The following is a 72089-nucleotide window of genomic DNA, read 5'->3' as shown; positions in this document are numbered from 1 at the left end:
ATTGTATTCATTTAGGCAACTTGTGCAAAAATCTCTTGATAATTCACCTCATATGTCTATGTATATCTTTTAGCAACTAGTCTGACTTTGTATGTTTGTAGTGATCCATCATCCATCTAATTTATACTTCACTGTAAACACCCATCTGCATCCAACAACTCTCTTTCCAGGTAGTAGATACGTAATATCTCATGTTTGATTATTCTCCAATCCTGCATTTCATGTTTCATACCAAGTATCCAATTTTCATTACATAAAACTTTAGATAAATATTAGGAATGTCAATAGTATTTAGAATCGTTAAGAAGTTTCCATTTGATGAGAAATTTTTTTAAAATGTAAAACACTTTTCCATAGGATAAAGAGGTTGTTTTGTACATTATATTGTTCTTTTTCTAAGAGCAATTGTCAAATCATTATTTTGGACAAACTGCGAGACCGAAACATCAAGATAAGGACAAACCTCAGTTACGGAGTCAAGAGAAAATGGTTGAAGTTTCTCACGATTAGCTCCAGGTATATTTCTTCTCGAGTATCCTTGGTTAAAACATAAGTAATCAAGCAGGCCATAAAATGTTGAAGAATGTTCAGATGGTGTACAAGGTAATTTGGGTGTGAAAATAAATGGCTGCGAATATGTCCAGTAAAAGGCATCGCTATCTTGGTCATTGAGATATGATATGTCTTCCTCTTGTGAGTGGGTTGGCTGAAATATGGAATACGCTCGTCAAAAGTGACATTGAGAGATACAAAGAATCATTTGGTAAACGAATGACAACACTTGTAACCCTTCTTGGTTGATGAGTATATATATAAAAAAACTTAATAGCTCTAGGATCAAGTTTTCCCTTATATTGGCCATGAATGCCAACAAACGCAATACATCCAAAGACTCGCATGACTCAATTATATGTTGTTTTCATGTTAGGATAGAATTGAGATAGAATCTCAAAAGGTGATTTGAATCCCAAGATTTTGGAAGCCAAGTAATCTATGACATACACATTTGTGAGAACTTAATTCCTCTCCCCAATAAATTTTAGGAACATTATGATGAAAGAGAAGCACTTAAGTGGTAGCTAGTAAGTGGTCATTTTTACGTTCAGCCACTCCATTTTGTCGTGGCTTAATATTTTTCATTAAGCAATGAAGAATACAAAGTAGTTGTTATAGGGGTCATTGTGTAATCATGCAGGCGCGGGCCTGGGCATGAGGCGTGACATAATGATATCAGAGACGATCACCAGCTGACCGAACCCCATGAAATAAGTTCAATGAGGATAAAGTGCTACGTGGATGGGAGCCACCTCTTGAACATATAGGAGTCATATCTGGATTTCCTAAACTGGTGGATCGAGGGTCAAGTCACGACGAGGGCATCGTGTTCTAAAAGAGGAATAATTGTGATACCCTTCTGTAGGAGCCACCTCTAGATTCCCATCGATGGTGGATTGAGGGTTAGGTTGCGACGAGGGCGCATGTTTTAAAAAGGGGTGATTGTGATACCCTTGTCTGATAGGTGCAATTAAGGGCTAGAAAAGTTCACAAAATTCTCGAACCTTCCCGAATCCCAACCCGTTCCTGTAATTCCCGAAAATTGACAAATTCACTCACAGGATATTTTGGTAAATTGTTATGAAAAATTATGTGTTTAAATGCTTAAATTATGAATTCTTATGAAAACTTTAGCTTTTGATTTTTTTAGGTACATGTTTAATTCCGATGACGAAGGGAATCGAGACTAGCCTATGAGAGAGGTTTGATAAATTTTAAGTCAAGAATGTTTTATTTTAAATGCTTTGAAACCACCATTCAAAGATATATGCATTTTGATATGAAAAACTTGCATGTTGATGTGTATGTGATGTATATTACATGTATTTTGAGAGATTTTGAAGAGCATAATATAGAACTGTGAAACATGAATTTTTCTTGACGTTTTGTGTAAAGATTTTGAGATTTGATGAGAAAATATTTGTGAATCTGAGAATTTTGGTATGCGTATTTTGAATGTAAAGATTTGATGAAAATATTTTGAAGATGGTTGTTTTTTGTTGAATCATTTTCGAGTTTTTGAAGTTTTTCATGAGTATGATAAAATAATTTCAATGTGCGAGTGAGTATGCTAGAATCGAAATAAAAAGGGATCGAAAAAAAGACCAAAATCACGAATTTTCTTATTTTTTCGCAGTAGGTAGTGCTGAGGTGCCCACCCAAGGTTGCCCTGAAATCTTTTTTTAACGCCGTTTTGATGTCCTAAATCTATTTTTAAGGTCTTTTAAATTGTTGGAACTATTTATAAGATGTTTCATGGAAAGATTTTCAAGTTTTGAAGTTAGAACGGAAAGAACGACTCACGTGGATCGATTAGCTTAGTGCATCTATATGTACTTTTTCTTCACGAAAGTTATGTTCATTATTAAAGCATGGAATTTTATGAAATTTTAGGGACATGCTTTCTTTTATTTCAATTTAGAATGCATGATTCTAAGCATGAAGAATCTAAAGAGCATGACACGAAAAGAAGTTTCATGATGAAAGTTTATGTCTGTGTGGATGTTTTATGAAGCATGATGGGATGAATGTTTATGATGAAGGTTTTATGAAAGAATGATGATGATGTTTCATGATGATGATATATGATTTGAAGTTATGTATGCATGAAATAAAATATTTTGATGTGTATGTGTTCTTGTGGTACCAGTACGGGATTGGTACTCCGGATTGAGCCATAGAGAAGCACTTCCAAAAATTTAAAGTTCAATGTGCATATCGAAGTTGATCGGTATGGGAAGGTACGCATACTGGCACAAATCTAGTATGAGTTGAACTAAATTATATGTTGTTGCACAATGATCGTGATCACGAGAACCCAATGTGCTCATAAATGGTGGCTATCACAATTGCATGTATTTCATCACACAAACGTACTGAAGAATTTTTATGTTTTAGTCACGTCCTATGCATGTTATTAGATTTTATCATGTATACGTTATTACCTAAGTATGCTTGTTGAATTTTTAGACTCACTATACTTGGATAGTGCAGATGAAAACGAAGTAGTTAATGATTTAGAAGTTGATCTTGGGGCTGAGTAGTCGAGGAGGCAAGAAGGAATTGCATGACACGGATGTCTGAGAATCTTATGTCAAGCATGTCCACAAAAGTTTATGCATTTTATTAATGTTATGTAAGTTTATTTGAACTCATGTTTTAGCATGTCATTTTAAGATCAAATCATATTTGAAGTACATTATTTTGAGATCACATATTTTATAGTTTTAAGTTTTGCATGTATGAGAAGTTCTGGCGTTTTCGTATATGTTTGCATCATTTTGTTTACCGATATTTTATACAAGATTTGAGTTATGATATTTTGATTTTTTTATTGAACTTAAATTTACGCATGATATTTTGTACCCACGAACACGATGCATGTGTTACAAAAAAAAGTTATTCCACATTTTTACGCATTTCATAAGCATGATTGAGAAATACGGTACGTCACAGTTCACACCCGAAAATATCTCGAACTGAATTTTTTCCGATCAGATCAATTTCGAGAACAATATTGGGTTCAAGAACTCTCCTCGACAGGATTTACGACCGACCTGAATATATTAAAAAAAATTATTAGACTTTTTAATTCAAAATATAGAAAACTATGGTTGACTACATCATTTTTTTTTTTTTGTAAAGTTTCACTCATTTGTCACCGCTCTCTATATGATTTATTTTAAAACCTGGTGAAGCCGTTAAGGAAAAGAATCGATCGTTGATAAGAGCCTTGTGGCCACATCGATCGAACCCCCACCGTCCTCCACGCCTCCATCGAAAAAGCTCCATTTAGGTTTTTGAAAAGCTCCAACCGATTTCTTCTCATATTCCCCACTGCTCTCCATCTTCAGTCCATCAATCCAAGGTAATATGTTTTTAAAGATTACGTATTTTGACTTAAAATGTTTGACATCCTCTGATTTTTTAATCAAGAAAAAAAATTATTTTTCTATACTTAAATTCTTCTTTAGTATTTGGTAAAAGTTGGATGTATTTTTATTAGGTAGTTGAGTCAAATTGATAATTGTGTGCTTATTTTGATCTGAGGGGGAGTTAAGGTCCTTGCAACTCTGTCGTTGATGTGTTTTTATTTTTTTATGGTGTAATTTGTTGATTAGTGAGTCGGAAAGTACGATATTCTGTTGCAGTTAAGGGTTGGTGATTGTTTTTCTGCGATGTTTTTTTGAAAAATGATATCGAACTGATGAAATACATGAGGATATCAGAGTTGAGTGCTAATAATATTTGCAGCAGAAAAAAAGGCATATGTAATCAATGCACATTTGATATCTTGCGTGGTTAAAGCACGAACAACTTATAATATGTTAACATGGAGTGAATATAGTAATGAGTTCTTTTGAAATGTAAGCTTCATGTCTAGGTCAGTAGTTCTTACCTTTAGGTTTGTCATACTAGGAGTTACAGTTATTCTTTGCTATAGTGATAAGGCATATGGACTTGAGTAATTTGTCATTTTCATAAATGTTGTTTTAGAGTTTAACTTGACATAAACAATTTGTTCAATCTTGAATGATAAATCTCCATATTTTGATGATCAAATGAGTAAGAGTTTGAAATTTCATTGTGGGATTGCTAAATTATTGTGTATGATTTATCTTTCTTAATGGATGTGACTGATATTTGATCATAGTTTATTGAGCTCAGATTTTTCAGCAAAAAAAAATAATATTTACATTCTCCAATTTATTGAGTTCATATTTTGTCATTTATTTTCAATTTAGTGAATATGGATGCATCTTGTGGAAGTAGTAGCCTTCCTTCCACTACTCAACCTGAAACACTATCTCCATCTAAAATATATACCAATCATCAACGAGGAAGCAGTGGATGTTGGAGCCAAAATAAAAAAAAAAGTAGATAATGTGTGGTCACACGCCAAGAAAATTGTGAGGAAAAATGATAAAAAAAAAAAAGAGGTCATTGTTATTGTTGATATCTGCAATAATTGTAAAACCAAAGTTCCTGCCCATATCAAAACACATGGGAATAATGACATCGATGGGCATGTGAAGAAATGAAAAAAAAAATTCCTCATAATGCGGTGAATTCAAATTTTTCTCAACCGATCTTAACACAGTCATCCATGAATAATGCTTTCACACACCACATCTTTAGCCAAAAATTGAAGATAAGATTGTCGCATTTGCTGTTAAATATGATATTTCGTTTAGGGTAGTGGAAGGGACAGAGTTTATAGAGATGATGAAGGAGGCTCAACCTCGATTCAAGATACCTAACCGAAAGAAAATTGCATCTCTTTTATGAGATTTATATGCAGTGGAAGTGGATAAGATAAAGAGTGTCATCAATGATCAAAGGGTAGGTATCACGACCGATACTTGGACCTTGATTGGGGATATCAACTATATGGTAATCACTGCCCATTTCTTGGACGATAATTGGATATTGCATAAGTGAATAATAAATTTCACCAAGATAACCTCTCACAGAGGATATGACATCCGTAAAGTTTTAGAACATGTTTGAGCGATTGGGGGATAGATAAAGTTCTTACGATAACAGTTGATAATGCTAGCACGAACAATAAAACGGTTGATTACATGGGAAAGAGGCTAAAGGAAATGAGAACTATATTATTTGATGGTAAGTACTTGTATTTAAAATGTTGTTGTCATATTATAAATTTAATTGTCAAGAGTGGGTTGGACTTTGAACTTTCTTAATGAGTTAATTGAATCCGTTAGAAACTGTGTGAAATATATTCACTCTTATGGGACAACGTTGGACCAATTTAGGGAGTGTGTTATCCTATTGAAATGGATTAAATGTCAATCGTTCCAATGGATGTGCCTACAAGGTGGAATTACACCTATACAGTGATTTCTGTTGCATGTAAGTTTAAGAAAGTGTTTGGAAAAACGACAGAGAATGCACAATTTATTGAATACTTTGAGGAGGTTGATGGTGCGGAGAAGAAAAAGAGAGTTGGGAGAAGGCACAAGTCTTTGTCATTTTTCTCAAGAGGTTTCATGATACTACTTTGCAAATTAGTTCTAGCGAGACAACTACATCAACCTTGATTTGGGAGAAAATAGTTGAAATGGGGATCACCATTGACGAGAAAATGCTCGACACTATAGATCCTTCATTACAAGAAATAACTAAGAGAATGTAAAGTAAGTTCAAGAACTATTGGGATGATCTTGAGAAGGTGAACAAACATTCCTATGTCATATTTTGAATCCTCGTAATAAACTTCAAATGATTGCAATAAATTTGGGGGATATGAAACTGGATGCTACTAAAATACAATCATTTATCGACGGTTTAAAGAATTGTATAATAAAATTGTATCATGCACATAAAGGCAATTCACCTTTTGATACTTTTAACGGAATTGTTGATGGTGATTTAGATAGAGAGTTGATGGAAATTTATAAGAATGATCTCGTTAAATTGAACTATCATGTGAAAATGTCTCGAGTAAGAAAATCTCAAAATCAAGTAGAAATAACCAATGAAGTGGACAAGTACTTGTCAGATTCTTTTGTGAAATGGAGCAAAGTTTTGATGTTTTGGGGTGGTGGAAAGAAAATACCATAAGATTTTCAATATTTTCAAAGATTGCAAAGGATATTTTTGCAATCTCTTCATCTACTGTTGCTAGTGAGAATGCTTTTAATGTTGAGAGGAGGGTTGTGTATCCATTTGGGGCTTCATTGCATCTCAAAATGGTGGAGGCACTTGTGTGAATGTACTAGTGATTGACTTAAAAGGTGAAGTAATTAACTTATAGAAGGAACTGACGGGAAAAAAATTCAACTTTTACAAGGATTGCGAAGAAGTGGTCATAAGTAAGTCAATATTTTTCTTGTTTAATTATTTTTATGAATACTTTTAACTTTTTGTTTATCATTCTATTATTATTATTATTATTATTATTATTATTATTATTATTATTATTATTATTATTATTTTCATCACTTAAGATAAAATAAAATGATAGATTTTTATCTATTTATATTTATATTATAATAACTCATAATAAACAGAAGTTCACAATATATAAACTGCAAATAATATAATCATTTTCACAAGCCTTTTTTACTTTATATATAAGCATCATGTCATTGGTTTCAAAGTTTTTATCATAGAAGTGATACATATTATTGGATGGATGTTTATGATCAAATATCGATTACATATTTGTAGTTGTGAGAATTCTCACATTATTTTATTATCTATTTTATTTAGTCATTGATGCTCATGGAGAGGAATGTGACTCGATAAGTTGGAGTGAGGTAAGATGATGCTTGGTATATATTAATAGTTTTATGTGATGGTAAGTTGATGCTTGTTATGTATTCATACTTGATATTTTTAGATTATACTTATATGATATATGTTGTTTGTAGGTATCCTCATAACACAACAAAGTAATGCATTAAGGTCCAAAGGTCTCATGGTGGAAGCATGTGGTGAATTATTGAAACCGTGACTTATATGTTAATTTTTGTTTTGTATTTGTTTTGATTAACAAATGAAAATATTGAAGTTCACCATGTCCCGGTAGTCATCTCCAAGGTGATTCAACAAGTCATGCATTATTTTTATGCCCGGTTGTAAAGAAGTGTTGGAAGCACTCCAAGTTTTGGTTGCCCCTAAAACAGGCCAAACAACTGGATGAGGTGGATATATTTCTCAGGATGAAGGAGAGAGTGAGAAAATCAGAATTTGAACTCTTTGCAGTCCACACTTGGGCCACGTGGAGTGAAATGCTGAAACTGAAGCACAATAAGACGGACCAGTGACCAGCCTTGAATGCAGATTGGTGTGGGGAGATGCTAAGCAAATTTTGAAATGCAAATCGAGCCTTACTCTGTCATGTATGCAAAACTACTTGCGATTGCTGGAGGGTTGAACACTGCTCGAGAACATAACTTAAGGATACATCATATCACTTCGGACTCTCTTTTAACTGTGCAAGAAGTCATAGGGTAGAGGAAGATCTCAACTACGGTGGTGCTATTACGAGATACATTCGTTTTTTTATTGGCTCAAGACAGACTTGCCTATCTTAGTCACATTTCTAGGTCAGCGAATGGAGTTTCCCACTTGCTGGCTACTTTTGCAATTTCCTCCCACACCCTTTTTGTTTGGGAGCGTGGGAGTTTTCTTTTTTGGTCGATTGATATTGTAATTAAAGATATTTCGTTTTGATTTATTAACACAAGGTCTTCCCTAAAAAAAATTTGTTTAAGTTTATTTGTACTGTACTACGAAGATGTTTTAATTTTAATGGTTACCTTCATTGTATGGTGTGATCCACCATAAATTTTGAAAAAATATTTTTTTCGGGATGTTCCACTTACCTGACGGGATCACGAACATTCGGGTCTCGAAATTTTTCAGGTACGGGATCGGGGAAAAAATGATTTCCAATTCTTATCGGGACGAAGATTGGGCAGAGGGATTATGGGACGGGTCCCGATCCCACCCTGTGATATCCTTGTCCCACATGGTGAAAAACAAAAGATTTAAAATATATTTATAATTAGTTAGAATGAGTTTCTATAACAACTTGACTTAATCATTATCGTAAAACGTGGATAAATACAAAATAGTTGTTATAAGGACATGACATAAATAATTTGAAATTCTCAAATTTTATTTCATGTCCAAATACTAATCTTAACTTGTTTACACTCCATTTAAACAAGCAAAAATAGTTTAAATTTTTTTAATTAGAATATGACATAATAATAACATAATGTTCAGAAAAATGGATAAAAATTAAGTCAAAAGTAATAATATATATCTCTCAGAGAAATGAATAAAAATTTAGTCAAAAGTAATATGTTATATGACGAGTACGACGGAAAAATATATTTTACAAGAAGAGAATAAAAAAGAATATTACTTCTTTTAAAAAAAATAATAATATTACTTATCTTATTTTATAGAAAAAAATAAAACAAGCAAGACCTTTATCTTTTCAAACATGTAATTCCAATTTCCAACTCACGATAAATCATTGTTTGGTAGTTGCCAAGGACATGTGATAGATTCTATACACAATTTCTTTTTTTAAAAAAGAATATCAACACCTTAATTAAAGTTAAATCATTATCTCTACTATTATATCTTTACTATTATATAATACTTGAGTATGTTAAAAAAACCGTTTTTTGAGAACATCATTTTTCATTTCCTATTTTACCCCTCTTTTTTCATTTCTTTTTCACATGTAGGCCCACTCCCCACTCCCCACTTCCCACTCACTCCTTACTCCCCACTATAACTTCTCTCATCTAAAATATAATTTATCTTATAAAATTATGTTGATTGTTATTGTACACACGCAACGCGTGTGCATCATTCTACTAGTATTACATAATATTTGCTATTTTTTAATAAAACGTTTAGCATTCCAATATACAACTCACTCAACTAACTTCATGTTCCATATTTCTTTCTTCTTTCTATTTTCTTTTCTTATCATTTTACTTTCAAAATCCACAAGTCTCTTTTCAATTTTTTTAAAAAAACCATGAGATTGTTTCAGGTGTCAATTTTATGAGAAATATGTCTTATTTGATCACAATGTTTTGAAAATCGGACCGGACCGGCCGGTTCGATCGGGAACCGGTCACTAGTCCGGTCCGGAATACCCCTAAAAACCATTTTAACGGTTCAACCGCTCAGAACCAGTCAAGAACCGGTCGAACCGGCCAAGAACCGGCTAAGAACCGGTCCCAAGAACCGTTCAGAAAACCGGTTGAACCGGTTTTCGAATTTTTTTATTTTTTTTAAAATTGTTTTTTAATTTTAAAATCTTAATTTAATATTTTATTTTATATATATACACATGATTATTTGAAATTTGTACTTCGTTAAAAATATTATTTTTCTATTATTATATTTTTTTAATTAATTTATTTATTTTTAAAAATATAGTATATATAACTATAATTAATATTTTGAATATATTTATTTATTTTTTAAACTATGATAAATATATTTTTGTTTATTTATATACATCTTTTAGATTTTTAAAATTTAAAAGATACTATAAATTATATTATATTATATAAACGGTTTTTCGGTCCGACCGTCCGGTTAAAACGGTCGAACTGGTTGGACCGTTTTTTTAAGGTAGACCGGTTCAATCACCGGTCCGGTTATAAAAACATTGTTTGATCAGACAAGAAATATTAATTTTTAAGTTCAATTTTCATAATATATATAAGTAAAGTCAACCATCTCATGCGTATTAATTGATAAAATCATTTAACGTGAGATTTTTTTTGACATTATTTAACGAGAGATTACTTTTTTTAATCACAAATATCAGGTATACTACTACTGTTTGTCGGTATAAATTACATGCATGGTATTCCACCCACAATTAATGGGTTCGTGTTGGATTTGACCCGTTTGGTGCTTTAATTCAACCACTCCAATCATTTCCTGCTGATTAATGAGAACACTATTTTCTCAATAATTAAGATCCCTGTTAATGAAACGTCAATAACTTCAATTAGGGTGTATTATTCGTCTACACGTAAAATAGGTTGAATTCGGGGGAAACCCTTGCAAACCTTAAATAATAACAATCATTAATATATATATATATATATATATATATATATATATATATAGAGTTTTGCTATCCTGCCCACCCATCGTGCCCACATAATGTGTTCACCATGAGTTGACACTCAACTATTGGACGCACAATTCATCACATCCAATAGTTGAGTGCTACCTCATGGTGGGCACATTAGATGGGCACGGTTAGTGGGCAGGATAGCAAAATTGTATATATATATATATATATATTTCCATTCATGGAAATAAATTCAGATACAAGTGATTAATTTAGAACCCGAAACAAAATTATGGCACTAAAATTAATTCAAGTAACACCACTAACCATTTGGTTCAGTGGCATGTTATCTTCACAAAAGTGAGAATATATCGGTTCAGACTTTCGAGAGTACTCCCCCATCACATTACTTAAAAAAAAAATAGAATAACTTTAATATGATGGAGAGTAAAGCTTTTCACAAACTTTTTTACGAACGTTTTAAATATTTTATAATTAAAAAAACTTAAATCATGTGTTTGCAAAAATATTTAAAAAAAATTCACCAAGTATAATTTTTAAATAATAATTGAGATATGCTTTTTGTTTGTAGAATCAAAGGCAATAATGAAAATCGAAATATATTTTTTTTAATCGTATAAAAATTTCATAGTATAGTTGTTTGACCATATATTTATAAATTTTTTTTTACTAAAACATTTTATAACATTTCCTTATGCACTTTCTACTCGAGCGATTTGAATACCAAATCCACGTTGATGCAACTCTTTACCCTTTATCCTTGTGCACACTTTCTACACCACACTCCTATGTTTTTTACTAAATTGAGATGAAGATCTTATAATAAGCGTCTAAGCAACTTTTTATTCCTCAAAATAACAAATTTCGTATTATTTTGGAAAATAATACTCCCCAAAAAACAAAAAATCTTGCCAAGGGAAAAAATAAATTTTAATTTAATGATAATAAATTTCAGAGCAGCACTCTGCTTTGCCACTCTGTCTGTCCTTGTTTTGAAGTGGATCTCCACTCTGTACTTTGATCTTGGACTCCTCTGTACACTCTCCTCTCCTCCAAGTACAAGTCATGAAATACATGCGTACTTCCAGCCTCAAGCGCCTCTTCTCCTCCAAAGATTCAGCTTTTGCCGCTCACCAAGACCAGCCCACCGTCTCGCACCAGCCATTTCAGAAACCCACTTGGAAATGCTTTTCCTACGAAGAAATCTTCGCTGCCACAGATGGGTTTTCCCCAGGTTCACTCTTGTTTTTCCTGATTTTCATGTTTATAGATGGTAAGGGAGAAAACTGATAAAATGATCAAAATCTTGTTTTTTTTTTTCTTTTGCAGATAATATGGCGGGGAGAGGGGGATATGCGGAGGTTTACAGGGGAGTTTTGGAAGATGGGGAGGCGATTGCGGTGAAAAGATTGTCGAAAACGTCGAATGATGAGAGGAAAGAGAAGGAGTTCTTGAGTGAGATTGGGACATTGGGGCATGTTTCGCATCCGAATGTCACTTCGCTTCTTGGTTGCTGTCTCGATAATGGCCTCTATCTTGTTTTCCAGTTCTCTTCCAAGGGCTCTGTTTCTTCTCTTCTACATGGTAAAATAGAACTTTAATGGAGTTCTTTTGTGGGTTTTGGGTGAAATTTAGTTATTTATTTTTTTTTGGGGTGAAATCAAGTCCATGATTGTGAAATTTTGTGGGATTTTTTGAATTATTTGTTTTTTGGTGTAGATGAGAAATTGGCAGTGATGGACTGGAAAACAAGGCATAAAATTGCAGTTGGAACAGCTAGGGGCCTACATTACTTGCATAAGAGGTGTCCCAGAAGAATAATTCATAGGGATATAAAGGCATCGAATATTTTATTGACTGCAGATTTTGAACCGCAGGTAATTAATTCTTCAATTTCACTTGTTTTAGGTTACTAGTGATTTTAATGGAAGAGTTTTATATCTTCATGTTTACAGATATCTGATTTTGGGCTGGCAAAATGGCTCCCTTCGCAATGGAGTCATCATTCGATAGTTCCGATAGAAGGAACATTTGGGTACGCATCGTTCCTCCGTCACTGAATTCATGTCTAAATTTCGATTTTACATGTTATGTTATCATATTGACTGGATGTTTGCGACGAGGATTGCCATTTCTTCTGAAACAATGACGATTCGACCATCGAATGGTTCATGTAATAGATTTGGTTTGCTAAATTACTAATGGTTATAGATTATAGATTATGACGTAGTGAAAGTGGATCGGTCACGCAAAGATACAATGATGACTTGAAAAACTCTTATATGAATGTGTCATGTATAGTGAGAAACGTGACTTGTATCCGATTCGTGTAGTTGAAAATCTAACACCCGAGTGTCGCAGAAGATGACATTTGGTCTTTCCATATGGCAGACACTTAGCACCGGAGTATTTCATGCACGGGGTCGTAGATGAGAAGACGGATGTGTTTGCATTTGGAGTGTTTGTATTAGAGCTTATTTCTGGGAAGAAACCTGTGGATAACTCTCATCAGAGTTTGCATAGTTGGGTAATGCTAAAGTCCATAGATCAAGTCTTTTCCCCTGCCCCCCGAACTGTGTTTCAAAGATCACTTAATTTCATTCTGCTGAACGGATAGGCCAAACCAATATTAAATCAAGGGAATACGAAAGACGTGATTGATCCAAGGCTTGCAGACGATAACAACGAAATGCAGCTTAATAGGCTTGCATATGCAGCATCCCTATGCATTCGAGCCTCTTCCATCTGGCGCCCGACGATGAGTGAGGTGATCGTTCTTTCTGATTTCCCACCCCCTTATTCTGTACTTAAAATATCATGCATTATGCATTAAATCAATGCCTACTAGTGCTAATCTTTATGTAATTCTTGGTTTTATCCCGGATAATATACATTTGTACACTTTTCTTGTTTCGATTTGGGATTCGGTTGAGAGGTATTTAACATAAGAGATGTGGGATTCTCTAGCTCGGCTCAGAACATAGCAAACCCTCAAGAAGTCGAGTCGATTTTGTGTTGAAGTATAGGCTAAGTTTGTGTTGTTTTCTCCTATAAATTCACCTAATCTCTTACCAACTTTTCTACTATACTAAAGGAGATGGTAGTATATATCAAACTTACACAATCGTTAAAGCTGGAAAGACAGTGTCCATACAAGCTAGCTTTTCATGGTTGACCTGCCGACGAGAAAACTTGAGTAATTGATTATAAGATTAGATTGGTTAATATTAATTGATAGCCTTGTTGTCTCCATATCATGTGATTTTAACCATATTTTATGTGGGCGGTGTTTGATTTCTTTCCTTTTTCTTCACCTAACCATTAACTTTATTCTTTGTGGGCTATATTCTATTAGGCAGATATGTCTATCTGGTTCATGCATGTGATTAGGGAGATCACTGAGTGATAATGACAGGCTAAAAGGCATAGGGAGAAACTAGAAAAGTCTCCTAGCCTTCGATTAGTTAAAAATCATTTAAGTACTGTTGTTAAATTAAAAGCATGTCGGAAAAGTACTTTTGGTCTTTACGTTTGCTAAATTTCAATTTTATTATATTATCTTCCTTTTTTTTTTTTTGAAATTTGTCATTTTCCATAAGGCTCTAATTTATACCGATGTCATATGACGCTCACATGTGCATGGCCGATCATTATTTCACGGAAAAAAACTGAAATTTTTGAAAGATGCATGATTTAAAATGAAATTTGTATTTTAGAGGGCCAAATTACTAAAATAGACAAACGTATAGGACTAGAATTGTAATTTTCCTTGGTGTGTTTTGTGAGCTTTGGAGTGATAGTATAGTCATTTTAAAAATCTTGTACATGTTCAAGATTCTCGAACATTCAGCTCGAACAAGTTGATGTTCATCATACAAGTAGAGGTTGATATATAAATCAACTCCGATCCTAAATTGAACTTTGGTAGCCTGATTGCTACTGCGGTGGGAATTTGGGTATTTAGCTCTAATAAGCTCAAAAACCTCATATGAAATCAATTACCCTTTTAAAATCTCCTGTTTTTCAAATTAGGGGTATGTCTCATGTGAGATCGTCTTACATATTATGTGCCAATTACTTCGATATAGAACGAAAAACAATATTTTTTTATTCATAAAAACAACATTTTTCATGAGTTGAGTCAAGCACAAGATTCGTCTCACAAAAATTAACTTGTGAGATAGTCTAACAAGATTTTTGTGTTAAAATTAAGACATATTTACCCATATTTCAAAGGTTTTATGTCCGATTTTTTTTAAAAAAATACAGAGTTTTAAATGGCTAATGCTCTATATAGGAGGATTTATATATATAATATATTTTTTTAGATTTTCAAGGGTTGTCATTTTGTCGGTTGAGATTTACAATGGTGCTTCTACATCTCCTGTGCACACAAGTTCACTAAATAGAAATATTGTCTAATGTTCACATGCTCCTATCATCCTTGTCTTATATTTGCAAATCTATTGACAAAATCTACAATGATTTTAAGGTAATGTTTGCAACCTCTAAAAATAAGTGATTATGGAGATTTTCTTCACAAATTTGTTAAGAGAATCTCCATAATCACTTATTTTTAGAGGTTGCAAGCACTACCTCTACAGGCAAAATTTTGATGAAATGAATGCTAAACTATGAAGTTTCTTTTTTTTTTTTAATGAAATATTTTTGATAGGTATTGGAAATAATTTTATCGGAGGAAGAAATCGACAAAGAAAAATGGAAAATGCCCGAGGAAGAAGAAGATCACGAAGAACTTTGGGGCTTTGAGGATCTTGAAAGTGAATGCGATAGTTCATTCTCAACCTCACCACAAGACTCCGTCTCATTTGGGAGCTCCAATTACAATCAAAAACACAAATCCTACAATGATAGTATTTGACATGTAAATATTATGTCTATATATATCTATATCTCTATATATATACATAAATAAATGTGTGATACATATATGAATGTATAGTGCTGCTATTTGTAGCAAGCCCTACACCATTTTTGGTTAAATTCTATGTAATATTTTGGGGGATTGATATATCTAGGTTAGTAGATAAAAGGAAAACTTCCACTAGGCAAGCAACGTACCAATACACCAAGTAGGGATGCTTATTAGATGGGATTAATTCAGAAACGGTCTGAATCCGTCTAATCTAAGCTGGAATTATTGGTTTACGTAGTATATTCAATCTCTAAAAATGAAAAATACGTTAGTAATCAATTCCGGATTAAATTGAATAATCTTTAATTAATGTTTGAATCGGATTGAGTTGATTGAAAGTGGATTCGGAATCATTTTAGTTTGGTTTGGTTGAATCCAATTCAGTTGCATATATATTCATATTGATTTCTTCTTCTTTTTTTCATATACAACTTCTTTATTAAAAAAAAATTGTTCCAATTAAGTTCTAATCCCGCCTGCCTAATTGGGTTTCGGTTTGAAATTGGATTATATTCCAGATCGGGTAAATCAATCCAGTATCATTACAACACAACCTAAACCAAATGAATACGGTTGGAAAACGATGTAAATCCGGTCTAATAACAGCAAGTAGATATATGACAATAATGACATGATCATTTAAGACAAGACTACTCGACCATATATACTACCGACTACCGAGACCATTTTAAGCAAGTCCATTATCATTGACTTAAATGCAAATGAAATGAGCAAACCTACAAACCCCGTATTTATAGGAAGAAGTGAGGGGACCACACATATTCAATAGAGGACCACGTACGTGCGACTCACACGCTTCTCTCCGGCCCGTCCATGGACAAGGACGAATCTAAGAATTTTGTTGAGCGAGGGCAGAGAGCTAGATATCACTAATATATCTATGTATATGTGTATGTGTAATTCATATCAAGAATTAAAATATAATAACGAAATGTAAATAATATTTGTTCATATCATTTTTAATTAACTTACCAATATCTCGCATGACTTCAGATTTTCTGAAAATAATTTAATAATAACAACATTTGACAAATTACAAAATATATCAATATAAGTATAAATAATTAAAATATCATTCAAATATTCATCTTTTATTCGATTAATTGATGAAGACTTTGGTTGAAGTATCGACAAATGATAACATAAATGAATTATAATAATAAGGTTGAAATGCAATATATTTTCACTCTTCAAATGTGTGCCATTTGTTATAGAGAAGAGGTTTAGATGATATTTTATTATTTTATTATGTGTACAATTAAAAAAAAAACTCTGATATTTTTCACATCAAAATTTAAGGGAGGTCAGCTGACCGACCTTCTTATAATCTCTATGTGACACAACCCCTCCTTTGAAATACTAAAATTAATCCAATCAATTGTTGTTATACATATATCTAAAAAAATTATATCCAATGCATGTGAGCGGTACAACTTAAATTTTTTCGAATAATTGAGCTGTTGGGATATGATGTTTCAATTGTTGTGCTTGATGATAAAAAAAAAATGACAATAGAGATAATTATCAATATTAATTAGGCTTGCTGCAATCAATTCTAATTTCACCCTTGTTCCCTGTCAAGACTCCTATTCTTCCCAGCTTAATCATGGCCAGCGCAAATGCATCACCAAAAGCAGCACTATTTGATGCAAACAGATTAACAGTGGCCCTCGAACGAGAATCGGTGAAGAGTTCTTGATCGGATGTGAACAATCCCTTCCCTTCAATAAGGTTCCTGTAATAAGCATTGTCGAAGGTATTAAAAGTCGCGGGATCCATGTTGATAGCGATTCTTGGATCGACATTTCTTGGGCACATTTCCCTTAGTTGCATTGCATAGGCCGTGTTGAGGGTCGGGTCGATGCTGCTGCTGCGGCTGAAGTTGTATATCCGGTGGGAAAACCGACCACAATGAGAGAATCCGATGGTGTGTGCACCTATTGTATATAACGGGCATTTCTTGATTTAGGGAATATATATTGCATATGTTTTAAAACTTGGATTGCGAAGTATCTGTATGACAATAGTCAATTTAATACTCCAACTTGTCCTGTTTTCGGTTTCATGGTCTAATTCATCAAAATGTTTCACATTTTTGGTTTTAAGTTTTTTTTTTATACATACCAATAATATTTGTTGTCATTTGGACAATTTCTCATGTCATATCAATAATATATTAATATCCGGCGCCACCTCGGACGCAACCAAAAATTAGGAATCAAGTTGTCAAAAACTTAGAGAGTGTTTGCGATCACTAAAAAAAAGTTATTGTTAGATTTTGGCTTAAAAAATCACTTTTCATGTGTGTTTCTTAAACCCAAATTATGTGTTAACTTAGACTTAATTTAATTGAAATCCAAAAGTTAGTCATACAGTGATCCAAAAGTGATTCTAATAAAAAGATCAATGTTAAAATCACTCTAATCACTTATTTATCAAACACTGCCCAACTTTGATTTTTAGATTTTCACATTTGTTTTCAAACACTACCAACTTTTGATTTTTCTTAACTTTTTTATAATCTATAAATTTAGGCCCCGTTTGGTTTCAAAAGCCAGACCAAATAAGCATTTTTTAAGTGCTTTTCATTTAATTAGAGCTTTTTCAAAAGCAAAAAATTATAGCTTAAAAAAGTGCTTTTTTTAAAAAATGTCTACCAAATCCAAACGGGGCCTTAATCACTTCTATAAAAATATAATCTTTTGCAAACACTCCTTTAATCAATACTCTCACCTAAATAAAATATAATATTTTTATTATTTTCAGATTTCTTTTTCTTTTGCGAATTATGTTTGGATGTTTGACATCAAAATGATACAATAATATAGATATTATTATATCAATTTAAAAATTGGTAGTCGTGTGTAAAAACTTAAAATAATATGTTTTAATGAACAAAATATAATATTTTCTAATTTGTTCTATAAGATAAAAAATTATGGGTAAAATTATACCAATTAAAAATTTCTATAAGGGAAAAAAATTAAATGATATTATTAGTAAACAAAATATAATATTGTATATTTTTACCATAAAATAAAAAATCTATAGCTAAAATTAGATAATTTAAAAAACTTTATGTCGAGCAAATGCCCAGATTTTCTCACATAGGACCTACATCTTTTTAAATCAATAATTTTGAGTATCCATTATATCAAATAGGAGTAAAAAAAAGAAACAAATTAAACCTACAGCATTAAGATCAAAATCTAATAAAACTGTTTTCTCAATATATATATAAATTCATGGGAAAATGGATCAAAGTATAATGAGATAAATTGTCACAGCAGAATTTTTTTAAAAAAAAAAATTGTCACACCTGATAATGCAATCAAATCAGTGAGGTGGAGGTTATGTCTGGAAAACATGGATGTGAGGTGGTTTAAACTAAAGCCTGGCCCTGGAATCTTTCTCTGTACGCTGCCCATTGTAGAAATTCCTCCATCTCTTCTCCCTAATTCCACTCCATAAAATGGTCCTCCAGCCTAATCATATATACCATACAAACCACTTCATTAGTTTTAAGCTGTGTTAATTGTGTATATACTAGGATATTCATCACTGAAAACCTCTCATAAAAAAAATCTGTATATCACGTCTTTCTTATGTTTTGAAATTTTGAGCATACACAAATATTTTGTCCGTACGTACGTGATTTCAAGAGTGCATGTGTTCAAGATTGAAAACATCAAGAGTTAATTAAAAAAAAGATTCATGAGAAATTTTGAAATTTCAGAGCGGTGCGTGCAATATTGGTTTGTTGAAACTAAATTAACAATGTAGTGAAGAAATATAAAATACCAAATTTACGGCATCCCTTGCGGCCAATGCTAGTATATCTGCGCACGAAACTTTATTTCTGCACTGAGCAATACTATCCACAGCTAATTTAGCTTTGATGATGGTGTCGAATCCGTCTCCGGCTAACGAAAGGTTGTCGGGGTGATCCTTCTCCGCCTTGCCGTTGGGTGATGCCAGAAGAATGGACCCATCACAACCCTGACGCATTCATGCATGCCACATTGATTTTTTTTATTTATTTATTAATATACCAAAGTTTTATGACTATATATATATAAAAAATATTGTTATATATGAAGTGGCTCGAGATTTTTATGATGCACAAACCCGAACAAAGCAGTCGTGGAAAAAGAGGCGGAGCGTGGCGGGAGCGGTCACGAACGTCTGCCTGAACTTTGTCTCGACTGCGGCCCGGACCAAAGATTCCACGTTCGGGCATATGTTTCTGTAAAAATTGGTACTAAGCGGAGTTGGTTGAGCATGCGAAGCAGCGACACCAAATATTTGGTGTAGCAGAAGGAAAGGAAAAAGGGGATGGCAAATTAATGGTTTTTGGCTCTTCATTTTGCTAATTTACTTTCCCCCACGTTTGTTTATCACATGCATATAGCAAAGCTTCGTGTTGAATTTATAGGTGGTTTACATGACTTAAAAATTCATGTTTCAGATCTCTACTTACTATAACTTTTTTTATTTTTTACTCAAATATATGAATTTTGGTTTCAAAAATCAAATTAGAATTTTGGTTCGTTACGATGATTTTGATTATCTATATTATCAATATTTTTAGCTTTAATAAGTTATTTTTGTATTTTTGCGATTTTGGTCATTTCTTCAACGTGATGTTGATGTGGTTCTAACATAACGTTCATTTGACACCAACACGACTCTTATATGTGTGCAATCCCTCCTAATAAACAATAGAATAAAATTGCTAAATTTAAAAAATAAGGACTACCACACCAAAAAAACAAACAAACATGACAAAATTAATTTGATATATATGTTAGGGGATATGTGACAAATACATGAACTCCGTAGTGCACTTAATCATGCTTGATTACCTTTTTAAAAGTTAATTATATTCTGATTATTCGTTTATGGGTGCATTCGTTTGAATACTAATTTTTCTTACAGATGATTAACATGAATATATACACGTAATCAATTGAGAGAAATGCATGGATAATCATTTTTTAAGGATAATTTGCATTCACTCCCTTACACTTTAAGCATTTGACATTTATATATATCCCTTATAAATGTAAAAATTATAAATATATTATGGGAGGGAAGTGAAAAAGGGAAAAAAAATGTAGGGAAGAATGCAAATTACCCTTTTTTTTATATTAATTAATTAATTCGAAGTTGATAATGGTTTGGGGAGGTTCCCTAGCTATCATAAAATTACCACAGGCATTAATTTAATCAGAAGAGATCTCAGTTAAAATTAAAGTAACACATACATATTTTATAAGAATGAAATTTTGCTTACTTCTTGGCTTGTTCTGCAAGAAGGAATAAGCAACCACTTCCTGAATCTATCATATACAAGTGATAATATTTTTAGAGGTGTTATTTTATATATATTGCTTCATATTATATTTTATATAATTCTTTCTAACAAAGTTGCATGTAGGGAGGGCTTTCTTATCTTGTTTGGTCGTACTAATTAATATTTATTAATATATTCTTTTTTCGTTTTTTTTCCTTTTTGAAAATTGATCATCTATTAGATCCTCAATTAGATCTCATATGAGTTGATTTCACGAATCTATATTCCAGAGAAGTCGACTCGACTCATATATATTTATAATAAAAAATAATAATTTTAGCATAAAAATTAAGTAATATTTTTTGAGTAGTTGAGTGCGAATATGATATTCATATCATAAAATTAATCAGTAAAATTATTTCACGTAAGTTTTATGATTCGCTGATTTATACACCAAATATCCAACTGGTTTTAGAACCTTCGGGTTACAAAATATATCTTTGATCAACATGAGTGATTTTATGACACACCCAGAGAAAAAACTCTCAATGCATTTATATGAGATGTTTAGACAAACATCGGGACTATTTTTCCTGTGTGCCATAGGATTAACAACATGATAATAAACAATTAATGTATACTTAAAAAAAAATTGATATGTATATTTTAGAATTCAAATTTATGTTTTTTAAAAACGAACTTAAATAAAATTATTTAGAATTTTTAATAAATATATTTTTAGCGATCATGTGACCCGGGTTAACTCGATCTGTAATTGCAGTAAAAAAACACTTTTTCATGGATCAATCGGAGATCTGTCTAACAAATCTATACTTGAGATGATATCATAAAAAGTTTTGTGATATATATAGTATTAAAAAATTACGATCATACTTGGTTTAACTATACATTAAAATCTTACCTAAAACTTTTTTGAACGCATGTTCCTAATTATTTTAAGCGTTTTCACATGCTGAAGCGTCATAAAGCAAATCCATTCGCTGTCACCCCTATGTTTATTATTAAATTTACAATCACTTTATATTCTTATTTATAGCAATTTACACTATTTATCAGAAATATATATATATATATATATATATATATATATATATAACGGTAAGTTGAAAGTTAGAAATATGGTAAATTATCAAAAACATATACCTTCTGTACATTAGTTTGTTAAAATTTGGACTTGTACCTGACTCAATCTCAAAGTTAGCATAAGGGAGAATGATTGTCCTTGTCTATATCATAAGGAACTCCCGAAATTCTATCCAACCGATGTGAGACATATTTTAACACACCCCAAACATCTGAGGCGTAAAGATATTAGCGAGCGGTTTAACTACAAGTGGTCTAATTATGATCAGTTCAACACATAACGATGAGTCTGGACTCAAATACTATGTTGAAAATATAACAGCACGTAGAAAGACGAGGGAAAATAATTTGGGAAAGAAAGCTTCTTTCATTTTCTCCAACAATCTATTTATAACTAACTACCCAATCCTATTTATATTTACAAATGACAGTCATGTCCACATTAGGAGTCAGATTTAATGAAAAGTCCTCTTCCTATTGCTAGCAATGTTTTAAAAAGCGTTGGGCGATGGTAGGCGGTCACCCACCATCTAGCGCCTAGACGCTTAGGCGACCGCCTAGGCTGGGCCTAGGCGATTTTTTTTAGGCTAAATATTTGATTATTCTAGTCCGGTTCATCTTAATACTTTTCCAATAATTCGTCATTATCGAATCCATCTGCCTAAGTGGTGTTTTTTTAGTCTAAATATCTAATTATTCTTGTTCATCTTAATATTTCTCCAATAATTCCTCTTTATCAAATTCAAACTTGAAATACATGACATATTTCTCTCCTTCATCCGCTACAAATTGATGGACAAATATGTCAAATAATATTTTTTTAAAAAAAGTAAAATAAAAAATTTACATATATGTTAATCTAGGCGGATTTTGAGGCGTTTAAGTGGAGATTAGGTGGTGATCTAGACGGTCAATTAATGTAATAACTCCCAGAAGCTTCAAATGTTTACAATTCGAGGCCGTGGACAACCGCCTAGCGCCTAGGCGTTGCCTAGACGGTCTTAAGTATCTCCTTTTAGAACACTGACAGCTAGCCAAGCCTTTGCAATCATAATTCATATCACACTAAGAATCGCATCGAAATTTGTTAGGCTCGGTTATTAATCAAAATAAATCTTCAAATGCTGCATTTTATTCTGCTCAAGAGAAAGAAATTAACATATTGAAAACTAAATTTGATCTATCTACGCAAAACATAACACGTAAAGATAGAGATGCGAAAAAATAAATAGGAACGAATTTCTAACTTGCAGTCATTGATATTGAATTTTGAGATATGAACTGGAGAGATCCCATGAACACAACAAACAGAGATCTTCTAAACCTTGATGCAATTTATGAGAAGGTATATTTTCTGAATAACTGCATAGATGGTGTTTGACTAATCTTATTAAAAACAGCTGATATACTTCAATAAAGTGATCTCCTTGGATGAACTGATGAAATTCCTCCAACAGATGAAATGATGAAATTCCTCCAACAGAAGATGAGTTGTTGCTGACCTGAAACCATGAACAAGAGTGATAAAGGGGGGCCGGAAGGTGTTCTGGCGTATCTCCTCCAACGCTCAAGTAAGATGCTAGGATAGCGAAATATAGAGAGTGGTGTGTGTACACGAGTGAAAATTAGGATGCAAATAATGAAAGTGAACCTGGTATTTATAGGAAAGAGCTCCGTATTTAACTCCTTCCTTCCTTATCAAGAACCCGAGAATTCCGGGATCATGATCCCGAATATCTAGGCTGAGATCTCGCCCGAATATTGTCTGACAAAGGAAGTAATAATAATTGATCTAAGCTGAACTACCATCCATAAGACTCTATATTGCCACTCTCCCAAGGTTGTTCAACCCCTTTACTAAGCTAACCCCCTACTGACATCGGGGCCGAGCTGAACTCCCGAGCTCCCGAGCTGAACTCCTGAGCTAGGCATTATGATGAGAGAGCTTGGCCGAGCTTCCGAGCTCCCGAGTTCCCGACCCGAGCTGAGCTAGGCTCCCGACCCGAGCTGGGCATTATGATGAGAGAGCTTGGCCGAGCTCCCGAGCTCTCGACCCGAGCTGGGCATTACGGCGAGAGAGCTTGGCCGAGCTCCCAAGATGACCCCAGATGGTTCTGGCTAGTTAGGAATCGATCTGTTATCTTAAGGTCATCTATGAGATGAGGTGATTTCCTCCCATGGGTATCAACAACTTATAAGTTGTAGTAGCTTATAAGATGTTTTAAGAGCTTATAAGTTGTTAGGTCTTATTTTAAAAATAAGTTGTTAAAGTGTTTGGATGAACTTATTTTAAACAACTTAAAGATGTTGATATGTTTGAGTTTATAAGATCTTTTTATTGTCAAAATTACAAAAAAAAGTATAATAATATGAACATGATGTAACTATTATATATATATATATATATATATATATACGAAAATAATTTTAAAATTTTATGATAAATGTTTAACTTAAATAAAAACTATTTTATATTTAATTTATATAAATCTATTCTTTGAATTTTTTTAACAATATTTAATGTTATAATATTTTTAAAATTACTCAATAATATATGATTTAGTTTAATTTTTTAAAATTATAAGAAAATGATAAAACGAAACAACATTATTATTATATTAAATTATTTTATATTATATATATATAACTGTTACGCCTTAAACGCATATGAATCTCGAATTGTGAGATTAATGTTTTAATATATTAACAAGTCTCATTTCTCTATGTTTTGATGATTAACAAAACTAGGTTAAAAACGTTACTAATATTTACAGTGAGCATACTACAGAGTTAAAATTTTCAAGTTGAATTGATGCTCAATCTATCAAAGATCATATTGAAAAAAAGTTGTATTCAAGTTCATAAACAAATTTTGAAGAATTATACTGCTACGGGATCGGAAGCTCCGATGGGCGATCGGAACCTTCGATCAGGATCAGACGCACCTTCGGAAGCTAAGGGACAATCGGAAGCTCCGATCTATTTACTAGGCATATTTTAATTGATCGGAAGGAGAACGGAAGCAACGAAGTTGAGGAGATCGGAAGCATCGATCATGGATCGAAAATTCCGATCTACAACGGCGGCCTGATGATCATGTCCGGAAGACTTTTGACCGAAAACACATTTAATGTGCCGATCGGAAGCTCCGATGGGGGATCGGAATTTCCGATCGATGCCTAAGTTACAACTATAAATAGAGGCCATTCCAAGCCATTTGAAGCACACCAATTCATCTCCTCTCTTCTTTACAAGCAATATCCTCTCCATCAAGTGTTCAAGTGATATTTGTGCGATATATTCAAAATCGAGGGTTGTTTGTATAAGATCATTTGTGAGTTGGTTGTTCGATTGTTGTAAACACTCGTGTGTGAAGTCGAGTGTATTGTGCGGGTGTTGTGGCTAACCTTGGAGCCCTTAATTCCAAGTGTATCGAGTTGTATCGACGCGGTGATCGTGTTGAGCTGTAAGGCTATCCTTCGATTCATCAAGGCCAAGACGTTCGAAGTGCTAGTGGATCCTTGGTTAATCGATCTTAACCAAGAAGGGGAGACGTAGAAGATTTATCGTCAAACTTCCATAAACATATCTTATCTCTTTTACTGCTTTATTTACATTACGCATTTATTTACCGCATTTATTATTGATTGTTTTAAGTCTTTCGCTTGCGTATTTGCATAATCGTTTTAAATTGCTAAAGTTGCCAATAGAACCTAAATACCCCCATTAGGTTCTAACAAGTGGTATCAGAGCCACCTTTTTATAAAATATTTTCAAAAAAGGCTCTATGGAAAATCTAGCGAGCGATTATGCTCAAGGGCAATCAACCAATCGTCCTCCTCTTTTCAACGGCATAAACTACGGCTATTGGAAAAATCGAATGTCCCTATATATCCAATCCGTAGATTATGACCTTTGGAAAGTAACTGTGAAAGGTCCCTATATACCTATGAAAGAGGTTGAAGGGGTTAACATTCCAAAGGGAATGGATGACTTTTCAAAGGAGGATATGAAATTAATTTCTCAAAATGCTAAAGCTATGAATATTTTACATTGTTCCCTAGATATGAATGAGTACAACCGGATCTCGATGTGATTCTCCATAAAAAATATTTGGGCCAAATTGGAGATATGCAACGAGGGAACTAACCAAGTCAAGGAGACAAAGATCGATCTATTACAACTCAAATATGAGACCTTCGAGATGGAATCCAATGAAGATATAGATTCAATGTTCCGGAGGCTCTCTCAAATCATCAATGAGCTAGCCCAACTTGGAGAAAAATATCCAACCAAGCAAGTATGGAGGAGAGCTCTACGCGCCTTACCCAAGGAGTGGGATGCCAAGAGAACGACCATCATTGAATCCAACAAAGGCGACACCGCTTCCTATGATCTTGATCAACTTCATGGGACCCTAAAAACCCATGAATTGGAATTATATACAAGGAAGGGAATGAATAACGAAGATGATAAGATCAAGGCAAAGGGGATTTCCTTATCCAGCCAAGAAAAGGAAGAAGAAGATGATGATGATATGACACTCTTCGCAAGAATGTTCAATAGATTTATGCGAGGAAACAACTTCAAGAAGGTCAAAAAGACGGACAAGGAAGTAACATGCTACAACTGTCAACAACAAGGCCACTTTGCAAATGAGTGCCCCCTCAAGAAGAAGGTTGACAAAGGTAAGAAGAAAGCCCTAGTAGCGACTTGGAGCGACAGCGATGATGACGAGGAGGAAGCTAACATCTGCCCCACTGCTAGGAGTGATGACATCGTCTCCGACGACGATGACGAGGTACCTTCCTATGATGAATTATTACATGCATGTAAACATATGTTTGATATGGATAAATCACATAGAAAGAAAAAAAAAAGGAACCTCAAAAATGAATTAGAATCTAAGGAGCATGAAAACCTAAGATTAAAGGATGACATAGCTCACTTAGAAAAATCATTTGATAAATTCAATGTTAGTAGTAATAAATTGAATAATTTACTAAACATGCAGAAATGTAGCTTTGATAAAGGTGGAATAGGGTATGGTAAGAAATCTATAGACTTTGCTAGCCTTATTGCTAAAGCTAAAATGAGATCACCCCCTACATGCTCTTACTGCTGTAAAATAGGTCATGCTAGACATAAATGTATATCTTTAAAATATCAATATGATCAAAAGAGCTATATGAAATGGAGGCCTAAGAGTACTTAACAATTCATCAGTCGACATTATAAGAACATGATCTAAGGGAGTTCATCATAGACCGGTTTAAACTGCCTTGACTTGCAACTGGTCTTCCTGATGAACGCTGCTCTGTCCAAGAAAATAGGTTTTTAAAGAGGCCATAGCCCTACCTACTACTGGGAGCACTCTTGGAAAATGTCGATGATGTCGCTATGATAGACAGAACTCTAAGAAGTCCATTTTGTATCTCTCTTTTCTAACACTGTGGACCCAAAAGAACTAAAAGGTACCAAAATCAATTCTTGCAGGAAAATATGAAAATTATTCTCCCTAGCATATGGTATCTAGACAGTGGATTTTCTAGACATATAACGGGAAACAAGGAGCTACTCCAATCGGTCAAACCAAAAGAGAAGGGAACTGTCACCTTTGGAGACAACAACAAAGGAGCTATTGAAGGAATCGACTCGATAGGTATTTCTAAATCATGCTTGATTGATGATGTACTCCTAGTAAAAGGACTTAAGCATAACTTACTAAGCATAAGTCAATTGTGCGATAGAGGTTATGAAATCAAATTCACTCCCCAACACTGCACAATATCACTCACGACTAACAAATCCATAAATTTCAAAGGATATAGAAGTGAAAATGTATACAAGGTTTCTTTAAATAATTTATCTTTATCAAATATCAAAAGCCTTGAATCTTTGAATGTTGATGACAACATTCTTTGGCATAGGCGACTAGGTCATGTTGGTCCTAGTACCATTGAAAAACTTTTGAAACTTGATTTAGTTGTTGGTATGCAAAAATTTAATTTAAAACTGAATTCTGTTTGTGATGCGTGTCAACTTGGCAAACATACAAAGGAATCTTTTAAAAGCAAAAACTTTGTATCTACTTCTATGCCCCTTGAACTTCTCCACCTAGATCTATGTGGTCCCTCGAGGAATGCTAGCCTAGGAGGAAAGCTTTATGCTTTTGTCATTGTTGATGATTTTCCACGTTTCACATGGACATTGTTTTTAGCCCACAAAATTGATGCCTTTGATTATTTTAAAACTTTTGTCAAACATGTTGAGAATGAGAAAAATATTTCAATAAAACAGATCCGTAGTGACCACGAAACTGAATTTCAAAATGAGAGTTTTACAAATTTGGTAACTGAATTTCAAACAGATCCGTAGTGACCACGCAACTTGAACTTCCAATTCAAATCCATTCAAAACCAAGTCAAATCATAGGTTATCAATACTACAACATGCATAGATACATGTAACAAGTTCCAGGCATCAAATCATATGTTTAATACATCAACTGAATAGCATATAAAGTACAAATCGACAAGCTACTCAACATATCATAAACGAACTTCAAATATAAAGTTCTTTACGAAGTTTGATGCTATTCAACTACCATTCTTCAGCTTAAAACCCGAGTTCTCACGTGCTAATCTTCTCTCGTAAACTATCACGTCATCTCCGACAAGATCTTGCCCCACCGGATGTCATGCACACATACAAAACAAGACAACAGCCGGATAACTCCGGTGAGAAAATAATTCTCAGTATAAGAAACATATATATATAAATCAATTCAATAGCATATCGATTCAAACTATAAAATCAAAATCTCTCAATTATATCCTTCGAATTTCTATAGCGCGCTATCTCAAGAATTGATTCTTATCACTTCGTTGCCATCAAGATTCGTATACGATCTTGACATGGATATCCATCTATCGTCGTCTCATCAGACTAGAAAATAAGGTCATATCCGACCTTGGCAAAGAATCAATTCATATCTTATATCAAATCATAATCAAATAAAGATCCACTACCTGTGATGGATCAACAATATCAATAACAAGTTCTAAATCAAGAACAAAACATAATCAGTATGTGATTTAGCGAACTACTCAAGATTCCTCGATCTTGAGTATCATAGTCCTGAATCTCGATGTCATATTATACCTGTTATTCTCGAGTTGACGATGTTCCCTATCTGAACCATCATCACACAAACTCATATTCCAACTTCAGCTCAAATTCATCCTTTACACTTCAAGGTAGGATAACTTCAAATCTTCATCAAATCATTCTCAACTCGAATCTATATTCTTTAGTTCGAATCTCTTCAATATAAATCTGAAATATAGCATATCAAGCTATTTAAAATCAGTTACGAACTCACATGAAAAATTGTTCAACTTCGATTACACTCCAAGTTTAGAAACATAGAACCATGATCAAATCTTTCCTTGGTTCAAAACTTGTGATATCAAAGTCTTAACTCTTCACTATCAATCTAAAAATGAAGCATACATAGACTAAACATATCATCTCGAAGCTCACTTCATTCTTGATAAAAGTAACCTGCCAAAAGTCTAACAAATTCCAATCCGACGGTGTAACGATACAAAATCGGTAACCGAAACGATATCGAATCAATTCTAACAAGTTTAACCATACTATATCAGTATCATATCATCCTAAACCAACATCTCAACAGCTATACATTTCAAAATATATGCTGGAAATCATAAGAAGTGCATACATTAAATCGTCGAGCCGTATTCGATACCGAATTCAAAACACAAAGTTTCACGTCATTTCTGAGTTTTGTTCCATCATCATTTCGAAACCTTAATAAATCATAAGAATACTTACATCAAATCGAAACCTTCATCGTAAGAATTTCAGAACACTTTTCGGAATTGAAATCGAACGATCGGATCAAAAGTTACGGCGATTTGAAAATTGAAAATTCAAATGAAATGGAAATGTCTCGGCTTCTGCTTCAGCTCCTTTCTGAAGTCTTAGTAAGCATACACGCATACAATCTAATTAATAGATTAAAATCGGATAAGTATTACCAAAATTGCATTAGTCCCTGAAACTTCCAAAATTGCAATTTAGTCATCGACCCTCTTTTTAATTCAATTTCAATTCTAAATAATTTAAGAATATTAGAATTTAAATAGAAACTCTAAATATTCCCAAATTAATATACTCGGATTAAAATTAAATAAATTCGGATTAAATCAATTAATCCCGGCCTTTTGCACTTTAGCCCTTGAAACTTCGATATTTCAAATCAGTCTCTAATCGGGTTTCACCTTCGAATTAAATCATATTCATTCTCGAACCTTGGAATTTAATCTTAAATTCCATAAATATTCAAATCAAATATTTAATCTTTTAATTTAAGAATTCCCGCAATTTAAATATCAAAATCCGTAAATTCTCAAATTAAATATTTTCGGCACGGAAATTAAATCTATAATTTCCATAACTTCTCAAATAAATATTTTTTCAAAATATGTCATTTAATTCTCACATCCCATAATTAATAATTTAATATTTTCTGGCCTTACAGTTTCAGTAGCAAAGAAAGCATTGACTCAACAATTTTCAGAAGCCAATGTGCCAACTTGTCAACAAATGCGGTTATTGGAGATAGAGTATGGAGGGCCAGAGCATGTAGGTTGCACGAAAAGAGATATTAAAAACTCTGAGAAAGAACTGAGGGATGAACAAAAGGGCATCGATGCCGAGACACTGACTGAGTTTTTTTCATCGGAGAAAGAGAGGAACTCATCTTTTTCTTTGATTTTGAGACTGATTCAGATAACAGATTTCATAGATGTTTTGGGGTGGATCCTGTATCAAGGTGTGCATACAATGTGTTTGGTGATGTAGTTGTGTTTGACACAATGTACAACACCAACAAATATGAGATGATTTTTGCGCCATTTGTAGGAGTTAATCATCATCATCAAACAATTGTTTTTGATTGCGGCTTTATAATATAAATAGGTTTAAATAATACCTTTATATCTTAATTTTAATCTGTCAAAAAAATCTTAATTTTAATCAAAACTATTAAGATATTTAGTATTTTATCTCAAACATAATAAAATTTTGTATAATATTTAATTAATTAGATAAGATAAAATGTTATTAATATTTTTTGGTAGAGTTGTCAAAATGAGTTAGGTCCGTCAAATTGGCCCGTTCCGCAATATAAAACAGGTGGGTTGGGTTGATGATTTTTCAACCCGCCTAAAATTGGGCCGCCCCGCCCAACTAATGATGGGTTGTGGTGGGTTGCGGGTTGACCCGCCAAATTACACGTAAGCCCGTTGGGTTGGCCCGTCCCGTCACCTAAAATAGGTGGGTTGGATTGAGTTGGTGTTTTTCCAATCCGCCTAAAAAGTGGACCGGCCCGCACTGCCCCGCCTTTTGGTGGGTTGCGACGGTTGTAGATCGACCCGCCCCGCTGACCCGTTTTGACACTTCTATTTTTTGAAATATAAACAACGGTTTTGTACATACCCATAAGCAAAGTGACCTTCCATAATTGACTCAAATCAATGAGCCCCACACTCCTCCGCGTTACTCATGGTGTAGGGTCGAATTTTCTCCATTGGATAAGGTAGCATCAAAGCTTTCGTAAATAACACTCTCCTAAAATTTATTTGTTTACAGCCAAATTTCTCAATTATCCACTCTCCCAAGAAAAACCAAAATCCCAATGATCCAGTACGATGTCTACACGTGCCACCTTTCACAACCACCAATTAAATCGTCTCTCAAGAAACATTTATTATTAACCAAAAATATCTCAATCTTGAAGTTGAACCCCCTGGCCTTGGCCTGGATTGGACGGACAGCCAAATTTGAAGCAATTCACTGAAATCATGCCACTCACTTTGCTCGAGAGTAGCTTCTTCCCCAGCTCTCCCGCAACTACTTTCACACCCACAAGAAAATCCCTTTTCCCCAATGTAAAGCCTTTTTGTGTATCCTGCAGGTGTAGCCCAGATGAAAATAATGATTCTTCAAGGTAACTAATTCACTCTTTTCTCTAGTTGCTTGTGTTTCCTTGTCCCGTTTTCATGGCTTGTCACTTGGTAGCAAGATTCTTGATTGTTTAGAGCTGGTGTTTGACAGCAGAAGTGAAAATCACTTGGCGAAATTGGCGCTTGTTGCTATGGCAGCTGGTGTTTTGACGCTCGGATCGGTTGACCCGGCGACCGCCGCCAAGACTGGTGGTCGGATTGGTGGCTCGGCTTTCAAGTCTGCGCCTCCGCCACGCTCTGCTGGCCCAAGAATCAACAATTCGAGGTAGTTACTTTTATGGGATTCTAACTCATATGATGCCGCCAAGTGAAGTTCAGAACATTTTGTCAGTTGACTGTTGAATATTCTGTCGTGAAAATGAACTTCTTAAGAAGCGTTAACAAATAATTTAACGCTAAATGTGATATATTCATTGTTTTTACATGTGTTTGAAGATTAAGCAAGCTTATGAACTCAGGAGATAGTGTGGTAATATGGGTTCTAGCTCAATATTAAACTCAGATATCGCTAACCGAGCTCTATCGGACTTCCTAAATTCAAGCTCTGTTGCACCTCTGTGAAATTTGTTTTCTTTATCACCAAGATTGTAGGAAGGACCAAATGTTTTTCAAGAATTTTGATGTGTGGGCTGAAAGTTGGATTCTTGCACAAGTTTTCCCTTTTCCATACAAGCTGAATGCTACTTGTCTTTGCAGGACCAATGTGTTTATCAACCCACCAGTTGCTCCTCCTCTAGTAGGAGGATACGGCTACGGGCTTGGTGTTCCTTTTTACGGAGGCTGGGGCTGGTCTCCTTTTTCATTTTTCGCCCCAGGTCCAAGTGTGGCTGTTGGCGTTGGAGGCGGATTCGATCTCTTTGTTTTGTTTATTGTTCTTAGTGCAGTTTCTGCCGTTCTTAGGCGATTTTTCCGATCCAAAGACTATGATGATGATGATGAATACTAGGAAGATTTGAAATTGTGGAAAGATCATTATAGTGTATGCTTTTTTGTACTCAACTGTGAACAGAGTATACTACATAATTTTACAGTAATAAGAGAGTGTTGAGTTCATATTGAACTGTAACGTACTAGGATGGTTTATGATCCATATCCGCGGTAATGTTGTGGACAACCATCACTCATTGTTGATGGTTAATCTATTATGAGATCCTAAAAATTGTATAGTGATACTTGAGGTTTGAAGCTAAGTTATGTAGTTGGTAGTTCCCCTTCGTTCCAGTATCGTTTAGCTTGAAATACAGTACCGATTAAGACTTGCTCATTTTAACAAGGTGTTCCTCCCTTTTAGATAATTCAAAATATCAGTCACAGAGTTATGGTCTGATTATTATTTCAGTAGTTGCACAAGACGGGTAGGTCTGAACAATGTCCTGTCACAGGTTTGTACAAAAGATTGGGGTCGTGGCGACGTTAGGACCAAGGCCAAAAACTGCAAATATGTGTCTCAATTAGTTTTACTCACGTTTACAGTCGAAATCCAGGGTGAATCAATTATTGTTATTATCAGAGTTGGCTCTTTTTTCGATTTTTTTAGTTTTACTAGACAGACAGTTATTTCAATCAAATCAACTTTTTAGTTTTACTAGACAGACAGTTATTTCAATCAAATCAACACAAGCAAATTAAACCAACCATTGAATGTGGTCACTTTACAAGAAAGGAGAAGGCACAAGATCAAGAAACGAGAGAGAAAAACAAGATATTTGAGATGGAAGAAGTGTGACAAGATCATTCCATTGTGCTCACAATGGAGTCAAATATCAGACAGAAAATCCTTCTGCCAGCCCTTTAAGATACACATCAGAGAACAAAATAAATACATCAGAAACAACTATGGCACAAAAACACAACCTCTTTGAATTTGTTGAGTGAGGCAAGGTTTTTCTTTTTCTTTTTATTTTCGGGCGTGTGTGTTACTTAAACCGCAAATTTGATCTTCTGAGCCATAACGTTGGTTATGCAGCAGCTTCTTCACACGGTGTAGTGCTGCTGGATCGTCTCAATGTCGAGCCCTTTAAGTTTTACGACTGACTCAACATGACCCTTGAGCGTGTGCAACTCACGAAGCCTGTAATAAACATGGAAAAACATGTTACCTTCTGTTTCATTTTCAGTGTTCTTCATAGGAGAAAACGTTATGTTACCTTGCAATCTCGGCTCTCCTCTTGGCTTGTTCGGCAATTTCAGAAAGTTCCCTGTAGTTGCTCTTCTCGTTGAAGATGTTTGAAACTTCTGGCGTTTGGAGGCCGTGTAAAGTTCTTTGAGCAAGAGCCCACTGAGCTTCCCTCTCCCCTTTCCCATAATCTTTCTTGTTGGTGAAAGCAATCTGTTTCAAAGTAAATTCAAAATTTTTAAATTCCACTCCAGTTCAAGCTTGACGCTTCGACTATTATGTCATATATGCTACCCAACATGGAGAGAAGAAGGCATTTTTTAATTTACATGTCGAATACATATATGACATTACCTTGTTGTCATACAAATTCTGCCAAGCCTTTCCACTCAAGATATAACGGATAGCGAATTTCATTAAGTCGAGTGGCACGTAAAATACAGCACTGTAAAGCCAGATGACACCAGCCCATCCCCAACCACATCCTTTAATTCTAGCAAAACTCCAGTTGGCGTACACCGCAATAAGAGTTGCAACCTACACAAACATATCAGTTTCCGTACCACAGAGTTTAGACCATGATAACTAACAAAAGAGTACATATTTTCTGAGGAACAATAGAGGGATATAACCATTACCAGTTGTGCAATAAGAAAAGCAATCATCAAAAGAGCTCCGGGTCGTTCACAATATGACCAGCTGCGTGACCGAGTCACAAAAATGAGAGCCTGGCTAACAATACTCACTTGCAAGTATAGAGCAGCCATCTTTTCATATTCACTGTTTCTAATATCTTTAACACCGAATTTGTCCTGCATTTGCCAAAAATGAAAGGACATAGACCATTAACCCATGGTTGAGTTTTCATACGTCAAACAGCAGTAGGGCTAGAAGGAAGTTGGTAAGGGCAGGCATTCAGGCTTATATACATTTATATTTGATAAATAGACAAAGATAGAAATTCTCCCTAAATGTCTGGGGTATAAATCTTTAGCCCCAAGGCAGAACATCAAGCTCGCTAATGGTAAGAAGAGACAGTCATTTTCCTTACATGGAAGAAGGTAGTTTCATGCATCAGCCAGAAGAATATAACCGTCATCAATGCAAGATAACCTCCGAGTACTACGCCGGTGGCAAAAATCTCCTTCAACTTCCAGCTATCTGGCAATGGAGATGGCTTCACTCTATCCTTCGAAATGGTCATAATGGTACCTGAGTAGACCAGATTTGCCGATCAGATGCCATGTTTTTATTTTCCAGAATATGACAAAACAGGAAACATTCATACAATCCGGTAACTCACCATCATTAAGAATGGCGATGATCAAAACCATGAAGGGAGAGAAATCGAACTTCCAAATCAAAGCAATAAGCATGAAACCAACCTGAAATCAAGAAGTGGATGATATAATCAAGCAAAACTCGCAATATATAAGTAAAATTACCAAAACCAGAAACCGAGTGTCAGCGCTTTAGTCCATAAACTTACCACAATACGGATTGTAATGGAGACTGCGTAAATCTGCAAAAATGTAATCAGAAAAAGCATTTAAGTTCACTTGGACCAAAATTTATCTATGGAAATGGAAGAGAAGAGGAAATAACTAACTGTATAATTCTTCATTCTTTGGAAAATAGCTCTACTTGTCAAAACTGCACTAATGATAACACTAAGCCCTGGCTCGGTCAACACAATATCAGAAGCACCTCTTGCAGCATCGGTACAATCAGCAACAGCAATACCGATATCTGCCTTCTTTAGAGCCGGGGCGTCGTTCACACCATCTCCGGTCATTCCAACAAGGTGTTTCCTCTCTTGCAATTTCTTCACAATTTCATATTTGTGCTCTGTATGGAAAGGGAAAAAAAAGTAAGGAAACTTCTATTTGTTAATTTAGGAAACAAAGAGGGGAAAAACTGAGAGATAGAGATGAAAAACCGGACCTGGAAAGACCCCAGCAAAACCATCGGCCTTCTCGATTAATTCTTCAACGGGCAGGCCAGATATGGACTCATCCTTGTGTTGGCCGAGTAAAGAAGCAGAAGGGTACATATTTACTCCCATCCCAAGCCTACGCCCCGTCTCCTTAGCAATGGCAAGCTGATCACCTAATTTTCAAGAAAAAAGAAATGAATATGAGGTTGGTTCAGAAGAAATGTATCTTGTTTCTGGGACTTCATATCCAGGAAAGTTCATTTACCAGTAATCATTTTGACGTTTACACCAAGATTTAAGGCCCTGCGGATAGTTTCCGCACTGTCGTGTCTTGGAGGATCAAAAAGGGACAAGAGCCCAACAAATTGCCATGGACCTCCTGGGCTGTCCTTTGATTTCTCTGGAACTTCCTGAGAAACATTAAACATCTGTCTAAAAAATCCTTGTCTCTAATAGAATAACGGTACAAGATGAAAAGAAGAAGAAGTGTGCATGATGAGAAACAAGTGTGCTATAAGGAAGTGTTAACAAACCTGTCGACCAACTGCCAGTGAACGAAGCCCACGCTCTGCAAATTTATCGATGACACTATGAACTTTTTTCTTCAAGTCTTCCTTGCAGTTGCAGAGAGTTAGGATCTGATTCAAGGAAAGAGGATATATTTGAATAAATATTCCATGTTTAAGGAAACTATTTATGTACAATACTCATGAAGCAGCAGACCAACAAAATGGAAATCAGAAGCACCTGTTCAGGGGCTCCCTTGCTTGCTCGATGCCAGTTTCCGTCTGAATCTACGTAAGTTAATGCTGTTCTCTTGTCCACGGGGTTAAACGGGAAAAAGTGCACTTCACGAATACCAGCTCTTGCCTGAAAAATCAATTACATTTCGTCTAAACACACTCCTTTCTAAATCTATCTAAAAATATAGGGCAAGAAAAGTAGTAATACAATACCTCCTTTGGATCAGCTAGTGTACCAACAATGGCAGCATCAATAGCATCTTGATTTTCAGTTCTTGATGCCCTTGCGGCAAGAAGCAAGACGTGATCTGGATCCACGCCCTTCGCAAAGACCTCGATCAAGCTTTTATCAACGGAAAGCTTGTTAAGAGTTAAAGTTCCAGTCTTGTCACTGCACAAGACATCCATGCCGGCCATTTCCTCAATTGCTGTCATTCTTTTCGTGATGGCACCCTGCTGAGATAATCTGTGGGATCCGATAGCCATTGTGACAGACAAGACGGTGGGCATAGCAATTGGAATACCTCCGATCAAAAGAACAAGGAGATTGTCGATTCCCTGCCTATATGGCCTGTGCTGAATCGGATACATGACGATTATCTCAGCCAACATACCAATGGCAATCGAACAAATACAGAAGTTACCAATGGCGGTGAGCACTTTCTGGAAGTGTCCCACTTGATTGGTGCTGTCCACAAGATGTGCTGCTTTCCCAAAGAAAGTATGGACCCCGGTGGCAATGACTATGGCCTCGAGTTCACCTTGTTTGCAAGTTGAACCTGAGAAAACCTCGTCGTAGGGATTCTTGGTAACGGGAAGGGATTCTCCGGTGAGGGCAGATTGGTCAATCTTTAACGGATCGCCTTCAAGAAGACGAGCATCAGCTGGAACGATGTCTCCGAGCTTGATGCTTATGATATCTCCGGGAACTAGAATGGCTGCTTCCTGCTCACTCCATCGACCATCTCTAAGTACCTGTGTGATCAAGAGATCATCATCTAATATGAGAAACAATATATATCATCAAATGATTAAAATTCCTGTTTAAATCGATTCGTATACCTTGGTTTTAGGAGCAAGACCAGCCATAAGAGCAGCAGCTGCATTTCCAGCGTTGTTTTCTTCGATGAAACTTATAGTGGAGTTGATAACGAGCAAGCAAACGATACCAACAAAATCTTGCCAATCTGGGGGCTTGCCACCTCCATTAGCTAGCGCAATGGCCATGATTGCTGCAGCTTCCATGACCCATGATAGTGGATTCCACATAAAACCAAGGAACTTGAGAATTTTACTTTCCTGAATCACATTTCACACAGATATAATCAAATACATTGCAATCCAAGGGAGAATCAAGCAAGAAGCTGATCATTAAAAAAAAAATTATATAGCCAATAACAACCATGCATGCATTGTAACAAAGAAATTAGTTATGGAAAGCAGTTTCATTACCTTTTTCTCCTCCAACTTGTTGGGACCAAAAATTTGAATTCTTGTGTTTCCCTCATCGGAACTCAACCCTTCACGGCTGCACTTCAACTGCTCAAACACTTCCTCGATGGGGACTTTTTCCTATTATTATTTAAACCAAAATCACAAACATATGATTAATTATATATTCATCCAGATAGATATTTTCTTTGGGTCACAAAAACAAATCAAAACAATGTTAACAACAGTCATTCTTACAAAGTTTTTTATCTGGGAATATAACTTTTATTTTACACCATATATGGTCTCAATTTTGTCTTAAAAAAAAAGGTATAAAATTTTCAATCCCACTAAAAGAAAACACTCACAAATTTGCTAGGACCAATACCAAGTCAAAAATCCAAAGTAGGAGTTGACATTATTAACATCATGATTAGTCTTTCTTTATGTCCTATTCCATCACATCGTTAGGTAGTTGGTAAAGTCAACCCCAGCAAAATTGTAATAACTAATACTTTTCACAATCAAAAATAGGATTAACAGTCAAATATGTTCCGATGTCTAAAATTTAGGCTCTCCAAACAAAATTATTCTTACAAAATTTATGCATAATTTATATCTAAGTCATTTTAATCTGTCCCCTAAATACATGCTAAATCTTTTTATCCCATCAAACACTTTCTCCAGTCACTCTAATTACTTGTTCTGTCTTAAATATATAGGTTTTCTGATAAACAAAACAAACTTTTTACATGAGACCAAAAAAGTAAAATGTGTGATGACTCTAAATACCCTTTTCGACTCAAATATATAAGTTTTATTTTCTTTTTCGATAAAGAAACAAACATTTTTTTGTTAGCCAGAAACAAACTTATTTGCATGAGAGAAGAAAGTAACATGCAAAATGTCCTTTTATGATGAATTTTTTAAAAATTACATATATTTTTTTGTCGTTTAAGCACGGGTAGTCTACTTAAAACACTTACACATGATACACTGGTTCGTTCACATGATGGATCCAACGAAACAAGTAGAAAAAGAAAAATTGAGTGGACAATACAAAAGTTGACTTCTAACTAGTGGGTGGTTCGCAATATATTTCTTTTTTTTAATCATTATTATTTTATTTTATTATTTAAAAAAAGGGCACTTTCGAAAAATTGCAGAAATTCTTAAGCTTAGCAAAACAGAGACTCTCATACGTTATTATCCCCAAATTTACATCAAAACTACCTTTCCTCATAGTCTTTTTTATTTTTATAAAAAAATAAATAAATGTAGAATTTGATTAAATAAAATGGTTTAACATAATTATATAGTCGAAAACATATTTTTATACAAATTAATCTTTTATATATATATATATATATATATATATATATATATATATAAAGACAATAAAAGCTATGTCAGTGGCACACAGTCACATGATAAAACAGGTGAACCGTTGAGAAAATTTGGTAACACAAATATCAAAAAAGAAACAAGGCCGACTACCATTAAAAAGTAGCCAAACAAATCCCCAAAAATCACTTGTTTGGTCGAATTTTATTTTATTTTATTATTATTTAGGATTATGATAATGTTACGAGCAGATAATTTTTGTACAGTTGTGGCCATCACTCAATTATATCTCCACAAGGTTAAAAAAATGATAAAATTTTCAAAAACTAAATCAAGTTGACTGACATTAAGATGGCTAGAGTCCAAATTCCCTTTAGTGTGCATTTTCTTGAAAATTACTCCATTTCCAATTTAAAATACAGTGATTGAGATCACCTAAATTTATGGGGCAAAACACACTATTTTTCCAACCCCGAAGATCCTCAATTCACACATAGTTTCTATATTTTTAACTGATTATTTTATCTAGAGAAATTTAATTAACTAAATTTCAATTAATTGATGGATGAAATTACGATTATATCCTAATTTAATTCTAAATAAAATCAAAATTATTAAACAAATTAGTCATTTTTATATTATCTCCTCTTTTCTTAACCATAAGATTATATCTTATTTACCAAAATGACATTCGCTATCTTTGTTTGTTTTTTAAAATTTTTAAATTAGATAGTTATCACTTTTAAACATTTGAATATCTAATACATAATTTGACTTATAAAAATAATATGAAAATCAATTAAAATAATAAAATTTATATACATGCACACATCGCGTGATGCTAGTGTTTGTAAAATAAAATGAAGATTGAAGGCACATATCAATATATATATATATATATATATATATATATATATATATATATATATATATCATTCGATAAAATATAATTAATACAAGTTCAAAATTTAGGGATGAGATTTATATGGATGGATACATCTTACTTACTGGTCAAATCACAATATCTTCTCCTAAATTAAATTTTCTTCTGCTACGTTTAAATTCAAAGCATTCAATTTTGTTTTCCGATAGGCTAAATCAGACGTTAGACTTATAATTAGCCTTCAAATTAATTAAATGACACGCAAAAAAAAAAAGTCAAACTTATTGATGAGCAATCAAAACTCACGTTCATACAGAACAGTAATGATTGAAAAAGAAACAATCTTTTTTCATGGACAGATCGACTGTCTCGCAAAGTTGATTGGTGAAACATAACGTTGATTCGTGAAACAGTTTTGTATTGTTTTTTTGTGTAAAATATATAAGTACAATGGTCCCATATTCGTGTACAAGTTGGCAGTTCTTTGTATATATACCAGAAATAAAATAAAAAAAGAGAGAAACGAACATGTGAAAGCTGTAAGCAAAGCATCTAATTCTCGCAAAAGTTAGCTAATAACATGAAAAGTAACCTTTTCGGTTACCGCTAAAAGTCAATTCCCGAAATGCAAACAAACTGAATCTCGGGAAACGCGATTTTGAACAACACACCATAAACAGCAAAAAGTTGGGAAAAAAAAAAACTCATGATAAGCACAAAATTACTCGAGAAATATTTGGTTTTCACCGCAGAATCCAATCAAATCAAAGAAAAGCCATAAATCCCAGTATCCCACTTCAATATTTCGTTCAAGAATCTAAAAAAAGAAAAAGAAAAAAAAAATTGTACCAGATCAACTGTTTCATTCTTGATTTCTTCAAGACTAATGCCTTTGTCATTTCCCATGTTGGCTTCCCCCCAACTTCTTTTTTATTTCCAAGAATATAAAAGAAAAAAGGGGGAAATATATGATCAGAGGATTATTAGGGAGAAGAGGAAATGGGAGTAGATCTCCTCAAGTAAGAGGAATGGTTGGCCTTGTGGCCTCTTTATATACTCGTTTAGCGACCCGATTAGCGTCCCCACCCCCCAAGTGCCTCAAAATATTCAACTTTGACTCTATATTTCCATCCATCAAAATATTAGTCAAATTTACTACATGCCAGGCACTTTATGGGTAAATACTATTCTAGTATTGTTAAGTGCATGATTAATTAAATTAAATAACATATAGGGAGGTTTTATGTATTGAGAGATCATACAAATTAGATTATTAAATTTGGCCAAAAAAATCTTCTTTTTGAGTTTATATATCATGTTTGACTTTTGAAATGTGGGATAATAATAAATATTACCCAAAAAAATCTTGTGAAACGGTCTCACGAATAATTTTATAAGACGGATTTGTCAATTGGGTCATCCATGAAAATGTATTATTTTCTTTATTATAAACATGGATAGAGTTGATCCGTCCTACAAATAAAAATTCGTGACACCGTCTTACAAGAGAGCTAATCTAAATCTTTGTGATACAATTGCTATATATAATTTCGATATTCGAAAAATTATTTGCTGACATCAAATGAAACCCGGATCCAAAGATGTGAACAATGAAGGTAGATACTTGTTTGCCTTGGCTACCATCTCTGCTACTCGATTCCTTAGATCGATCGATGATGAAAAATAGTTTTTTTTCTAATTTAAAAATTAATATTTTTTATTGTAGATATAAATCGAATGGATCTGTATCACATATATAAATATGTAAAATTATCTCACAAGTCACAAGAGACCTACTCAAATAACAATTGGTTTAATATCAATTGTTCAATCAAACATTTGTTGTTTTTACCAAAATTATATATAGTAATAACGGTGTAACTCAAAGTTACAGATATATACACGAATAAAAAAGGCTTCTTATTGTTTTTCAACGTAAATAATGTTGTCAGTGTAACGCTCCAAAATTTATTTACCGAATTATTTGGCAATTAAAAATTATTATTTAGTGTATAAAATAATTATTGCAGCCAACTGAGTTACAGAGTGTATTTATAAAATACACATGCCAATTAATCAATGTGTTTGACTATTTCTGGATATCTGGTAATATTGACATTTCGAGATAATTATTGAGATAATGAAATTAAAATAATTATTTATGCCAAAAAATTTAATTTGGAAAAAATAATCAGTTTGGGGGATTAGTCAAAGCCTAAGATTGATTCAATTTTATTTATTTGGGAACTTACTGGTCTAGTTGACAGGTCAAAGTTCGCATTTCAAGATTATGGTAAAAATGTGTTAAATTACATATTGGAGTAAAATAACACAAGAGCATTAAAATGGATCAGACCGGGTCATTTTAGGACCAAATTTTATAATATTAAGTGGTACACTCTCTCTCACGCACGAAACACCTTAAACACACACTAAAACCCTAACCCCCAATTCGCCCCCTCTGATCGTCGGCCGCCGTGCAGCGCTGTTGCCGTCGATTGACCCCGCCATCTTGTAGCTCTCATCGAGGCGGTCACAACCATATCAAGAATCGTGAGTTTTGACGTCCGTTCAGTTCGGATCGAAGCAAAATCGCGACTGCCTTTGTTCTTCATCTTCCTCGCGCGAATTGACGGATTTGAGGTCGATTCTTGTTGTTTTTGTGTTTTTTAAAGGTTCTAAGATTTGTGTAGGTCATTTCCCAAGCTTATTACAACATTTTCAGTCGGAAAATCGCATGGATCGGAGCTTGGGAAGCTCGCCCCCGCCTCCTCTGTAATTCGCAATTTTTGGCCGCCACGATGGTCCATTCCGGTCATGGTCTAGTGCATTAGAATCATATCGTCGAGATCTACAACCCTGCCAAATTTCGTGAATTTTGGAGTTGATTTGCTCATCGCCGCCGCACCGCCGCCGCCGTCTTCCCCAATTTTCCGGCGACCACCTACATGTTAACCATTTTTTATCGCCTCGACGTGGTAGATCCGAATATCCAAGTTTCGATTCGAGATTTGAAATCCTTAAGCGGTGAGAGCGCAATAAAGTTCGGTAATTTTTGGTCAAAGTTTGACCAGAGTTGACCAGGGTTGACTTTTGACCTTTGTGTGATTTTTCGCAGATCGGAAGCTAGTTGAGGATATTTGGGGAAAAAAATCAATAATTTAGGGATTCGAGCTTCTAGAATTGGAAGTTGTGAGATTCCTGAGTCCCGATATACGCAACCGCAACTGTATAAGTTTTTCGTGCGTTTTAAACGCAAAGACATGTTATACCCTTCCTTTTTCACACCATTTAGATCATTATATTCATTGTTTTGATGATTAAATTGTATTGTTGCATTTGTATGTGGATATGGTAACTCAAGTTTTAATTCATGCATCATTCACGTTTTTATGCATTGTGACTTGGTTGTGAATGATTTTTCTGTCATGGCTGGGTCTTAGTTGCTGTTCACTGATTGATGGTTGAGTTAGGTCCCTTTGGGTCTTGGTTTAAGATGTCTTGAAGTAGTGTCGGCTAGGTGAACAGTTGGATGGTTGTAAGGGTAGTCTATCTTGCGGGCAGCTCAGGCAGAGCTCGGACGAGTGAGTTGTCTGGATCGGGTAAATTGTATTAGGGTCATATGTTATGGTTTGGTTTCGGATTCTTTTATGTTGGGCCGGGTAATTTATTTAAGAGTATAAGTGTTTAGTTTATTCATTGGGTCAATTTTGTTATTGAACATAAGATGTTCATTGAGCTTAATTTAGTTATTGGGTGTAAAATATTTATTGGGTTTAATTTATTTATTGGGCTTAGTTGTTTATTTGGGATAAAGTGTTATTTGGGCTTGAATGAATTGATTTAGTTATTGAGCCAAACTTATTGGGCTTAAGATATTTATTGGATGTTTAATTTAATAATTGAGCTAAATTTGTTATTGAGCCTAAATTATTTAATTTATTTGGTTGGACTAAGTTTTAAGTTGGAGTAAGTACTATTGTGCCAATCTTAGTCTAATTGGATATATTTAAGTGTGATTGGGCTAGTTTAAGTATTATTAGGTCAGTTTAAGTGTTATTGAGTTATCTAAGTGTTATCGGACGAATATGAGTTTAAGAGCTTTAGTTAAGGGGCAGCAACTCGAACTAGACAGTGACAAACAAAATAGTTCGTAAATATATATTTAATAGATGTATATGTATATTTTGATATAAGTAAGATTTTTATGGAAAATAAATTAAATATATATTTACGAGCATAATTTTAAGGAAAATGATATTTTTAAGTTCATGATTCATGCATGTATTTTAAGTTAATATTAAGTGCATGTAAAGAAAATTTTTGGGAAGTTGATGTGAATTGTGACAATTATGTTCAGGAGCCTACGAATCCCCGTGTTAAGGTTGGGTGAAGTGGCATAAGAGGCGTAGGGAATCCCCGTGTTAAGGTTGGGTGAACCTCGCCGCCGCGTACGTTGGTTTATAGATTGATCAATCGTTTATATTTATGGTCACACTTTACTGATATGAACCACAGGAAATGATTTTTATGTTTATGACATGCCAATGCTTATGTTATGTATTATGTTACGTATTATGTTATGATTTAGATTACGACGCAGTTTATTCATACGATTTTACAACGCAGTTTATGCATACGATTTTACGATCATGCATGCATTAGAATCCTCAGGTTATTTTTATATACGTTATGTGCTTGCATATGGTTTTATTTAGTAGTACTCGTTATTAAAGTTAGAGCATGCTGGACCTTTAGACTCATTAGATCTAAATGATGTGCAGGTGAGATTTATATTATTCAGGAGGTTGTGGTCCTGACTGGTGGTGAAGACCTCCGTGCATTCGTGGCAAGTTAGCACACCCGTGACCTTCGCGCTTTTATGTTTCAATGATTATGAGATTGTATCAAACTATTTTTCGCATCTTACGTTATTGAATATTTACGCATGGATTTATAATGTGTTCGAATATTTAAGTTTTGACATGAAATCATTTTTATTATGTATTAAATTTTATGAAAATCTATTTTTAAGTATAGATGCATATATGTATGGGAATATATGTAATTTTTTTTTAAAAAAAATTTCTTCGAGTTTGGTTTGTTTCATTTGGTATCAGAGCAAGGTCCTTGGAGGGTTGGCTAGCCTGCTACGTGGAGCTCAGAAGTTGCACTGTCAGCCTGTGAGTTTTAAATGGTTTTTATTATGCTTTACGAATGGGACCAACGAGTTAGATTTTTCACTGAAATTTATGTTATAAGACTTTTAAATTAAAATACATAGCTATGCAATACGGTTGCGTGAGGGATTATTGGGAATTGCAGTATGTCTCCGAGTCGCGTAGTTTGCGATGCGGGTAATCAGGATCCACCTTCGCCTCTACCTTCACCTGCAGCTCTACCACTCGCAGCTTTTGAGAGGGCCATCATGGGCATGCTAGCTAGTATCACGAGTTTACTTGAGCATCAGGCTGGACAGCTTAGGAGGGTGCACGAGGAGGACATCACTGAGAGGTTCTACAAGCAGGGACCGAAGGAGTTCGCGTGGACCCGTGATCTACTTGTGTCTGAGGAGTGGATTCTAGCGTTGGAGATGATCTTTGCCTACATGGGACCCATGATGTCGATTGGGTCAGATGCGCAATCTACATGTTGAAGGATGATGAAGCTCTCTTGTGGTAAGGCACAGTGACTGGTTTTGATCTGGCTAGGATGATTTGAAGGGATTTCAAGACGGTTTTATTTGATAAGCACTTCACAGAGGATGTGTGAGGACATCTGATTCGTGACTTCATGAGTCTTTGACAAGGAGACATGATTGTGGCTGAGTTTGTGAGGCAGTTTGAGCGGGAGTGTAACTTCGTGTCTTCAATTGCTACAGTGGAGAGCGAGAGGCTGCGACATTTCACTGATGACTTGAGGTCCGACATCAAGCAGGATGTTTCCATGGTGGATGTGACAACGTACAAGGTAACGGTTATTCGAGCGTGCCAGTCCGGGAAGGGGAGGAAGGAGATGCAAGCTTATTTTCAGAAGCAGAGGCAGTTGTAGCAGTCATCTAGAGGACATTCTTGGCAACAGCTGAAGCAGAGGTCGCAAGGCCAGCAGCATCATGGGACAGTTGCTCCTAGCACTGGAGGGATACCTTTCTACAGACAGTGTCAGAGGCCTCATGCTGTAATGTGTTTGGTTGGTTCAGGCAGGTGCTACCATTGCGAGGATCCGGAACGATTTTGAGGAACTGTCACAGAGCAAGGCAGACCACATGGCTCTTGTTTGTGGTGCAGGCTGAGGATCCAGATCATGATACTTCTCTTATCTCAGATAATCTTAATTTGCGTTCTTAAATTCCATTTATTGGGATGCTTAGTTAAGATTTGTATTGGAAATTGCTTGACTATTGTACTTGTATTTTAGAAATGAATGTGTAGGATGAGAATTGGGAATTGGTTAAATTAGCATGCTCAGGATTGAACTTAGGATGCTAATTGGTTGCTCTAGAGGAACGGTGTAGTGACCCGCACCGTGATCACCTACTAATCAGAAGCTTAAGCATGCATGTAACTTAATTAAATATAATAAGAGAAATGACAGCGGAAAATCTTAAAGATATATAGCCCCAAGATAATTAAATCTTAAATACAACCAAATCGAATAAATATCAGTTAAAATCTTAATCTAAAATTCTTCTGAAGACTCATGCTACCAAGCCCTGGTCACCGACCAACTACATCTCTCGCTCCTGATCCACCTGCAAACCTGCCTCTTCCACTACAACAAATATGTTAATTAACCACACTAAAACGACAACGGTTTTATGTGTAAACTGTTGTCTTTTAGTGTTTGACAATGGTTTTTACAAAAACCGTTGTCGTTGACCGCATTTTAATTAAAAACGACAACGGTTTTTAAAAAACCATTGTCGTATATATGTCTAAGACAACGGTTATAAAAACCGTTGTCTATGAGCGCGTTTTTGGTGGCCTACAACAACGGTTTTAATTAACCGTTGTCTATGTGCGTTCTTTTTGGGGTCTACGACAACACATTTTTAAATCCGTTGTCGTTGTTATTTTTTTATTTGTTTTTATTTTTTAAAAAAATTAAAAAATATATAATCCCATATATATATATATATACATGAGAACCTTCTACACGCACATGCTTGAGTGCCCCCTTCAAGTGCGATCGAGAAAACGAAACCCAATCCCTAGCCCCAACCCGTCGCCCCTTCAACCCTGCTCTTCTCCGGCGCCCTAGACGTCGATTGTTCGCCGGAAACTAGTCTTTCGACCTCCTTTCAGCTAGCCCAAGCCTTAGCAACTCCAATCGTGACTTGAATCTCAAGTTTACAGCTTAGATCGACAGTACACTCGCGACCATCACTGTGTAAGTTTTGTTTCTTTGTTCTCTAGCTTCGTTCTCTTGCTTTGTGGTCTTGTTTGGGCTTTTGGCGAATGGGTGGAGAAAAGGGGTTAAATATTAATCTCTTCGATTTTCAGGTCTAGTAGATGTTAAGGTCTAGGTTTCCAGTCGTGAACATCTTTTAGTAGATGCTAAGGTCTAGGTTTCCAGTCGTGAATTTCTTCGATTTTCCGGCAGATTTCTTGTCAATTTATATGGTTTCTGGTTGTGGGTAGATAGTGTTTCTCCTCCTTCCGCCGCCGCACCTCAAGCCTCGCTCCGCCCGACCGCCTCTCATCCATCTGGTCAGCTAAACCGCTGCTCCAGAAGCAATGACGGGGCCGTAATTTCACCGCCATTAGTTATTCTACTCTTTCGTCGGCTGGTAGCATTATTACTGGCGATGATTCACTCACTTCTCCTTACCTTTCAGTCCGAATTTTCTGCCCCAGTCACGCCGATGTAAGCCTGCTTCATGTACCTCTCGCATTTGCCATGGTTTTCTGTAGTCTGCATTACTTTTGATACGTGGAGGTTATTTTTTATCGCTAGGACGCACTATCGGAATGTCTTATGTGTTTCGGAGCTGGTTCGACTACCATTGATTTTCGAGGACTTTACTTGTTCTGTCCAGATGGATATATAAAAAATTAGAGCTTGTTTCATTGCAGCACAATCTCATTGTTCAATTATACTGTTACTGTGGAGGAGAAGTTTAAACATGCCGGGGGTTAACTGACATAGGACTTCCCACTTTCAATCTATAGATATGGATCTCTAGTATATTTAATGTGAGCCAGGATGTGAAAAGCTGCATTTCGTTGGCTGCAGACTCTGTTGGATTGAAAGAAATACCAAATTACGTAGTTGAAATGCACGATCATATTGACTGGATCAATCAAACCCAGGTTTATGGGCAGCCCATTCGTTGGTTTTTCTTTTTCCCCTGTCTTGACTCATGTTATAATGTTTTTGTAGCCAAATTTTTGGTTTTATAAATTCAAAATATACTTCATGATTTAATGATGTTTACATTCAGTCTAAAGCTATCATCTGAGAAAGGATTTTCGAAATAATTAGACGACAAGCATGGGTTCGGATGAATACAAATATAATACTGGTAAATGGGTGCGGTGTATTCATTTGTCAACGTTCTTTTTCAAGATTTTATTGATTTTTTAATTGCACTTACAAGTCACTTATAAAGAATATTTGGAATTCACCGAGTATTCTTACTTTGTGAATTATATAGGTGCATGAAGGTTTTTAAATCAACATTAGCTGATAATGTTTTTCATCTACCGTTAATAATTCAAGGAATGTTTTCATCCGGTTGAAATTACAGAGGGAATCTGGATTGTGCCTGAGTGGAGAAGTCCTCCAGTAATATTCCATTATGAGCTCAAGTTGTGCATAGTTTTTTGTTTCCGTTATTTAATAATTAGTAACTATATGAAATTTCAATATTCTGATGTTTATCACCGCCTTGTAGAATCCCCGGGCAATAAACATAATTTTGAATCCAGGTTTGGCATTTGGAACTGGGGAGCATCCCACAACAAAATTGTGCCTGCTGCTGCTGCATCGTTCGATAAAAGGAGTAGAATCTTTTCTTGACTATGGTACAGGTTCGTAGTTGGTTTATTTGTTGGATTCACTTAGTCATCGCAATCGCTATGAGAACTGAAAATATGTAGTGGATATGTGAGTACATATTCTTTACTTAATTAAGCATTTAATTTAGCCAATGGAACACTCATGTCGAATCTTGTTGCTATATGAAGGAGCTTGAGATTGTTTAATTCGAACAAGGAGAGGAAAGGGAAAAAAAGCCTATATGGGAAGTGATAAAGGTATTTATTATATATGTTTATCTGTGATAAACTGACAAATATTTAAATTTGTATTAGTCATTGACAATTTTTTGATAATATAGGGTCCTCGCCAACCAGATGCAAAACAGTGTGGGTATTATTTGCTGAAATTTATGAAAGAAATTGTTGAAGAAAATGCTACCAGTGATAAGGATTCACTTTCCTCAATAGTATATTTGACATATTCTCAATCTTCTCAAATAATTGTGTTTATATCATGTTTCTTCTTCATTATTGTTTTTTTTACTAATATAATTTGAGTTTGTTCACAGTTCATGAAAACAGTTTACTCTAATGAAGAAATTAATGAAGTTCGATCCGAATGGGCGGAATGCGTACTAGACTATATTAATTATGACTAGGTATCTTTAATTAATCTTGTTTTATTTTCTTATTGTTGTTCACTTTTTATTGTGCATCGTTATAATTTTCGAGTAAAATAAATTTGGAGGCCATAATTTGGTGTTTGATCTCCATAATTATCCTCCTTTGTTTTGTCAAATGGGGGATCCCCTTTCTTGTACAGAAGGTAGTTAAATTTCATAATTTTTTCCTTGGTGTTTTTTCTTATGCTTAAAATTTAACTCGAAATTAAGTCTATTTTGGTTAAGATTCTACATATTTTGATTGATATTTACCACTTAAAAAACGATTCTACGTATTTTGATCGATATTATTAGGGACTCTGTTTAATTAAATAAGCCTGGAATGTGCATGCGATATCAGCATTTTCAAGCTGGACACAGGAAAAATCAGTGTTCTTTTTTCTTTTTTTTTTGAAAAAAAACACTTCATCTTTGATTTGAATATTTGCATAGATTGAAACAGGTGAGGATCAGCAGAAGGTAGGTGTTCCCTTATATTGATATTTTGTTCAAGTCTTGTTGAACACTTGCATTTATCATATCAAGATCTTATGGTAAAATATGTCAGAAAATATACTTAAAGCCCATTTTTTCCTGCAAAGATCAGTACATGAACCTTGTAAGTTTTCCTAACTAACAAAGATGGCAATCATTAACCTTTGAGTTTGCAAGTTCAAAATCTTTGTTTATCTAACTGTGCATGACTCTAATGTTAAAGTTTTTTATTTGTCTAAATCCAAGCAGTTTGATTTCTATTTTTCTATTATTGTCGGTGTGTATTGTTTTTTTCTCTTGGCTTGAACATAGTTTTATATATGTGTGCATTCTGATTTTGTTTGTACTATATATGCATTTTTGGTATTAATGTAATTGAATTCATTCTTTGTTTAAGATGAACTGGTATTAAACTTTGTATATTAAACACACGCAAAGCATGTGCCACGACATGCTAGTATGAATTAAAGTTGGGAGGCTAGCTTATTGGGATGTGGAGTGGAACTTGAAATGGTGTGTGGTTTGAGTTATTGGGATGTGGAGTGAAACTTGAAAGTGCCAAATCCATAGTTTAGCTTGTGGCATGTGGGTGGTCGGAGCCCACGGTTTGTGTCAATTGTGGGTTATGTTTTATGAATTCAATACAAATGCTAAATGAGTTTAATAAAAATCCTCTTGATGTGCACTGCCTTCCTTTTGGAGTTGCTGAGTTTTTTTCTTTTATTTTTTTCCTATGACAAGCGAGAGATTAGTTTGCTAGTTGTGATTGGATTCCATGTTTAAATTGGTTTAAGTTTTTGTTGATAATTTTGGACTGAGAATGTGTTTTCTTGTAGGTAACTCGGGAGTAATGCATAAGGGGTTTTGATGCAAGGATTGAGCTGTGTTTCAGATCGCCTTGGTAATGCGTAGAAGTCATCTCGTGAACATCGTTATCAAGAACACATGATTTATGTTTTGATACAACTATCTTTTGGAACTACTTTTGTTACATTTATCTTATATTAGCTGGGATATTTTGAGTTTCAATTACATAGCATTATCTTTCAAATTAGATGTGTGTAACTCTTTTGGAACTTGAAGATAACATTTTAATGGATTCAATGTAGTAAATATTTTATTTTATATTGGTTTCTTTATTAATATTTATAGTTCGTACAAAGATACGGTTTTAACGACTTTAACATGTGGTTGGACAAAAACGACTCCAAAAACAACTGATTTATGTTAATGCAAAACCGTTGTCATATACCACAAAAGACAACGGATATACACTGTTGCAAAACTGTTGTCGTAAGCCACAAACCACAACGAATATAAACTATTGCAAACCCGTTGTCTTAAATAATAAAAGACAACGGTTTTACACTGTTGCATAACCGTTGTCTTTGGATACATACGACAACGGTTAATAACTGTTGCAAAACCGTTGTGGTATTATAGAATCCACAACGGATATAAACCGTTGTTGTATGTTATACTTTCGACAACACCTTAAAGTACAACGGTTTTTTGACCCCTACGACAACGGATCCGTTGTCGTAGTCCCGTTTTTCTTGTAGTGTTCGAATGGGGTGTCCGAGATAAAAGCAGGGACGTGAGAGCTAACGCCCAGTACGTAAAGTATTGAATATACAGGTCTATATGATACATGCAACATGAACTATGAATGCTCTGGGTAAACTGGGAACAATTCTGTAAAATCATGCTCAGTACACAGGCGCCTCCAATATGTGCACGCTGCTCCGAAAATCCAGTGGGTGCCACACATACTGAACCCGATCTTGGACTATCACCGTCCTGGGTAAAACCGCACACGCTGCCCCGTCGGTCCAGTGGGTGTCACACGGTATCCAATCGTATAATAACAACAACCCTAGGGCTGAGCGACCCTAGAACAACTGACTATCTCAAAAGGATAACAGGCTCAACATGGTATGCAAATTCCACATATAAATCATGAACAGTAAATCATGCATATCATGACAGATAATAATGCAACACAAAATTATGCAACACATAAACATGTATATTTAGCTGGCTATCTCAGTCTGTACTTACGTACCTTAGTTCTACTAGGCAAGCTATACTAGCTCTAAAGTCCAAGCCTACAGTCCACACTACAATGCAAAGTACTCATGCATTATCACTTTATTCTAAAAGTCTTAACTAGACCATAACATACTCCTTATTTACTATAAGGAGCCAGAGCTATACCTGCGTCCGTCGTCAGCCCGCTGATGACGACTGCCCCAAAACTTGGGCACCGCTCCGCCGCAACTCCGGAGCACCTGGCCAACCTCCGGACCAAGCCTAGGAAGGCTGTAAACACCCCAAAAACCTAGAATGCACTAAAGACCAAGAGAGAAGACTTGAATTGGTGTGAAAATTCTGAAATTCGGAGGGCCTATTTATAGGCGGAGTTCGGACGGTCCGAACTGGGTTCGGACGGTCTGAACTACCACTTGTTCGAGCCGTTTAGAAACCTGGGCTCTGCTGAGTTCGAACGGCCCGAACTGGGTTCGGAGGGCCCGAACTGGTCCGTATGCTCCGAACTGTTTTGGTCCTTCCGAAGTCATTTTTGGACCCCCGGGACCTATCCTACCATTTTCGGACGTTCCGGATCTGATTTTCCACTTATTTTAACCAAATAATGACTCCTTAAACATTTTTTGACACTTATAAAATTATATGTCATTTTTTAACATGTTTAAAATCATTTAATCTTGTAAAATGGAACTGGGCTACTACAAACGGTCTATACCTGTTAGGAAATATTTTGCGTACAGGGAAGATTAGCATTAGAGGTATTGTTACGTTTGTGTTGCTAGATTATGGAGCTACGCATTCTTTTACCTCTCAGTAGTTTTTGAGGATTTTTAGTAATTGTTTGCTATAGGTTAGATGCGAATGTTGGGTCGGAGAGAATGTTTTGAGAATTATCTTAGAGATTTGACTGATTGCTATTGAGGAATTCAGATTTCATTTTTTTCTCAGTAATCATTGAGCCAAGTGGTTCGGGTTAAGGGTATTATTGAGAGATAAATTAGTTTGCTATAGATATGAAATTTGGGAATTTGGTGATAGTCCTAATTGAGAAATTAAGTATCGATTGACGTTTAGTTGATTTTGTGAGGGATTGGGAAAGTGATTTTGGGATAGAGGAAAATTAGTTACGTGAGCCATTTTATCGATTTTTTCTGAAAATATTGGAATCATTTTTGTAGTTCATGCATTCCTTGATTCGCATGACATTGTTCATTGAAGATTCAATCAATTTGGCTTCGAATGATATTTCGGTTATGAATTTCGGAAATTCATATTTCTTGAAAACTTGAATTCTAAATCTGGACATGGATATTGATTTGGGTGAGTATTGTTATTCTATTCCATTGGGATCTCGATTTTGTTTTGTTGACATCATATTACACCTTGGGATTTTATTTCATTTTTGTTGAGTGCGTGCGGATTTTCTCTTGTGTAAGCCACGCTGACAACCTTGATTCTGATTTGTATTGATGATGGACATGATGTCAAACCTGTTGACAGGTGATCATCTGATTTGATATTGATTGATTGACTCGTATCCCTTGTTCATGGAGCCTTGAATTGATTCGCTCACCCCTTGTATTAGACTGCAAACGAGTTGTATCCTTTTTGTACATTTGTTTTCCAGATTACTGTATTTTGATATTGTTCTGAACCATGTCTCTTCGATTTCGATTTGATTATGACCCAGCAAGTTATTTATTGAGCTGAGTTAAACTGAACGTCATCTTGACATTGTTTTGGCTCGTAACTGATTGTGATTGTTAGTACCATTAGAATTTAGTGTTTGGCGGGCACCAGATAGAATCGTGGGACAGTTGATATCGAGGTTTTGTTGAGATCCTATTATGATTGAATTTCAGGGCTCTTAGGAGTCGATACTACCTTTAGTGGAGTTCACCTATAGCATCAGTTGTCAGGCGTCTATAGGTATGGCTCCATATGAGACTTTTTCGAAACAAGTTGTAGATCTCCCGTGCATTGGAACGTTGTTGGCGAGAGGATTTTCTTAGGTTTCGAGTTAGTTCAGCAGAATGCAGATATCGTGGTTCGAATTTGGGACAAGATGAGGGCCACACAGAGCCGTCAGAAGAGTTATGCTGACCGAAAACTACGAGACCTCGAGTTTGCTATTGTAGACCATGTGTTTGTGAGGATTGCGCCCATGAAGGGCGTGATGCGTTATGGATATGAGCCTCTACAGTTGGCGTCAGACTTGTCGTCCGATGAACACTAGAGAAGATCTTAGCACGGGAGGAGCAGAGACTTAGAACGCGAGTTTTTCCATTGGTCAATGTCTGGTGTTAGAATCAGTCAGAGGAGGAGGCTTTTTGGGAGGCCGAGGTCGTTATGCGGACGTATTGTCCAGAGCTTATCGGTACTTACTTCAATTTCGAGGACGAAATTCCATTTAGGGGGGGGGGGGGGGGGGGGGATAGTTGTAACACCCAAAATTTATTTACCGAATTATTTGGCAATTAAAAATTATTATTTAGTGTATAAAATAATTATTGCAGCCAACTGAGTTACAGAGTGTATTTATAAAATACACATGCCAATGAATTAATGGGTTTAACTATTTCTGGATATCTGGTAATATTGACATTTCGAGATAATTATTGAGATAATAAAATTAAAATAATTATTTATGCCAGAAAATTTAATTTGGAGAAAATAATCAGTTTGGGGGATTGGTCAAAGCCTAAGATTGACTCAATTTTATTTATTTGGGAATTTACTGGTCTAGTTGACAGGTCAAAGTTCTCATTTCCAGATTATGGTAAAAATGTGTTAAATTACATATTGGAGTAAAATAACATAAGAGCATTAAAATGGATCAGACCGGGTCATTTTAGGACCAAATTTTATAATATTAAGTGGGACACTCTCTCTCATGCATGAAACACCTTAAACATACACTAAAACCCTAACCCCCAATTCGCCCCCTCTGATCGCCGGCCGCCGTGCGTCACCCTTGTCGTCTATTGACCCCGCTATCTTGTATCTCTCATCTAGGCGGTCACAAACCATATCAAGAATCGTGAGTTTTGACGTCCGTTCGGGTCGGATCGAAGCAAAATCACGGCTTCCTTTGTTCTTCATCTTCCTCACGCAAATTGATGGATTTGAGGTTGATTCTTGTTGTTTTTGTGTTGTTTAAAGGTTCTAGGATGTGTGTAGATCATTTCCCAAGCTTATTACAACATTTTCAGTCGGAAATCGCATGGATCGGAGCTTGGGAAGCTCGCCGCTGCTGCCTCTGTAATTTAAGATTTTCGGCCGCCACGTTGGTCCATTCTGGTCATGGCCTAGTGCGTTAGAATCGTCTCATCGAGCTCTACAACTCTGCCAAATTTCGCAAATTTTGGAGTTGATTTGTTCATCGCCGCCGCCGCCGCCGTCTTCCCCAATTTTCCGGCGACCACCTACATGTTAACCATTTTTGATCGCCTCGACGTGGTAGATCCGAATATCCAAATTTTGAGTCGAGATTTGAAATCATTAAGCGGTGAGAGCGCAATAAATTTCGGTAATTTTAGGTCAAAGTTTGACCAGAGTTGACCAAGGTTGACTTTTGACCTTTGTATGATTTTTCGCAGATCGGAAGCTAGTTGAGGATATTTGGGGGGCAGAAATCAATAGTTTAGGGATTTGAACTTCTAGAATTGGAAGTTGTGAGATTCCTGAGTCCCGATATACGTCGGGCAATTTATTTAAGAGTATAAGTGTTTAGTTTATTCATTGGGTCAATTTTGTTATTGAACCTAAGATGTTCATTGAGCTTAATTTAGTTATTGGGTGTAAAATGTTTATTGAGTTTAATTTATTTATTGGGCTTAGTTGTTTATTTGGGATAAATTGTTATTTGAGCTTGAATGAATTGATTTAGTTATTGAGCCAAGCTTATTGGGCTTAAGATATTTATTGGAGGTTTAATTTAATAATTGAGCTAAATTTGTTATTGAGCCTAAATTATTTAATTTATTTGGTTGGACTAAGTTTTAAGTTGGACTAAGTATTATTGTGTCAATCTTAGTCTAATTGAATCTATTTAAGTGTGATTGGGCTAGTTTAAGTATTATTAGATCAGTTTAAGTGTTATTGAGTCATCTAAGTGTTATCGGACGAATATGAGTTTAAGGGCTTTAGTTAAGGGGCAGCAACTCGAACTAGACAGTGACAAACAAAATAGTTCGTAAATATATATTTAATAGATGTATATGTATATTTTGATATAAGTAAGATTTTTATGGAAAATAAATTAAATATATATTTACGGGCATAATTTTAAGGAAAATGATATTTTTAAGTTCATGATTCATGCATGTATTTTATGTTAATATTAAGTGCATGTAAAGAAAATATTTTTGGGAAGTTGATGTGAATTGTGGCAATTATGTTCAGGAGCCTACGAATCCCCGTGTTAAGGTTGGGTGAAGTGGCATAAGAGGCGTAGGGAATCCCCGTGTTAAGGTTGGGTGAACCTCGCCGCCGCGTAGGTTGGTTTATATATTGATCAATCGTTTATGTTTATGGTCACACTTAACTGATATGAACCACATAAAATTATTTTTATGTTTATGACATGTCAATGCTTATGTTATGTATTATGTTACGTATTATGTTATGATTTAGATTACGATGCAGTTTATGCATACGATTTTACGATCATGCATGCATTAGAATCCTCAGGTTATTTTTATATACGTTATGTGCTTGCATGTGGTTTTATTTAGTAGTACTCGTTATTAAAGGTAGAGCATGGTGGGCCTTTAGACTCACTAGATCTAAATGGTGTGCAGGTGAGATTTATGTTATTCAGGAGGTTGTGGTCCCGACTGGTGGTGAAGACCTCTGTGCATTCGTGGCAAGCTAGCACACCTGTGACCTTCGCGCTTTTATGTTTCAATGATTATGAGTTTGTATCAAACTATTTTCCGCATCTTACGTTATTGAATATTTATGCATAGATTTATAATGTGTTCGAGTATTTAAGTTTTGACATGAAATCGCTTTTTATTATGTATTAAATTTTATGAAAATTTATTTTTAAGTATAGATACATATATGTAATATTTTTAAAAAAATTTTCCTTCGAGTTTGGTTAGTTTCAGTCAGGTATCACATAATATTTTCGAAACAGTATGTATAAAGAAAGAGAACAAAACCAAAAACAAGAGTCGCCATATTCTGTTTCTTCTTGTTTCTTTTTATTGTTTATACATGCTTAAAATATTTTTCTATCCTTCATATTTTTAACTAATTAACTAAGCTTTTGCAATTTTCACGCTCTTTAACAGTTTTAAATTTATAGTTGTTGCTTTGTTTTTGTTTTTTGTTTGTTTTTATTGTTTTTGCTTTGTGACGTTTGAACTGTTATGCGATTTAAAAATATTTGAATTGCATCGTTAACATCGAATATAGCATTTGATAAAGTGAGTGGTGGGTTTTCGGTATACCGTATAACAAATATTGATATGAAAAAATTCATACGGTACCGATATTGAAATTCTGAAATTTTGGCATGAAAAAAATTTATACTGATACCATACAGATACCGAAAAAAAGTTCGATATACCAAAAAAATGTATATATATTAAATAAATTTTGTTACGGTATCCCAAAAAAGTCGATATTTTGGTTCGATATCCCAGCCCTAATTAAGCGACAGACGCCCAGTTGTATAAAAATGCTAATGTCAAACAAATTTTCAGAAAATTTAACTATTAATTTTGTTTAGCGGTCGTCCCAAACAAATATCTATATTTCTCAGAAAGAAAAATATCAATACAACAATGGACAAAAAAATAAAAGTACAAATTATTATTCTTAATTCCAAACAGACTCTTTGGAAAGGAAGACTTTAAGCAAATGTAAAGCTGGGAGTTGAGTTAATGAGAAGCCGTATTAGGAGAATAAAACTTTGACATGTACATAAATTTAATGAATCAATCCTCACCCCTATATTTTAGTCATATGAGTAGGTTTCTTTTGACACGATAATTTCATAAATTTATATTCATGAGACGGATCGACTCGTTCAATATTTGTAGTAAAAAATAATACTTTAACATAACAAATAATTTTTCATTAGTCGAGTCAAGTCAGAAATCCATAATACGAATTTTATCGGTAAGACGGTCAATTTTTGTATTAGTTTTCCTAATAAGATTTACAAATTATTATTATTAAGATTCTTTTCATAAAAAATAGGGACTCAACGCAATCAACGAAAAAAAAAAATCAAGGTGATGCTTAATCAAATTATTTTACATATATGCTGTCATAACTCAAAATATTAAATAAATAAGCAAACAAGAAACACCAAGGATCCTCTCTGTCTTAACATTTATAATGAAACATTATACTATTCCTTGATTAATATTATATAGATGTGAATCGGTGGATCAAGTGTACTTCTGGCCGAAACAAGTTGGAGCCTTTTCCATATCTCACTTCACAAGACGAAAATATTCAAATATTTTTTTTGTGTATTTTTTTAATCCAAAGTTTCGGCTATTTATCATTTTAAAGACTCGAAAGGATATTTGACAATATTGTTAAATTTGTTAAGATGTTTAGATATATACAATAATTAAGAACGATCGAACGATATACTCGGGATATAATAAGGATAGAACTTTTGTGTCCACGGAAGTATATTCGGTATATATTAAAATTTTACGAGGATATTTCGATCTAATATTATATTTAATCGTGTATTTGTGCATAATTTCATTTTAATTAACAATATTACAAATATTTTTTTATAAATATCTATTTTCTTTTAAAAATGAAATTAAAGGTCTTTTTTTTTTTTTTAATAACCATAAACAAGAAATCGAAACAATAAACAAAAACCCATTTGCTTTTAATTATTACCATAATACTCTTTTTAATTTTGGTCCCAAATCAAAATATAAAATGAGAAATTACGATGAGATTTTGGTCTTAAAAGATGGCCGATGGGTAGTGCTGAAATCTTGGAATGCCCATGAAAAGTAATTAAATCATGTTTAATGTTTAATGAATGTTCACAAACAGTTTTGTTATGCTGTTCACTTTCTGTGTCCACCACCATATCCACCTATAAGGTGACACTCATCTATTGGATGAACCATTTGTATATGATACATTTCATCCATTGGATGATTGCCACCTCATAGGTAGACATGGAGATAGACACGGGAGGTGGGCATCATAGCATAACTCTGTTCACAAATATATTAATGTATGCTTATAAATATCTCATATGTGATATGTTTGAAGAAAATATAAGATTGCAAGAAATAGTAACCAAAATTCCCATAAATGGTGTCCAATTTGGTAGAGTAGGTGAACGTTTAGTCAATAATTATATGTTCGATCCCCTACCAACACATTTTCATGGGAGCATGTGGTTTACTTGGTTAATATGATTTGAAGGCTACTGTACACAAGGATTTATTAAATGCACATCGAAAAATAAAGGTTCTCACATCTTGAAAAAAGTAGGTCTCTTGTCGGTCCACTATATCCTTGAGACCATGAGACAAATCGATCTAATCCATAACTGCAATGAAAAATAATATTTTTACTTTTTCATGATTCGAATTGAAACGAAAATTTATCTCATAAAATTGATTCATAAGATGTTCTATACGACATTTTTAAGAAAAAAATGGTAACCAAGGAAATAAAAAATAATAATTGACTTTAAATAAGTGGAGCCCTCACTTGAATATAGTAACCCCACTGCCGATAGACCTATTAATTAACAACCGATTGGCACCACATTATGTGTCTTGCACTCTTGCTTACTCTTTAAATATGTTTTTTTATTTATTAAAGTAAGTTACTATTCATTATATGTCGATAAAATAATTATTATATATATAATTAAATATATATTTTGATAAATGATGTAATACTATGTTTAGAATTAAAAAAAAATGTTTAGAATGCAACTAGCAATGTTTTATTTTTTCTCTGGCGGGCGGCCTTTGGTATGGATGGACCATTTCGTTTATTGAAAACTCCATCCAACTTCCAAAGTCAACGTTTGACCGCTTGATTCCATCAAAAGGTATACACGAAATATCTTCCAAAAACTAAGCAAGAAAAATGTATAGAGAAAATTCAATAACGGAGAAATAAATATTTTATTATTGATATAAGATATGGAAAATTATGTAGGTGAGAACATAATTTTATCCTATGTCTCCAACGTGATATCTCGCGCACTGAATTATTAGGGATGTAATCGAGTCGAGTCGAGTCGAGTCGAGCCGAACTCTATAATGTTTGAGTGTGACTCGTTTATAATTGGGTCGAGTTTGAGCTTTATTTAACGATATATTTCTGGCTCACTACTTTATTCGAACTTTAATCGAGCTTAAACGAACTTTACAAATATAAATTATAAATTTAAATAGTTTATGGATATTCTTTAAAAACTAAATTGTATATTTAGAAAAAAAGTATTATTTTTATTTAAATTTGTAATTTTTATTCTAATAGATAAACTTAATTGATTTTTATATATTTGCATGAGTAAAAGTGTAAAATCTATAAATCAAACATCAAAATTATTATTTTTCATATAAGATTGTTGGGTTTTGAAACACAAGAAATCCTGATTTTGATGATCACAAAATTTGGATAAAAATATGAACATTGAACTCAAGTAATGCAAGAATAATATTTTTATCTAACATATTTCTCCTCTTTTTTTGTGTAAATTAAAATTATATTTTTTAAACACAAATTTTTCTTCCCCTTAAAATTTTAATTAGCTCTCCCCCTATATTTTTGAAATTTTAAAATCGATAAAAGTAGAAGGATAACTAACCGACATATTTTCAAAATATGCAATGCACAAAAATTTCCAACACAAGTAAATGAAGTTGAGCAACTAGCAAGCTTCATCAAGATTGGACAAAATTTGCTCGAACTGTCAAGCAACACAAAGTCAAGATTGACATACCAACTGAAATATTCATAAATCAATTAAGCATCCCTTTTAAATAGCACAACTACTGATGTTAGGGAATTGACTAGACATGCACAATATCAAAGACATGCTAACACAAGTAGAACATCATATTGACAGTCAAACTCAAATGCTCTTTCAAAGATATTTTAAATTGAGTGTACCGAGTTTTCTTGACGATGTATGGCCGTGATTCGAGGAAATAAGTCCCTTTAATTGATGAGTGCAACATCCTTGAGCTTTATGGCAAAAACACCAACTCATATCTTATGCTCTGTTTTCTGCGGTAACACACTGGTTCAACTTCAAAGAATAAACTGCTTTTACTCGTGCATCACCAGGCTGCAAATTTTATATCGTTGTGATCCTCTACGAGTCTAGTTTGCAATACAAAAAGCGTTTTGTCATTTGGACAATCGAGCAAGGAGTTATGCCATTTTTTCCTAAGTTGCTGCAAGATGCCAGAAAACTCAACTATGCATATATATGTTAGAAAAATCATGAAAAAAGAATTTGAAAGATCAAAATCAGTTTCAAATACTATTTCAAGAACGACTCACTCTGATACCAATTGATAAGATCGAAAACGGTGTGTAGAGGGGGGGTGAATACATACTTTTAAAATATTTTGAGCTACAATAGCTCGGTTCTTGAAATATTGAGCACCGATGAATTAAATCGAGTTTGATTTTCAAACCAAGTGAAAGACACTAGAAATAATCCTTCGTATAAACTAATTTAACATTTTGTTAATCATTTTAAAAGGACGCAAGTTGAAATAATGAAAAAGATTTGGTTGAATCATTTTATCAAACACTTTGTATGCTATGAAGAACACATAAAATGCTTCAACAATGCATCTTAAAAATCAGTAGCATAAGTAAAATAAATGCGATAAATAGACCCGAATTTGTTTATGGATGTTCGGAGATTTCAATCACTCCTATGTCACCCCTTCTTCCTCCTCGGAAGGATATCACTAGAAATTTTTGATTTATACAACTCATTTGTACAAACCCACTCCATTTTAGGACTTGCCCACTGCCTAAACAAGAACTCCTAGTCACTAAATTGATTGTAGGCCGCAACCTCACAATTCGCATAATGTGTAACATCTTTATGCCAAGACTACAAACACAATCTTTAACGTCTGTGTGTTAAGACTCTCACTCAACTAATCTATGAATACATCTCTCGAATATGTGAGTGAGTTCGGTTCTCTTCAACTGATATACAAATATTTTGACAAGAAAGAGTGTTCTATAAACTTGGTTTGGTGTAAAGAACTTGGCAGTGAACACTCATCTTTATTCTTGTTTTTTACACCTTGGGCTTTGCTCTCAATTAGCTTGATGAATCTGACTTCGATGCCTTCTGCCTTGAATCTAAAATGGGGATATTGTTGGGTTTTGGAACATAATCAATCCTAATTTTGATGATAACAAAACTTGTTATTATATTTCTAACATATTTACTATAGTATGAAGTTACTAAACTCAAGATGGAAGCCAAAACTCAAAATTAGCCAAAATGATTTTCTGGCGAGCTCCAGGCTATCGATGATATCTCACATATCAATGATGCAAATGATTAGCCGCCAAAACGAGTGAATAGAAAACTCAATTTGGAACATATTGTAATTCACGTCAGTTGAGAAAACACGAATGTTATTTATACCAAACTGGCGTCGCACTACCAAACTGAATCCGATCAGTTCAGCAGAAAAACACACCATCTGTTTACCTCAAGCGGTTCTGATAGTTTGGCCATATCTTGCAGCTCGATTATCCAAATGGAACGATTCAACCTGAGTTGGAAATATAAGACAATGATCTACAAATCATATGCACTAGTCAAAGGCTGAATCGGATTCTAAGGAGCTGCTAAACTGCATTGAAGATACTAGTTGGAACAGAAATTCTGCAGAGCAGAATTTCTGGCATAGTCTGGTATATCAAGAATAACTCTCTTATATGAAATCCAAATAGAGTGATTCTTGATTCTGTGTAAAGTAATAGAAAGAACTACAATGTTAATTTTTATCACTTTTCCCAGAAATCAATAAATCAAGAGATATAGCACTAAACTGATCATATGCACTCAACTGATTTTGTGCTCAACTGAAGTTTGAGCAGCTCTGGTATTTTGAGCATAACTTTTGCATATGAACTCCGAATTGATTGATTCTGGTGGATTTGCAAAGCTAAGATCAAGGAATACAAATTTTGTATTCATCATGTTGCCCAAATATAAATGGATCATGCCAAAATGCATTTAGTTTAGCAACTCAGTTCTGCTTGCTAAACTTCTACCTAAACTGAAGTTGGCCAAGATTAGTTTACCTACCCAAAATGAAGATCGCTCAACTGCTACAGTATCGAAACTGTTACAGTACCATTTTCGCACCAAATTCATTTTACCAAGATCAGTTTAGTGGAAATCAGTTCAGCACTCCAGAAAAAGTACAGAAACAATACAAAAAATTCTAACGGCTCTATTTCTGTGTCTAACGGCTATATAATTCTTGGAATCTATAAATACAACATCTTGGTGTTTAAATCAAATTCTTGGAAGAGAGATTCAAGGCAGAGGGCATCGAAATCATATTCATCAGGCTAATTGAGAGAAAAACCAAGGTGTCAAGAACAAAAAGAAAGATGAGCGTTCACTGCCAAGTTTTTCACACCAAACCAAGTTTATAGAACACTTTTCATTTTTCAAAATATTTATATATCAGTTGAAGAGAAGCCAACTTACTCACATATTCAAGAGATGTATTCATAGATCATCGAGTGAGAGTCTTAACACAAAGACATTAAAGATTGTGTCTATAGTCTTGGCATAAAGACGTTAAGCATTATGTGGATTGTGAGGTTGCGGCCTACAATCAATTGAGTGGCTAGGAGTTCTTGTTTAGACATTGGGTAAGTTCTAAACCAGAGTGAGTTTGTACAAATGGGTTGTATAAATCAAAGTCTTCCAGTGATATCCTTTCGAGGAGGAAGAAGGGGTGACGTAGAAGTGATTGAAATCTCCGAACATCCATAAACAAATCCGAGTCTATTTATCTGTAGCGATCCAACCCAGATCCACTACCTAATCAGAGTTAGAGCATAATTAAGCATGCATTTAAATTAAATCGCTGCGAAAGACTTAAATAAAAGCATACCGACAGAATACAACCGATTTAAATAAACCAATATACAACCCAATCGAATTACAAATAATCCTAAGGGTTAAGACCTACAGCTAATCCTGCTGTCTTCAATGGTCACTGGCTACTCGAAGCTCCTGATGCTCAACACTGTACCTACACCTGCCCCATCGAATGTGGTGTCCAGGCATACAGAAAATACTGGACGTGAGCTCTAAGCTCAATAAATAAGAAATGATATATAATATATGCTGCACATAAGTGTGTTTAAAACCAGGATAAAACAGTATACTCAGGGGCGCCAGAAATATACAGGGCTATGCTGGATAGCTAGTCCGCGGTGCCGCTCCTATATTTCCCTATCAACGATAGCGTCAAAACCCACCATCGTGGCCGTTCTTAGTGATAGCAAAACTAGGGGCTGAGTCTCCCCAGACACGAATCCATAAAGAGTAACCCCTCATCGATGGACACTGTCATGACTCACATCATACCAGATGCAGTCTACCGTAAAATCATGCATGTGCTAAAGCAGTAAAACATACAAAACACGTAGCACATAATCATGCAACACATATAATATATATCATGCTGGCCATCTCAGTCAGTACTTACGTACCTCTACAGGTGGTCCTAGCAGTCCCACTCTAGGTTCCAAGCCTATCATCAACTCTACAATGCAAATACACATGCATCATTCATTGTGCTATAAAAGTCTTAACTAAGCTATTGCATACTCCCAAATAATTTTAGGAAGCAAAGCTATACCTACGTCCGTCGTCAGCCCGCTGATGGCGGCTGCCTCCAAAACTTAGCCACAGATCCGCTACCACGCCGGGATCGCTCCGCTACTTTCGGATTCCCAATAGGACATCTAGAACTCCCTATATCTGACTAGAAAGACCAAGGAATGAGAGAGAAAAGAGGAGAGGTGGCGAGTTGAAATGAGGCCTCGGCACCCCTATTTATAGACGGAGTTCGGAGCCTCCGATCTCGGCTTCGGATCCTCCGTTCCCGACTTCGGATCCTCCGAAGTCCCATCAGTGATGTCACCAATGACATATTATTCTCGAACAGCTGGCCATGCAAGTTCAGAGCCTCCAATCACAGGTTCGGATCCTCCGATCCCTTCGATTCCTTCGAACCTCCCCGGCCATTTTCGAGTGTTCTGGACCCATTTTTGAACTCTTTAGATCCTTTTGGAAACCCCTTAATCATGTTTTACTAAATCTAAACATGATCACACGATTAATTACTCATTAATCGTTAATTCTAGATACGGGTCACTACATTATCGCATTTATTTTACTTATGCTACTGATTTTTAAGATGCATTGTTGAAGCATTTTATGTGTTCTTCATAGCATACAATTTGTTTGATAAAATGCTTTAACCAAATCGTTTACATTATTTCAACTTGCATCTTTTTAAAATGATTTACAAAATATTAAATCTACGAAGGATTATTTCGAGTGTCTTGTGCTTGGTTTGAAAATCAAACTCGATTTAATTCATCGATGCTCAATATTTCAAAAACCGAGCTATTGTAGCTCAAAATATTTTAAAAATATGTATTCACCTCCCTCTAAACACCGTTTTTGATCCTATCAAAAATCTTACTCGCGAGCTTGTGAGATAACGAGTCACATATTATAAAGTTTGAGTTTGATTCGTTTAACTTAGTGATCTTCATTAAACAAGTTCAAACGAGCTTTTTATATAATCAAATTTTGAATAACTCAGTAACAGCTTGGTTCATTTAAATCTCTATTTGCAACCCCTGGGGAAAAACATGATTGTTCACTTTACCTAAATTGAAATTCTAATAACGAGTGCCACATTGAAAACCAAATAATCTCTGAAAAATTTATAAAGTGAAAGAAACGTTGTATGCAGTTTGTTGATAAAACAGGCAGTGTTGTCCGCGGCATTACAATACAAGAGACAACACAGTGCAGTGGAAAGAAAAGCGTAAAGTAAATAACACAAGTAAATAATTTTGCACGAGTATAAAAACTCGTGTGGGTTGCCTTAGAGATAAATATCACTAGAAAAGTGTATAATATTTTTACAACACAATACTAGTGATTTTACGAAAAATCAATAAATCTTAAATTTCTCAACAAGTTGAGAAATCAAACTTGCATCATAAATAATCAGAGTATAAAATAAATAGATGCAACTCCTGCAAGCCTAAATTGAAGAAACAGAAAAGATCTTTTAAAAACACTATGTGTAGTAGCCCGTAATCAAAATCAGTAATTGAGGAATTAATCATAATTACTTGAATAGAGTTCCGAAGCTCCGAAGGTGGGTTCGGAAGTTCCGAACAGGATCGGAAGCTCCGATCATATTACGTCAGGCATGACGATTGGCTAGATCGGAAGCTCCGATCAGGATCGGAAGCTCCGTTCACCCCTATCCGGAATCAACAAGTGATATTTTGACACGTGGCAGATCAGGATCTTCAAAGCTCCGATGACAGGATCGGACGTTCCGATCAAGGATCGGAAGTTCCGATCGTTGTCTATAAATAAAGGGCCGAGGCTTCATTTCCAATTGCCAATTCCGAGTATTTCCCTCTCCTTTCTAGTCCATTCGAGTTGTTCTAGCCTTCCTAGGCTTGACCCGGCGGTCGGCGAGGCGTTCGGTAGTCGTAGCGGAGTTGTGCCCAAGTTCTGGAGGCATCGACATCAAAGGGCTAACGACGGACGAAGGTATAGCTTTTGCTTCCTATAAATATTTAGGAGTATGCAATAGCTTAGTTAAGGCTTTTAGAGCACTTTAATGATAGTAGTATCATTTGGCAGTGTAGAGCAGACTATAGGCGTGGACCTAGAGTTGGTAGAGCTTGCACTGTTTTGAGGTACGAAAGTACTGTTCGAGATATCCTGACTGAGTATGCATGTATTATGTGACTGCATGGTTTATATGTCATTGATTTATGCTGCATTCATTTGCATCTTGCTGTATCTCTTTCGAGATGTCTGTTAGTAGGGTTGTACCCTATCCTGTTAGTGGATGGACTTCCATCGATTTGGGTCCGGCGTATCCACGGTTATCTCGGTATGGGAGCCACCTCCTGAAGCGACGGCACAGCGTGCTACATACCAGGGTCCGGTCTGTCTCTGTTATCTGATCCTTGACCTCGAGTTTATAGGGAGTTTACTTTGCATGCATGTATACTCATACTCTCGTACTGAGCGTTTTATGCTCACGTCTCGTACTCTGTGTTTCTGGACACCCTATTCCATGGGGCAGGTTTGCGATTGGACGAGGAGGGTGGATCCAGGAGGGGCTAGTCAGTGGTTGGTCAGCTGGAGCTTCGTCTAGGTTTATTACTGTTGTTTGGGGTTGATACAGCTATTCGATTTGGTTGTATATTATTTGGATAAATTACAGATTCCTTTACTTGGGATTGTATGATGTTTATGGTTTCCGCAGTTTTATTATGATATCTGTTTAATTAAGTTAATTGCATGCCTAAGTGTATGTTTAGTAGGTGATCCGGGTAAGGGTCACTACATTTATGGTATCAGAGCATGCAAAAGAATTCTTGGGATTTATTCTCATCATGAGGTATTTTTGTAGATGACAAATCGTGACGACCGGAGTTCTCATGGCAGTATTGTTGGGCGTTGGGGTGATGCCGACCGGGAGCCTCGTTGAGAACGGCGTCATCGTCATCATGACGACGAGCGTTTCACTGTGCGTCAATTCTTAGCTATTGGTCCTAAGCCCTTAGTTGGAGGTGAGTCTCCGGAGGATGCGGAGAACTGGTTAGACCGCATGGAGACGACTTTTCAGACTTTCCACTGCACCGAGGAGCAGAAAATGGAGACCCTTGGCTATCTTCTGGATGGACGTGCGCGCAGATGGTGGAGGTTTACTTCTGCACCTTTTGTTGCCGCGAGAGGAGTGGCCACCTGGGCCGAGTTCCGCACAGCTTTCCAAAAGCGGTATTTTCCTCCTGCACTCCGTCAGTCGAAGGCAGGCGAGCTACTGAGTCTACGACAGGGAGCCATGTCTATTGATGAGTATCAGCAGAGGTTCTTTGATCTGCTATCCTATTGCCCCGAGATTGCTGATATCTCAGAGATGAAGTATAATCTGTTCCTTTAGGGCCTTAACCCTGAGATCCATGACCGTGTGGCGGTTGGCGACGACATGTACTACGAGGGTTTGGTGAGCCGTTGTCACCAGGCGGAGGACAGCATTCGGCAGAACAGATCTTTCCCTCAGTCGAGGCCTGCTAGTTCTTTGGGTCTCCATGCCCAATATTTCAAGAAGTCTGGATCTACGTCTTCCTCTGGCTCTGGAGGTGTTGTCCGTTTCGGTAAGAAGGACAAGTGTGATCACTGTGGGAAGAACCATCCATCCGACAAGTTCCGTAGAGCTTCTGGAGCTTGTTTCCGTTGTGGAGAGACTGGTCATATCCGGAGAGATTGTCCACTATCTGGGGGAGGCGGTTCTGGTTCTGGTTCAGGATCGGGTTCTTAGGCCACCGTTCAGCAGAGGTCGCAGGGACAGTCTGCTGGGAGTTCTCATTTGAGGCCACGAGCTTCTGGCCAGGTGTTTGCCCTGAGACATGATCAGGCTGTGGAGGAGAATGAGAAAGTCATCGCAGGTACATTTCTGCTTTATGGTATACCTGCTCTTGTACTTATTGACACTGGTGCATCTCATTCCTTCATTTCTGCACGTATTGTTAAGAGGCATAAGTTACCATGCATTGCACTAGACGTAGTGATGTCCGTTTCTACTCCGACGGTCCAATCTGCTTTGGCTAAGCGTCTAGTGATGGGTTGCCCTTTAGAGTTTGAAGGGAACATTCTGTTAGCGAATCTCATGGTCCTAGTGATGGACGACTTTGATTGCATTCTGGGAATAGATATGTTGACTACCTATCGAGCTTCAGTGGACTGCTATCAGATATTAGTACGTTTTCATCCGGAGGGGAGTGAGAGTTGGTTTTTCTATGGTGAGGGAGCGCGACCCCCGATGCCTTTGGTATCAGCTTTGAGAGCCTGTCGAGCTCTAGAGTCTGGCGGGAAAGGCTACCTTATCTATGCAGTTGATTTGTCCGCTGAGAGCATTGGGATAGAGAGCATTCCTGTTGTGGATGAATTTCCAGATGTATTTCCTGATGAGATTCCGGGTTTTCCTCCTGTTAGGAAAGTCGAGTTTGGCATAGAGTTGATGCCGGGTACTTCGCCTATTTCTAGAGCACCGTATCGTCTGGCTCCATCAGAGATGCGCGAGTTGAAGAATCAGCTACAGGATCTTTTGGACAAGGGATACATTCGTCCTAGTGTATCTCCTTGGGGAGCTCCTGTTCTCTTTGTAAAGAAGAATGATGGGTCGATGCGGTTGTGCATTGACTATCGGCAGCTGAATCGAGTAACTGTGAAGAACAAGTATCCGTTGCCTCGTATTGATGACTTGTTTGATCAGCTGCAGGGCACGTCAGTTTACTCCAAGATTGACTTGAGATCTGGGTATCATCAGTTGAGAGTCCGTGATCAGGACGTAGCCAAGACTGCATTCCGTACTCGCTATGGGCATTACGAGTTTCTAGTGATGCCATTTGGTTTGACTAATGCGCCGGCTATATTCATGGATCTGATGAACCGTGTCTTCAGGGAGTATTTGGACAAGTTTGTCGTGGTCTTCATTGACGACATCTTGGTGTATTCGCGTAATACGGAAGAGCATGTTTCTCACTTGCGGTTGGTACTGCAGACTCTTCGAGATGAGCAGTTGTACGCCAAGCTGAGCAAGTGTGAGTTCTGGATGGATAGATTGGTCTTTCTTGGCCATATCATATCCAGGGAGGGGATTTCTGTTGATCCAAGCAAGATTTAAGCGGTACTTAATTGGTCGCGTCCGACGACAGTTGCTGAGATCCGTAGTTTTCTGGGTCTAGCAGGGTATTATCGTCGCTTCATTCTGAACTTCTCTCAACTAGCTCGACCTTTGATGCAGCTTACCCGCAAGGGTGTGGATTTCGAGTGGTCCTCCGAGTGTGAGGAGAATTTCTGTGAGCTTCGACGACGGTTGACTTCTGCGCCGGTGTTGGCATTATCGTCAGGATCTGGAGGGTATGTAGTTTACACGGATGCTTCTCTTCAGGGGTTAGGTTGTATCCTGACTCAGAATGGGCATGTGATCGCATACGCTTCTAGACAGCTAAAGCTTCACGAGGACAACTATCCAGTCCACGATTTGGAGTTAGCAGCCATTGTGTTCTCTTTGAAGATCTGGCATCATTATCTGTATGGCGAGAAATTTGAGATCTTCACCGACCATAAGAGTCTCAAATATTTGTTCACTCAGGCGGATTTGAACATGAGGCAGAGACGTTGGATGGACTTGCTTAAGGACTATGATTGCGAGATTAAGTACCATCTGGGAGCTGCTAATCTCACCGCTGATGCCTTGAGTCGCAAGGTGCGACTATCCGCACTTCAGACTTGTTCGATGTCTAGTGAGATCAGTGACTGTTGTACTTCAGGTTATACCTTCAAGCATAAGAAAGGTATGCAGAGTATCCAGATGTTTGCGATATTATCTGAGCCAGCCTTGTATTCGCGGATCCGAGATACTCAGATGTCTGATTCGAAGACCCAGCGTTTAGCTCGTCTAGCTAACGAGGGTAGCTCGTCTGGATTTCATTATCAGTCAGATGGCTTTTTGTGTTTGTCTGATAGGCTTGTGATTCCGCAGGATGAAGAGTTGCGAGAGGAGATTTTGTCTCAGGCACATCGCACTAAGTTGAGTATTCATCCTGGGAGCAACAAGATGTACAAGGATCTACGTACTCATTTCTGGTGGAAAGGAATGAAACGCGGTGTTTATCAGTTTGTTTCGAGATGTTTGGTGTGTCAACAGGTCAAGGCAGAGCACCGACGACCTGGAGGATTGCTTCATAGTCTGCCTATTCCTGAATGGAAATGGGAGTTTATCACAATGGACTTTGTGACCCATTTGCCGATATCCCTGAGGAACTGTGATGCTATTTGGGTTGTGGTGGACCGACTCACCAAGTCAGCGCATTTCATTGCCTATAGCCGGGAGTACAATGTGGATCGTATGGCACGGTTGTACATTCAGGAGGTCGTTCGACTTCATGGAGTTCCTGTGAGCATTGTCAGCGATCGGGACCCCAGGTTTACTTCTAGATTCTGGGGGAGTGTTCAGCGTGCAATGGGTACTACTCTCAGTTTGAGTACTGCCTATCATC

General features: G+C 35.5%; 4 protein-coding genes across 6 annotated transcripts; 2 read left to right on the top strand and 2 right to left on the bottom strand.

The window, feature by feature from the left end:
- Window positions 1-11625: 11625 nt before the first annotated feature.
- On the top strand, window positions 11626-15684 carry LOC140891564 (probable receptor-like serine/threonine-protein kinase At5g57670). Of its 2 annotated transcripts, none has more exons than XM_073300120.1 (7): window positions 11626-11903; window positions 11999-12253; window positions 12389-12546; window positions 12625-12704; window positions 13061-13196; window positions 13287-13436; window positions 14025-15097. In XM_073300120.1, exons 1-7 carry the CDS (start codon window positions 11735-11737, stop codon window positions 14073-14075), a joined length of 999 nt encoding a protein of 332 aa, XP_073156221.1. In that variant the 5' UTR covers window positions 11626-11734; the 3' UTR covers window positions 14076-15097. The 2 variants fall into 2 exon arrangements, with proteins under 2 accessions (XP_073156221.1, XP_073156220.1); XM_073300119.1 differs by lacking the exon at window positions 14025-15097 and adding an exon at window positions 15345-15684 and having other exon boundaries at window positions 11627-11903.
- Window positions 15685-17156: 1472 nt separating this feature from the next.
- LOC140889762 (peroxidase 16-like) lies at window positions 17157-19991 on the bottom strand. Its single transcript, XM_073297488.1, has 4 exons — window positions 19755-19991; window positions 19428-19625; window positions 18946-19111; window positions 17157-17563 (listed from the first exon to the last, which is right to left on the bottom strand). The coding sequence occupies exons 1-4, from the start codon at window positions 19989-19991 to the stop codon at window positions 17157-17159; spliced, it is 1008 nt and encodes a 335-aa protein (XP_073153589.1).
- Window positions 19992-31848: 11857 nt separating this feature from the next.
- On the top strand, window positions 31849-33243 carry LOC140892889 (uncharacterized). 2 transcript variants are annotated; one of them, XM_073301925.1, is made up of 3 exons: window positions 31849-32065; window positions 32176-32346; window positions 32778-33243. In XM_073301925.1, exons 1-3 carry the CDS (start codon window positions 31920-31922, stop codon window positions 33025-33027), a joined length of 567 nt encoding a protein of 188 aa, XP_073158026.1. In that variant the 5' UTR covers window positions 31849-31919; the 3' UTR covers window positions 33028-33243. The 2 variants fall into 2 exon arrangements, with proteins under 2 accessions (XP_073158026.1, XP_073158024.1); XM_073301923.1 differs by having other exon boundaries at window positions 31850-32065; window positions 32173-32346; window positions 32778-33237.
- A 525-nt stretch (window positions 33244-33768) lies between these two features.
- Window positions 33769-41566, bottom strand: LOC140887399 (plasma membrane ATPase 4). Its single transcript, XM_073294628.1, has 16 exons — window positions 41384-41566; window positions 38329-38448; window positions 37939-38175; window positions 37090-37851; window positions 36881-37003; window positions 36667-36771; window positions 36399-36543; window positions 36142-36306; window positions 35807-36045; window positions 35687-35719; window positions 35501-35582; window positions 35249-35409; window positions 34836-35009; window positions 34552-34734; window positions 34229-34410; window positions 33769-34152 (listed from the first exon to the last, which is right to left on the bottom strand). Exons 1-16 carry the CDS (start codon window positions 41438-41440, stop codon window positions 34056-34058), a joined length of 2865 nt encoding a protein of 954 aa, XP_073150729.1. The 5' UTR covers window positions 41441-41566; the 3' UTR covers window positions 33769-34055.
- Between the last annotated feature and the right edge of the window lie 30523 nt (window positions 41567-72089).

This window comes from Henckelia pumila, chromosome 3 (genome assembly GCF_033568475.1).
Source record: "Henckelia pumila isolate YLH828 chromosome 3, ASM3356847v2, whole genome shotgun sequence".
NCBI classification, from domain to species: domain Eukaryota; kingdom Viridiplantae; phylum Streptophyta; class Magnoliopsida; order Lamiales; family Gesneriaceae; genus Henckelia; species Henckelia pumila.
The sequence above is the reverse complement of the archived record's forward strand: the minus strand, read 5'-3'. Positions and strand labels throughout refer to the sequence as shown.

Bases quoted from the DNA above. Each gene is read 5' to 3' on its own strand.
- LOC140889762 (XM_073297488.1), bottom strand. From the start codon at position 19,991: ATGAAGAGCCAAAAACCATTAATTTGCCATCCCCTTTTTCCTTTCCTT. The intron at 19,112-19,427 runs GTATTTTATATT...ATATATGATTAG, and splicing joins CAAGGGATGCCGTAAATTTG to GCTGGAGGACCATTTTATGG. The intron at 17,564-18,945 runs GTGTGACAATTT...TATATACAATAG, and splicing joins TGATTTGATTGCATTATCAG to GTGCACACACCATCGGATTC.
- LOC140887399 (XM_073294628.1), bottom strand. From the start codon at position 41,440: ATGGGAAATGACAAAGGCATTAGTCTTGAAGAAATCAAGAATGAAACA. The intron at 36,772-36,880 runs GTGCTTCTGATT...TCCTTGAATCAG, and splicing joins GCAAGGGAGCCCCTGAACAG to ATCCTAACTCTCTGCAACTG. The intron at 36,046-36,141 runs GTCCGGTTTTTC...CTTTCCATACAG, and splicing joins TTTTGCTGGGGTCTTTCCAG to AGCACAAATATGAAATTGTG.
- LOC140892889 (XM_073301923.1), top strand. From the start codon at position 31,920: ATGCCACTCACTTTGCTCGAGAGTAGCTTCTTCCCCAGCTCTCCCGCA. The intron at 32,066-32,172 runs GTAACTAATTCA...GGTGTTTGACAG, and splicing joins GAAAATAATGATTCTTCAAG to CAGAAGTGAAAATCACTTGG. The intron at 32,347-32,777 runs GTAGTTACTTTT...TTGTCTTTGCAG, and splicing joins CCAAGAATCAACAATTCGAG to GACCAATGTGTTTATCAACC.
- LOC140891564 (XM_073300119.1), top strand. From the start codon at position 11,735: ATGAAATACATGCGTACTTCCAGCCTCAAGCGCCTCTTCTCCTCCAAA. The intron at 12,705-13,060 runs GTACGCATCGTT...TCCATATGGCAG, and splicing joins CCGATAGAAGGAACATTTGG to ACACTTAGCACCGGAGTATT. The intron at 13,437-15,344 runs GTGATCGTTCTT...TATTTTTGATAG, and splicing joins GGCGCCCGACGATGAGTGAG to GTATTGGAAATAATTTTATC.